At 32.8% G+C, this 72,089-nt stretch overlaps 1 protein-coding gene across 1 annotated transcript; it reads right to left on the bottom strand.

Annotated features, from left to right (window-relative positions):
* Positions 1 to 29,797: 29,797 nt before the first annotated feature.
* LOC124370706 lies at positions 29,798 to 30,349 on the bottom strand. Its single transcript, XM_046828999.1, has one exon. The coding sequence runs from the start codon at positions 30,347 to 30,349 to the stop codon at positions 29,798 to 29,800; it is 552 nt and encodes a 183-aa protein (XP_046684955.1).
* Positions 30,350 to 72,089: the final 41,740 nt, after the last annotated feature.

The following is a 72,089-nucleotide window of genomic DNA, read 5'->3' as shown; positions in this document are numbered from 1 at the left end:
TGTGGTCGGTATAATCCCAAAGTACCAAAAAAACACATACACACTTTTGCCTACGGTCAAAAGTATCTAGTCCCGGTATAAGGAGGAAATCCTTAGGAAATTTATTTCACAGTTTCAGTAATCATTTATTGCCATTGTTTTTCGGACTGTAGTGAAGTCAGCCAGTCTGGAGTGTCTAAAAATTGTTGCACATAAACATTCATAGTTATTATAAAACATAAATATTATTCTTAAAATAATGGTTAAGTTTAAACATATGATTGCGCTGAACAAATCAACGTTGACACAAACAGATGATTACATTTAACAAGATCTTTCTATTAATATTTCGTAACTTTAGAGGCTGATGAATGTTTTGCTATTTTAGAAACCAGTGGGAACAGTCCGGTGGGATTTTCGAAATACTAATAGGTCTATATTCGTCCCAGTGACCCTAAGAATGTCTACGCAAATTTTCAGTACAATCGGTTAAATACATTTTACCAGCTTCTTCTTATTGGAAACTAAATGCTTAATATATAATCAAACACTCCAATAAATGAAAGATTTTTATTTTGTGAGGCCTTTCGTGCTCAAAGAACACATCGTCAGACCCACATAACTGAAATAAAAGTAAATTAATAATAAAATTTTAAATAATGATCAAAGAAATGCAATTAGAAGTGATGTAAATTCAGCTCTTCTTAAAGTTAAAACTAAGCAATCTACAAAAAGTAATTCAAAATCATCTCAAGACGTCTTTAGAAATAACAATAATGTAATCAAATCATTAAAAAGCAAAGATGTTTTCTACCTGAAAGCGGACAAAAGTAACACAATTGTTATATTAGATAAAAGTGAATATTATTCAAGAGTGGAAAATATGCTTCAAGATGGTCCTTATGTAGAAATTAACAAAAGTCCTCTAAATCAACAAATTGCGTCGGTAACAGCTTCATTAAAACACTGCAAGACAATAATATCGAAAGAAATTTCAAAATCACTCACAGTATCAAATCCAATTATACCAAGATTGTACTGTCTTCCTAAAATACATAAACCAGGAAACTTAATGAGGCCCATAGTTTCTTGTATAAATTCGCCTTCTTATTTTATATCAAAATGGTTAGTGCAAGAGTTTCAACAATTTGAATTCCCCCCAACTTTTTCCATTAAAGATATATATGATTTCTTAAATTCTGCAAAAGATATTAAGATCGAACAAGACGAATATCTTGTATCATTTGATGTTCAATCTCTTTATCCTAATGTACCTAATAAAGATAGCATACAAATCATCGCGGACTGGCTGATTTCCATAAATTTAGAAAAAACTATTGTTAAAGAGTACATTAATTTAGTCAATCTTAGCATGTCACAAAATGTGTTTCAATTTCGAGACAAATATTACACACAGTGTTATGGTACTGCCATGGGAAATCCCCTTTCATGTTTTATCGCCAACATATTTCTCAGTAAACTTGAAACTCATGCAAAAGAAACAATGGATTATTTTCCAAGAATCTGGAAGAGATATGTAGATGATATATTTGCTGTTTTTGACAAGAAACAAAATCTTCAAGATTTTATTATTTCGCTTAACTCATTTTACCCCTCGATAAAATTTACTTGTGAAATAGAACATAACAATCAACTCCCATTTCTAGATTTATTAATTACAAAAAATACAACTGGCCATTTTGAATTTGATATATATAGAAAATCAACACAAAACGACAGATTTATCGCATTTGATTCATTTCATCCCCCTTCACAAAAAAGAGCAGCTTTTCACAGTTTAATCCACAGGCTCTTACATACCCCTCTATCAATTGAAAATTATAAAAAGGAAGTAAAGAAAATTAAAGAAATTGCATTATTTAATGGTTACAAAATTGAAATGATTGACAACATGATAAAAAAAGAAAAAGAAAATTATTGAAAGAAATTCTAGAACAACTCTCTATCAAACTAAATGCAAAGAACCTGAACAATGGATATCTGTGTCTTACAACAATTTAACTACAGAAATTGCTAAAAGTTTTAAAATACATGCCAGTATTAATGTATCCTCAAATTCCAAAATAAAACTAAAAAACATATTAGGAAATCCAAAGAATAAAATAGACGATGAAGAAAAATCTGGAATCTATCAAATTAATTGTGACAACTGTGATTTAAAATATATTGGCCAAACAAAAAGGAAAATAAAAAAGAGAGTAAAGGAACATAAAGCATGTCTGAAGTATCAGCAAGAGGAAAGATCGGCCATGGCGAAACATGCACTCCATACTGGACACTGCTTTTCACAAGTCAAATTATTAAAAGAAATCAATGACAACAAATTCCTCGATGCTTACGAAACTATTTTTATGCAGAAGAACCAAAATTATTTAGTAAATAATGAACCTGGACCTCTACAAAATTCACCGTTACTGCCTTTAATCTAATTAAATATAAATTTTTATATATACAGTAGACATGCTTCCTGGCCTTTAAAATCTTATCTCTTTGTATTTTTCAAGACATATGTTTTTATTTAAATCTAAATTGTTTTTATTATTAATTTACTTTTATTTCAGTTATGTGGGTCTGACGATGTGTTCTTTGAGCACGAAAGGCCTCACAAAATAAAAATCTTTCATTTATTGGAGTGTTTGATTATATATTAAGCATCGGTTAAATAGTTAAACAAACAAGCAAAGGCACTTTCGCATTTATAATTTTTTTAGGATTAGGGTTAGGATTTCCTTTTAATGGAAACATCATAATTATAATATAGTAACAAGGTAAACTATAAACTGATGACAAGATGGATATTATAACCGGTATCAAGATGAATATAAATCAATATAAAAAATAACAGAACGATGTGTAACAAATAACCAATAGTTAGATAATAAACCCCCATCAAACCTTAATTGGTTATGTATATAAAAAACAATTTTATTGTGACATAACGAGACGTCAGAACCAGAGGGTTCTATCTGCATTTTAACAAATTTTACAGTAGAGCGTTTTTAAAGTTTTAAGACCTTCTGCAGGGCAACTTTATATTGTACTGAAAGAAATTCTAGGTTATAAATAATCAACAGTTTGTTAGTGTTTACAAAAACCCCAGTTTATTGAAATATTAGTAAAATACAATTTTTTTAGGCATTTTTAAACAAAACAAAACGTGCAGATGGAACCTTTTGTCCCTGAGTACAAATCAATATTTAAAGTCCAAAAGGTCCTTAATTCAAAACTGTATTTAAATAGTCTACATCAACTGTAGGCATCCATTTCATCATAGATTTTATGTCTTTTAATCTTGTCTGAAGGTAATTTCTTCCTGGTCTCGCACTACGTTTGCTCCCCAGAGAATTCTCGGCAGAGTAGTTGTTGCTCGTCCTGTAGATCTGTTCGACTTATTTTTTTTCACCAAGTTAATGCAGTTCCAAGGTTCCAAAGGATCATGGCTGGTTTTTAAACTTTACTGATAGTAAATTAGATTGGCAAAATTGAAGTTGGCACACTTTAGTATAAGGGCAATCTTGATACGCAAGGTTCTTGCTTTGTGCTTGGAAGTCGAAGAAGTCATTTGTCAACATTTGGATTACTGAATAAGGTGACTTTTTTATTAGATGCGATGATTACTCTTAAAAGAGAAACAGGGGACCAAACCTCAGTTACTTTGAGTGCCTTTTCAATGTTGGAATGCACATTATCTACTTCCTGTATGCATGAATGGCCTGGAGTAGAATATTTCATTGTTACTCGTTCAATGTGTTTATTTTTTGCCATAAATAAAGAAATGGCATATGAAATGACAGAGTTTCTGTTTTGGGGAACACAACTGTCACTCCAACAAAATATAATCTTTAACATCTGGAAACGCTGAACTTATTTTTTTCCATTATTTTTTACCACTGCACTGGCAATATCATTCCCAGAACGACCACAAAGCGCTTCAATGCCAAAATGCGCAATAGCCTTTTTTGTCTTTTGAGCAATGTGCAGTTAAGTTGTATACGTTCAACTTTCTTTTGTAAAAAAAACAGCTTACGTTAGCCCTAGGTAGCGCTATAACATTTTGTAAGTCAAAACATACAACGACTTCATTACTCTCTCGGTCTTTTTTTTTCTTTCATTTCTCATAAATGTTTTATTGAACATATGATCATCATATTTGGCAGCAAGCTCTTCTGTCATTCGATTTTCTTTTAGGGACATAGAGTATTCTTCGCACAAGTCACATCTGTCGGACTTGGGTAGCAAAAAATCCAAATTATATTCATTATTGAAAATAGATCTATACACATTGATATGGATAGAGGTTTCACCTTAAGTTCCTTGCAATGTTCAAGGTACATGTCAAACATTCTACTGATATTTAAAGTCAGGGCTAAGATATTCTTTTGCTGTTTTTGCCCTGCAGTAATGGGACTCGACTTTTGCAAAAGATTCAATATGTTTCCTAAGAATATCTTTATCAGCTTTTTGCGTCCTGTCTTTAGTTTTTTTTCCTCTTTCGTCCGATTTCCGGTACTTCACTTGATTTGTCCTTATTATTGTGAACATTGTAAATGGTCTTCCTGACTCACTAAAATAGTTTGGAGAAAAAACTGTTTACAAACTCTAATCTTTTCGTTGTTTATATGTAAAAAATATGAAAAGGAATTCTTTTTCTGGGGATTATTTTTCACCTTTGTTTCTTACTGACATTTTGCACTCTGTATTTCTTAGTATGAAATGATATTTTTCATTTTGGTCTATTTTATAATAGCTCAGCATAACAGCTTCACGCTCATCTTTGCTTACTTTTATTTACTACATTTAAATTTACATTTGCAGTCTAAGTGTTGAAGGTTCTTTTGAGGAACAATCTTACCACATGAGCTGGTGTATGATCTACCCGTTTGTCGCCTCTCCTTCCTAACATTTTTTCTTCCAATTCTTCGGATTTCCGCTGTCTTTTTCTAGTTTTTTTTTCTTTCCTTCATCGGCGTTAGTTCATCAGAAGTGGAGTCTTTTTCTGATTCTGTTTCACTGTAAGGAACTAGAGATCGATTTATTTTTCCACTTTGGTTCACTGTTGGGCTAACATCACAAACAGAACTATAGCTTCCTTCATTTTCCAGAGCTGGATCGGTATTGTTCGTTTGGGCTTCACTGGAAGTTTTATCCGTGTCGTCTGCATCAAACAACCTGAAAATAAACAAACGATGTTAGAACATAAAGCCAAAAGTCAACGATAAAGCTTTTTTAAAAGGCCAAAGCATAAAAACATCATGTTTACATAATAAGTTTACAGTAGTTTTTAGTTATTCTCTGCAAGATGGAGACATACTAGGCCTACGCCATGGTTAAAAACTTCAAGTTAAGTAACATGAATATTTTATGATGACTAACTTTTGTTTATAACCGTCAAATCATTGTTAAAAATATAACAGTTAACCCACTAACTGGCAGTTGAAATGCGCCCGAATGTCATAGATTTTTAAAGCGATTTTTGCAAGGGTTGACTATAAAATCCGTCCAAAAATAGTCAATTACTGCAAAGCTACCTATATTTGATATTAAAATGACCACAGATATAATCTAAACAAATCTAAAATAAACAAATATATATTCAATACCTTTTACAAAGTCTTCGTCGTTTTGGGTTTGGTGAAAGAATACAATCCTCTTCGCTGTTACTGTCGTCAGGTGAAGGTATATATTCATCATCACTATTGATGTTTTTCTATTGACAAACTATCATTTAAACTGTCATCAATCCATTTATTTATGATATCACCATCCATTTTAATATGTTTACACAACACACAATGAAATTACTTTTAACACATTAACACGACAACATAACCTTACCAGCAGTGAAACAATACTATTCCCCAGCTGATGCAGATAGAACTGTCTGGTTCTCAAGTTTGCCAACTTATGCAGATGGAACTAAATTTCCCTGCTTGTAAAATATTAACTGTTCATAATTACACAAAGATTGTGTTATATATTAGTACAAAAAGGCTTAATGTAACACATTAATACAATAAAATGAAAAAATCAAAAAATTGCAGATGGAACCCTCTGGTTCTGACGTCTCGATAAGTGAATATCGATGTATAGAATATAACATAGGTCAAGTACTAGAACAAGGAAGTAATACATTATAAAAGAGAGGCCATATTGATTGAATCTAACTCACTAAACACTTCACAAACTTGTGTTTCGAATGAGACTAGAGATACGCCAAAGAAGTCAATCTCAGAAAACACAAAAATTTTTTCTTTCTCCAACTTCTACAGACCGCCATTATAAATGCATAACCACTCAAAAATAGATTTGTATCGCGTACTGCAAGCGATTTATGTTCCGGTACACAAATAAAAACTCAGCCCCTTCGACCATTATATCTCGCAAGTTATAATAGTTAATTTTTTTTTCAAGTAATAGTGTATTACTTCAATTGAATATGAATTCAAGATTAATTACCAATCATTACCAATTAATAAAAGGCATGAACCTTCCACCTTTTGCCAAGCTACAACAATTCTCCAGCGTTGCTGAAAGGGAGAGTTATCCCTCCTCCCTTCCATACTCAGATTCAGATCCAGAAGCTTCAGCAGCAGCGGATACGGAAGTAACATCGACAACAATAGTGGACACTTCCTCCACTGGAGGTATTCGTACTTACTGTAGATCATTCTTCACTCTCACTCTCATCGGCACTCTAGGCTGTTGTGTGGTGTGGTGTTACCGTGGTGTGTGATGGCTGTGGTGCTCCGTGGTGCTTTTGTGGTGTTTCTTGCCTCACTGGCTGGCCTGGTCCTGTGGTGCACCCCTCTGCCTAGTGAGTACCAACCACGGTCCAGATTTAAATTTTACAATTCCGTCCAAGTTCGGGAAATGATACACTCGGTACTTCCGTAAGCAATATTGACAGAACATGGTTAGTGTCTTTGGCCTTGGAGGAATCTAGACAGCTGTTTTAACGTTTCTTCGGACAATCAATATTAAAAATAAATCGGACGAATATATAATTACATGATGATCCTTCGGGAAGAGCTTTTATTGTGAAGGCGATGCAGGCGATTCTTTGGGTGTAATATGTATTTTTAATTTTAAAGACGTATCCCTGTAATATAACTTCCTTGAACACAACACGTTTTTAATCATATCACCCGGAATTAGTAATTTAAAGTAGAAATATTTTGTAATCAGACCCATATAAAACAATTGAATTTAAATACATAAACTTTTAAAAGTAGGCCCTGTGTTTGAGTTATAGTTTCATGGTTTGTCATGGTTTTAGATGGTTTATCAGTTAAGACAAATATATTTATGTATGAAGTGTTATTAAAGAATTATATGTTTTTAATAAACATGTTCTTAAACATATGATTTACTTTTAAATAAAAATTATAGTTGTTCTGTGGACCTAACTACAAGGTGTTCCTAAAACTTTGGTTCAAATAGCTACAACTCTTGAAATTATAAAAGGATTTTCAATTGTTTATGTATTAAGAAAATGTATTCCTTAGAACGCTACGGCCAAAGTTAAAAAAATATTTAAATTTAAAACCAATTGCTTCACCGTAAGTGTTTAATGCTAAAACAGATTGTTTCGCTATTGCGTTGGATTTTAGAACTACTTCGTATCCACTTTATTGCTTTAGTGTACTGGTTTAAAATTTAGGAATAAATATCAACTATGCAATCAAAATATCTTAACACCGGATTCGTTTTCTTAGTCTGGAGCTTACTTACTAAATATCAAATTATTAATTATTTAGTTAATGAATTGATAATTCAACAAATATTACTCTTTATTAGATACTTAAAAGTGGATCAGGCTTTCCAAGAAATCCTAATTTTACATACACAATGAAGAGAAATTAAATACACAGATATCTGATATGCAAGTATATTTTAAAAAATAGATGAGAAATTTTTTATAATTTTTTTTCTCCAGCAATGCATTACCACTAATTTAATTTTTAACGTAGGCTACTTATCGTAAAAAAATTTCTAGATCTTTAAAAGGCATGCATCATCCCGCATCTGAATATATAAATGAATTTGAACATCTTTCTTCGTCATTTTACCACTTAGGAACCTCTAACCGGTTGCCGGTTTTGCATTTGAATTTCCCAATGGATAAAATTAAACTGCGTTATAAAGAAGCTCGCCTCAAATCCACAAATGTTTGAGTTCGAAAACTTAGAATTCAATGTATCAATGTTAATTATTGATAAAAATACGATATTCTGTTACTATCAATGGCTTATAATTTATATTTAGTAAACTACTGTATGTTGTGGGACATATCGTTCTCGTCTATTGTAAGTATTATCATAGAGAAAGACATTTTTCTGTGGCACCACTACCTTTGATTATAACTAGTAGTAATATTATTTATAACTAATAAATGTAACAATCAGTAGTTGTGCATTTATTGTATTAAAAAAATAGCAAAAAAAAAACGAGTTTACAATTTCTGGTTATAATGAGACAAAGAAGTTTTAGTGAATGTTGCTACAGCGCGGTGACGTTAACCTTTTCTTTAGCCTTGGGAGTTGGGCGATAACCTTGAATGACCTCAGACAAAGAGGTGACCTGTGATTTGCAAATCTTGGAGGTACTTCCTCGCGCACACGATTCTGCCAACGAATGGCAACATTACAGTTCTCACTTAACTATTTTGAACTGCCGTTATAACATCAGACTTGAAAGATGTACGGGAATTTTAAGTCTTAAATTTTGACTTTAAACTCCGAGTCACGTAATGGTTGACGTTGGGCGTGCTGCTGCTGTAAACTTTGGTGGCGGGCTTGTTGAAAATAATTTTACTAACTCATATAAGAGTTCTGGTATATCCTCAGAATCTGAGTTGCAGGATTGTCTCTAATAGCTTATCTAAGTCTACGAATTTTTTAAAGAATAAATGCGACATAAATTTATAACATAATCATTATCTTCTTCATTTTTATAGATGTAAATCAAATTCCCTAACGCTTGCCCTTTTGAAAGTATAATCTACAATTTCATATGTATATTGATAGGGATTATATACCGGCTGGAGTAGGCTTAAGTCAGGCCTGTTTCCCTCTTCTTGGAATCTGTTCTTCGTTTAATATCGCCATAACTTGGACGTCCCAATTAGTTTCTGTTATTTTCGTATTATACGGAGGCTACTCTGTCTCTATCTACTACTTATTACGCGATGTAAATAGGTTATAGATTAGGTTTCATAAATATTTTAGTAGTAGTACCAAAGTTGAAGTTATCCTTTACGAGCGCTCACGTGATCTGAGCTTGAATTTGGGTACTGTATCTAGGGATGTCTTTCTTTTTCGCCAGGAGTGCGATGTGGCGTCAGAGGCACCAATGAAGCCCGCATTGATGGCCAAGGTCATTCCGACCTCAGACCACGTCCCAGATCGTTCAACGTGCCTGACTACAGAAAATATGAACCATCTGGGTCATGATCTGAGATCGGAAATGGGCCTGGCCATCAATGTGGGATTATTAATGCCTCTCGCGAAAAACGAAAAAATCCCTCAACATAAAGTAACTTCTCTTGTAATGTAACTTCAACATTTTATATTTATAATAATTATGTACGCATGTGTTTACCCATTTATATAGTTAAATGACAAATAGTTGTTTGTAGAGTATCGTTTTTCAAGTAACTTACAAAAATATTGATTGAAAACGTTTGTATTATTTAATGTCTTGTAATTTATTTTACTCAATATCCATAGCAAATTAAAGAATACTAATATTAAACAGATGTTGATCTGTTAGACGTAATCACGCGTCTGATGTTTGCTAAATACAGTCAAGCCAGTCAGCATGATGCAACCGTTGTAACATTCCTGCCAGGATGGCCAACAGAACAGAACAAAACATTTGAGAGGACCGTCGTCGGCAGCCTACTCTAAAAGCTTTTAATAAATTTACTATACAAAAGTAAGCTAGGTAAATACACTTATAGGATCAAATATCGCTATAAAATTCATACTATTAAGAATAAAAATATATAAACTAAAAGTATAGTTCTTGATGTGAAAATCTAATTTTTCAGGAAAACCGTATGAAATACTATTAGTATATATTCTCATAACACAGTGAGCACTCAAGGGCGTCTGCAAAAATCAATGTGTTATACAAAAGTTTAAAATTAATTTGCAAACCTTTCAATATTATTGGCATATTTTATACGGGAATAATAAATATGAATTCGCTGATTCAAGTTTGCTACGATTTTTTGTGAATATAGCATTGTGCAATTCCTTAATTATAGGCAACTACTTAAAAACCAGTGCCTGGCTAAAATCAATGAAATTTTCATTCCTTTTTTTTATAAATGTAAACTCACAACACTCAGAGAATATTTGCTTGAACTCTGTGCTGAAATTTCAGTAGATATTTCCTACTGATTCCTCAATGATATATTTTACACACACTACAATATGAAAACAACAAGACTCGTATAAAAGATTATTTTTATATTATGCATATAGTTAAAAATGATTTCTCTATTATACCGGAAGTAAATTGGAAGTAGATAGGATTTCACTTTAGGCCGTAATAAGCTTTTCAGCTTCACGAATGAATGTTCTTCATCGGTACTACAATAAAAACTCAACTATTGCACTGGTAATATTTTAGACCAAAGGAATATTAAAAGGGCAGGAAGTATACACATTTTGACCAATACAGGTTTTTGAATCCTGTGTGTGGACAAAAAAAACAAATGCATGATCTCAATGCAAATGATCTTAGCCATTAGCACTTAAAATAATACCTAACAGATTTATGTCTGCTTATGTTTGAAAAATATTAAAGAACTCATCAGTCTTTACTAAGTAGTAAAATTGGCTTTGATTTCGAAAATTGGATTGGGTGTATCTTATAAATAAAGATTAATCCCGTAATATGTGTCTAAGCGCTAATATAGAAGACGTCTTGGCCTATTTGTACATGTTCGTTGTAGTACAAGGAATGTTTTAATGAAGATACAAATTTAAAAACTTTATCGTGTTATTTTTAATTCATAAAAATAAAGGCAATATTCATGAAAAATTATACAACTTTAATTGACAATAAACAGCTTTTGATTATTTCGACTGAAATTCTCCAAAGAGGCACAAAACATTTATAGGATTTAAATCTAAGAAAATATTAAACATACAGTTCTTTATCAGTTGTGAAGTTCAGTATGAAAATATTATTTAACTTTCTAGTTTATACTACAGATTAAACGCATTAAAGCTTCGTGACTTATTGTTATTTTATCGTTGATTTTTCATGCAAAATTTCAAGTCTATAGGTCAAACATTTTTCGAGATATACCGAATTAACTTGCATCGTTGCTGAGTTTAGTGATAGTCTTTATACCTACAATCTTCTGTTTTTTGTTACAACCAGTGATTTATTCTAATGTAATAATGTGTGTATAATTATACTAATGTACATCTCTAAGTAGAAAATTAATTATTTTCACTCTAATTTATTAAAAATAAGGCACTTAGCTAATACTACTACAACATGTTATACTTTAACTAAATTGCCTCAAAAGATTTAATAATATAATACTCATTTACGAGCTTCTATTGTTTTAAGGCTTTGTATGATAATAAAACAGTGAATATGATTCTCGCACAATGTGTCTTTGTTACCTGATACGCTGACTAATAAGTAAGTAATGAGCTCTCCGACGCCTCAGTTCTACTTTGATGTATTTTATTTATTTGTGAGCATCCATACATTTAAGCCTATGTGACAGTTCATTACTAGCATATTATAACAAACGCCTACGTAAGATTATCTCACAAGTTGCCTTTGTTACTTGAGACACTGACATAATAAGTAAGCAATAAGAACTCGTATACCTAAATTCTGCTTTGAAGTATAATATATGTTTTTGAGCCTCCATACTTTTAAAAATGTTTAATGAATTTATATATCTCATGATATATCGATGTATAGGATTATCTCACATTGTGCCTATTGAGACATCCACCTAATGATTACGTTATGTGATATGGCCAATAAGCGCGCGCGCGCGCGCGCGTGTGTGTGTGTGTAAAGATATTTATAGATATTATAGAATTTGCAAATTGTTTTATTTCAAATTCAATTCATTTAAAAATTTAATTTCACAAGACGTTAAATATTACAGAAGTGCTTCAGTAACAGGTGATATTGTCCACAATTATAAACTGTATTATTCATAAAATTTGTTTTCGTTGATATAATATTATTCAATTTCAGTCCTAGTATAAAAATTATATTATTATTGATAATGAATAAATATCAACAAATAAAAGAATATTATGGAATTCAATAAAAAATATAAAATTCAGTCAAACTTAGTAAAATTAACAATTACAATTATCTTAACAATAAACTAAACAAACTATTTTATAGTTAATTCCAGAGAAGTTATATTAGTATTCTCCATTGCAACATTCAAGGCCTTACTTCTACGTAAAGAATCAAAGAATTAACTCGTATATTGGAGTTTTTGGTTACACCATTTATATTAATCTTTACTGAACACTAGTTAAAAAAAAAAACACAACTCTTTTTCACAACATAAGATTGAAAATCTATCCTCGTACCATCTGAGACCCAACCACTTACGGGGAGGAGTTTGCGTGTTAGTGAGAGATCTCTTAAATGTTAACACACTCGAAAGTGTCTCTTGGTTTAGTGTGCCCTCAGTTTTTGACTGTTATGCTGTGAAAGTGGAGTTGCCCCAAATGTTAATAGTTTTAAGTAATTACAGGCCACCTAATCAAATTAAGAGGCATTTAGATTGTTTCTTAGAAAAACTGAACGCAGTAATAAAACTCATAACATTAAAATATCCCAAGAGCACAGATTTAATCTCTGAAGATTTTAATATTAATCTATTTGGGAATAGCAGTGATAAAACACAGTTAATAGATTTATTGAAATCATATAATTTACACCCACACATATTTGAACCGTCACGTATAAGTAAACAATCTCGTACTTGCATAGACAATATATCATCGAATATAGATTCTTCAACTTGTAAAACCGTTGTTTTTGAATGTGGTCTTTCCGATCATTGCAGTTTATGGCTATAGGTACAATTCCTATAAAGCATATAAGGGCTGTTTTTTTTTTTTGTAGAAATAACATAACTACTCGTAGATTTATACGTAATTTAAGAAATGAATCCTGGATCTCAGTACTTGAATTAGCCAGAAAAATAATGCAAATATGGCTTGTAGAGAATTTTTTTAATATTTTTTATTTTTATTTCGACTTGGCCTTTTCTTTGGTTCAAAGGAGAAACTTTTGGTTTGGTGGGACGGGCTGGGTCACTCGTGGGATAAAAATATCGAGTGTGTGAATTTCATCGCCTATGTAAAAGCACAAAAATATTTTTTTTAGTAAATGTTTAATTAAACAAAAAAATTTTTTGAGTGCCAATATCCGAGTGGTATAAGACATTGGGACTTCGAGTCTGAGTTAGAAATAGCGCGGGTTCAAATTCTGTCTGTGACCGTTGCACTTTTTATCAGTACCAACGAACTTGTACTGTATCGAGTCTCCCTCTTATTCTGCTTGATAAGATCCACGCACAGGGCAGTGGCCCATGAGGACAAGCAGAGTAAGGCTTAAAAGGGGATCAGCTTCTCCTTAAAAAGAAAACAAAAAAATTGCATAAAAAAGACTGCATAGCAAAGATTTATTACGGAAACAATGTAATAAACAGAAAACAGCTTGGAATATAATCAAGAGTGAGCTGAAACAAGAGTCAATCAAACCGGTCATTACTCTGGAGGACTCAGGGCTGTACATAACTGACCCTTACGCTGTTTCATATAGTTTTAACAAATATTTCAGTAATGTTTGCAAAAAATTAAATATATGCCCAATGGCCAATAAAGCTTTGAAAGTATTCAATTAGTTGAGAAATCAATATATGATATCAAACTTTGAACCCATTCTTGTAGATGATGTAATAAAAATACATAGGAAATAAAGTCTTCTAGTTCAGGTGGCTGAGATGGTATTCCTCCTTTTCTTCTAAAAGAATATGCCTCAATTATTGCTCAATCCCTAACCCACTATGTAAATATGTCCCTTCAAACTGGACTGTTTCCTGATAAACTAAAATTTTCTTCCATCACACTAATTTAAAAAAAGGCGATTTTAAATCCGTATAAAGCTATAAAGCCGTATCCATTGTTCCTGTATTTTCTAAAGTTTTTGAAAAAGCTGTTCTCAATTCTTTAACTTATTTCTTTGAAAATAACACACTACTTCATGAATTTGAATTTGGATTCCGGAAAAATTAAAAAAATACATTCCGCCTTGTATACCTTTCTCAATGAGGTCACCACTGCTGTGGATGAGTCACAGAGTGCCGTCGGATTATTCTGTGACCTACCTAAGGCTTTAGATTGTGTAAAATATTCTTTTTTTATGAACAATCTGTCTTTCTATGGTGTGCAGGGCGAAGTAAAAGAATGGATCTCCTCTTTTCTAGAAAATCGCTAACAAAAGGTCGTCATTGGTGTTCAACCCATCTCTTAAAAATATCTTAATGTTCTACACGGAGTTCCACAAATGATGTTCAAAAATGTCTGATGATACCACCATCTTTATTAAGAATTCAAATAAGATGCAACTACTTCATCATCTTTCATCAGAAATTACAAAAATGAAGGAGTGGTTCAGCAATAATGGCTTTATTCTATAATCGAGTTCAGAAAATAAATTCGCATTAATTTTCATTCCAACTATCAAAGAAGTGCTAGAGCGGGTGATTCCTACCTCCAGCAACTCCTGAACACTACTCCGTTAGAAAGGTTTCTAGGACAGATTGAGAGCAGTGTCACCTGGGAAGCTCACGTGAGAAAACTTTCAAACACATTAAATAGAGCCCACTATGTCATTCTTACGTTATCAAAAATCGTACACCTGGACGTAATTTTGATGTTTTATCATGCCTATGTAATTTCTCATCTTCTCTATGGTATTATGTTTTGGGGATCTTCACAACATAGTCCGACCATTTTTAAATTAAAAAATAATAATTCGTGTAATTGCTAATGCCACAAATAGATTATCATGCAAACCTCTTTTTTTCTAAATTAAACATACTTCTGCTCCTATGCATATATATCTATCAAACACTATCATTAGTAAAGCAAAACCCTCTCAGTTTCCCTCAAAACTTTTACACTCAGTTATCCTATCATGCAAGACATAGAAACGATATGATACTTCCACTTCCTAACACATCTTCTTACGAAAATACATCTGGCTATATGGGGGAAAACTTTACAATAAACTCCCAATATTCCTTAAAAAGGAACCACCAATAACAATCTTTAGAAAGAGGCTCCGTGAGCTCCTCATGGATGGCATGTGCTACTCAGTAGACGATTTTTTTCGATGATGCTAGTAGGGCTTTCCGGTACATTAAAAGCCATACCTGAAGTTTGTAAACATTTGGAAAATATGTACAATTTTCTAACTTTATTGTTAAAGTAATTACTATTGTTTAGTTAATTAAGTTTATCTGAATTTTATATTTATTATTTATTACCATAATATTCAATTACTTTTATCTGTTGCAGGCAAATAGGTATATATATATGTAAGGCCAAATATAAAATAATTGAATCGGAAAAAAATGGTGTAATGGTAGCATATTTACCCGGCAAGTGAGAGATCCGGGTTCGACTCCCGGGGGAGCAAGCACTTTTTGTGATTCAGTGTTTATTTTAATGACACACACACACACACACACACACACACACACACACACACACACACACACACACACACACACACACACACTATATATATCATTACTCGTATATATTACAATTACTCGTATTGTATATAATTATATATTTATATCATTGCTGATATCCATGTAAAATCTATATTGTACTTTACATTACTGTTTTCATCTTACTACGACAATTGATATTTATTCATGGAAATACAAAATACTTGAGTACATTGGGTTCTGTCACACGCTCAGCTGCCAAATACTACATTACCTATTAATAAAGTTAATTTTCAGGTATTTCAAAATAAAAATTTCCTTAAGTTTTCTAACTTGTGAACATATCAAATTTAGTGTAAACATGTCCAACCGGTTTGTGTAATTAAATTGAAGACATTAAAAAATCTCAAAGTCTTTAAAAAAGTTTGTGTTTATAGTATATATTTTTATATAATTTTTGAAGCACTATAGTTTTCTGATTGTTCTATTTTTTATTTAAAAGCACACTATTGGAAAATGTATATAGTATAAAATATCATTTCGAATAGTGTCCATGGATATTGTATTAAAACAATCATAATATAGCTCAAACATCGTAACTTGAGAAGTGGAACAATCCTTATTAAAACCTTTATAATTACGTGTCTCCTTAAAATGTATGTGTTGGGGTAGTCAGATAACAAGCTTTCTGTTTAGTTTTAGTAGAGTGGTGACGTAACCAATACACGGATACAGGTGAGACGTAAGCAGCAGATGACGAAATATTAGTTTATATCCATGGAAACAACGTAAAATTGATAAAATTAATGTTTTTAAATAATTCTAAAGTGTTATGTCACTGCATTTTGCAAACGTTGCCAAATCACAGCTATTCGGAAGTGATGAACACGTTGTGATGGCCAGAAGCAGGACCAAGACCAGGACTTACATGGATGATTTACTCTAATTCATAATTATAGTTCTTAATTACTACTTATCTACCCATAGCAGATTAAATCCTAGTGTTAGCGAGTATTATTCACAGCACAAATCCCCGGAATAGTTCATATGTAGTGCTAACAGAAGTACAAATGAAATATAGTTAATTCAATTCGTTTTTTTGTTTTAAGTAAAAGCCACTAATTTTTGCTGTGTTTAATCCTCTCAGTAATCAAAGAGTACAGAGAGAATCGGTTTACATTATTTTATACCAAAGTAGCCAGCAAAAAATGTCAAGTCAAGTCAAGTTGCTGTGACTGTTGGGGGGGGGGGTGGATCCCCCACATCTTTCAAGGCCTCTGCCGGTTAGGCTTTTGCCTTGTGTCTCGAGGGTCATAGCCCTAGTAGCTTTCGCTACCTGTCAGTGAGGCACTCGTAGACCAGTGGATAAAGCAAAAAATGTTTGAAGTTTCACGTAGTTATATCAAAAATATATTTAACTGGTTATGAGAAACATTTTCTAACTTTTTTTACAGCAATATTTGTATCATATCTAGTAAGCAAGATTTTCGTAATGATTTGAAATTAGACAATGCCTTTATTTAAGATATAAAAACGGTAAATAATTTTTGTTTTACTGGAATAGATAGATAATTAAAAAACTCAGTGTCAAATAATTGTGACATAAAAATATTCTACAAGTTTTAACTCATTTATTAGTTACTAAAATTCACGCCAGAGCTCTCTTTTACAATACAAGAGATAATAACCGGCCAATTAAAATTATACAGTATTAGATATGCCTAATTAGATTCCAATAGTACATTTAAATATTAAAATTTCTCTTCGTAACTAATAATAATTTATTTTCTGTTTCATTACAAAATAGAATAAGTTGTTTTGTAGAATCATGCGTCAGCAAAACTTCTAAATCGAGAGGGCACCATGCTGGAGGGAACCATTGCCTGAGTAACCGAAGCTCATATATTCGTTAGCTAGGAGCAAAGAGTTATGCAACTGCAGCAGTAGTACGTAGTTAAATGCAGATTCCGAAAGACAGAGCTCCGAGTGGCACACACAATCTTCTCCCAAACCCAAAAAAGTGCACATCAGCAAGTCTGGTTTCAAAATAATACTAATTGTATTCTTTGGCTTTCGAGGAATCGTCCATTTTGAGTTTGTACCGCAAGGAAATGCTCTTTACTTTCACAACGAACCCTGTATCCTCATGTCTCATCAGGTGCACAACTGAGTGCACTACCATGTAGACTGACATGATCCAAAAGCACAATGGAGCTAACTTGCCTTCGATAACGCAGATATGGTGAGAAGGGCTGATTCAATTTGCATGGTAACTTAGGCTTCAGTTCACCTACCTCTTAGCGCAGCGTCTAAAGTCTGATGCTGTTGCAGACTTCTTAAATCTCGAGTCATGTTCATCTAAAGAGATCAAAAAATATTCGGCAAAGAAAACTAAAAAAGTTAAAAGGAAACCCCCGCATTTAACATTCACAGCCTCACAGAATCATTCCTTGTCACCACAGCTGTGTACTGTTTAGAAGATTTGATTGCACGTAAGTTTTGCTTATGTGGAAGAAGGTTGATTTCAGCTGTTGTACGTAAGGGAAAGGTAAACTATAGCTAAACTCAACACTCACATAAAATCAGCTCTTCCAACCATAGCTGCGTTACTGTGTTTGATAAAAGTGTATGGCAATGGAACGGATTTGGCTGAGAGTTAGCGAATATTTTTTGTTTACATGCAACCATGATAGAGACGATAAAATAGGTAATTAATAAACATGTGATTACACTGTGTGCTATCATGTAAGGTTTTATGACACTTTTATTCATAGAGTAAAAAAATAATAATACATTGTGGTCAATTTTGAAAGTTACTGGCAGTACATGACTCCATTGCACACTTACGTTGTAGTACCCTCGCTTGATTACCAGTAATGTTATTTGAGTTCTGCTATAAAACCTCGCATGAGGTTTGTACAAATACAAAAACTAATTATATGATGGTGCTGTCCAACTACGGAATTAGGCTGAGCGTCATAGAAGCCTACCTTTTACCATAGTAAGCTCACACGATTTATCTTGGTTACCAAAGATGTAAACTTTTTTTTCTTGTATGATTGTATGTTTACCTGTCCACAGGATGTCTCGAAAATTAAACCAGCTATAGAATTGAAATTTTTCAAGCAAACTCAGCGAAGCCTATTGAATAACACGTAACAAATATAAAAAATATTATAAAATATTTTTGCTTATTTCTCATTTCTTACATTTAAGGAGTCTCAATTTACTCTCCTATCTTAAAGTTTGATGTTACAAAGCGATAAAGATTGAAAGGATATCCAATTCCCAATACATAATTTTGTTGGTAGTACTGAAATATCTAAAATTAAATAAATTATAATTCTACTGTCAATATCACTGCAAACTCATCCGTTGCATTATATAGACCTAGTTACTGTGAAATAAAATGCTCATGTTGTGACTTGGATGATGCTGAGGACTATTCCCAAAAAATACCCGTGAGCTTTGAATTATTTCTCGCCTTAGCCTAACAAGAATAGGAACTCACAAGATCCAGGCCATATGAGTAAACGGAACCGGCAGGACTGCAATTAATTGCCAAACATTCAAGACCTTAAAGGATATCCTAACGGACAGAAAGATGTGTGGCGAGAAAGATCTTTCTAAACCTAACTCGACTTTTTATGAATATCGCCTTCCATAAAATTTAAACCGAACGTTGAGCCTCCACAACTTGACTAAAATGGACTACACAGATCCAGGTTTTCACAGAACAATCATAGAGGAATAAAGATTTAGCACAAGCCCCTTAATAAAGTGTGTAGTGTAGTAAAATTACAAGGAAAGTGACTTAGGACTCTAACGTGAAACCAAAAGACCATCACTGTTCAGAATAATAATAGGTTTATAATGTTTTAGCAGATATTTTGCCATTTTCTCTTGGAAATTAAATTAAGAAATACCTCTGTCATTGAGTCTCTTTCCAAAGCGTATTCAATGTGAAGATTGTTAACTAATAGTTGCAATAGTATCAAAAGTATTTGTTTTATATTATATTCTACTGAATAATGACATGATTAAGCAATATTACGAGATATAATCATCTGTTTGTAATTTAAGTATATTAAAACGAAAATTTTTCGTATGCGAAAGAAAACCTGGCTAAAAATGAGATTCTAGAAAAAAACTTTTTTACGTTAACGGAGTAGTGTCGTATCATATTTACAAAACCCTTTACTAATAACGATACAAATTTCTAACGTCAGTTTCTAAGAACTGATGGAAAAGCTTGTAACTCAATGTCTGTGTTATACTGTGCATTATTTGCCTAGTTTTTTAAGATTAAATGCATAAACATACAAACGTAAGTGATGCATTTAGCTACAAGTGTTTAAAGCTATAATACGTATAAGTATAACACGTATTCATTTCAATAATAAAGCGTGCAGTTAAAGGACACAAGATATAAAACTTTGGAAATTGAAATTATTTTTATATTTAGAGGTTTGTTTATAAATAAATATAACGTACCATGTAGTTGTAAAACACTATTTTTCACTTTTAGTAATAAGACATCCGCTAATAATATCTTTTTGTGTATTTACACTTGGTTAATGCAGAGTTTCGTATACTAGACATCAGATTAAAAGCCCTTATTCGGATTTAATTCAGTAAAAAAAAAAAAACATGTTCGAAAAGTAATATATAAAGTGTCCAATCGATACACAGTTCCCTTAGTTGCTGCAGGGCTGTGTAGAAATGCCTAAGAAATACAAGCCCCAAACACTTAGGACATGGCAGACTAGGGCACGCTGAGAACGTTTAATGACCAAGGATGGAGTAACATATAAAGATTAGTATCCTATTGTGTTTTAAAAAGAATTATTTGTAGATTTAAAGTGTCTTAGGATACATTTTGTGAAAATGTGAGTGTTTAATAACATCAATAACATATACTTGGCTGAAAATGGCTAATTTAGTCTCTCCATACCGTTGGCTGACGGTGATATCACTATCACTTACGTGTGTGACAGTTAATTTAAATGGTTTTAATAAAACAAATATTTTTGACAAACATAGCGCATGTGTTTTTTTACTTCTTTGTAACTTATAATACCACCACCGGAGGGATATCCCAAGTTACGTCCAAACATTCTTTATCCTCAGGATAATTTTTTGACGAAAGATTTCATCACTTTTACGAAACTCTAGGCTGTTTGCTTGTTCTCGTAAATCTTTAGCCACTAGACTAGAAAATAATTACAAATAAATCTTGTGGTTGTGTATATAATTGTAAAAGAAAGTTACTTGCATAGGATAAAATATGGACTCTTATTAAAGAGACATCTGATATGTCCCCTACGAAGTACAGATCGAAATTTCTTATATCCATGGAAACAACGGTAGAAACTTTCGGTATATTTAAATGTTTTAAAATGTTGAGTATTATATTCAAAATCCACTCTAATCGCAGCATCTCGGAGAACTACCGAACAAGGAACACGATGTGAGGCTCAGAGAGAGGACCAGGACCTACAGTGAACTATTTTAATTTTTCATAGGTCATAGTTTCTGCTCTCACTATCTCGATATCAACAGTATGTAGTTTATGCTATTTTTATCAACAATTTATTGCAGCATAAATAACTATACTTGTGAATTTATTATGGTTTAAAGTAAATATTAACCTATAAAAATATATTCTAAAATTATTAACGCGATTAAAAGTAAATAGAAATTTAAGTTTGATAATCTTTTTATCACATATCTTGCATTGGTATGTTTGCTATACAAAATAAATCCCTCTGGTATGTTCTCTATAAACGCTAAGGTACTTTTTAGGTTAAATTTGCTCTTTGGGTTGTTTTTTATTCTCGTGTACATAAATCGTACATGAAGAATCGGCATTATATTTTCTAAGATAGTGAACTTTGAATTTTGAATCTGATTCATACAGATGATAGAGTCATAGAATCTTTTTAGAAAACCATTTACTTAGCTATGTATCACAGCTATCTTCCCAGTATTCGGTAGTAGCATAAATACTAACAGTGAGTTTAAAGTAGTGAATAATGACGGATTATTACTAAAAAACCCCAACTGAAGTATGTATAAATGTTTACATGTAATAATTTCTATACTTGTGAACAGTTTGGAAGGAAAAAAATAATTTTACTGATTTTAGTATTACAGTAAGAATTCCGTACTGGACTCCACTGACTTTTTCAAATACTTAACATGTTTCGCTTAAACTAAATATTATTTTAGTTTTTTATATTTTTATTTTTGGTTTATTTATTTATTTCCTCCCTTGCTTAACTAGCTATTGATATAAATAAATAAACGTTTGATTTAAAATAATTGCTATTGCGTTTATTTGTCACGTACAGGGTTTCATGGATTATACTGCAATGGGCACATAAAAAAAATATATCCAACATAGGAAAAATTGAGGTACATGTTAAATTTGAATTTGTAAAAATATAGGTTTAAATTTTGAAAAAATCTTAAATTGGGTAGATCTTACTTGAGTCCAAATCCAGTTTGGTGAGCATAAGCTGAAGAATTACCAGAATGTGCCTTAAAGACGTCTGATAACGCAGTACAGTAATTCTGTCTCAACTTATCAACTTAAGGACCCGAGTTCGAGTTTTAGTTCACTTGAGATTTGTATTTTTAAATCCTTTCAATATATAAGTGTTCAGAAAGAATCAGTATAAAATCAATTTCTACACATCGGCCAAGCTATATAATATCCTTTCATACATATCTGATAAATAGTGTAAAGATTACTTGGATAATTATTTACTTAAATATGTCTTAGAGATATCACTCAGGCATTTAATAACAGTGCAATATTGAACATGATTTAAATAAGCGAATGCTAGTTGACTTAGGAATAAAATTCTGATCTTAGTATTATTTAATTTTTACCCTCAATAAAATAATATCTATATTATACAGATTTGTGTAGAAATATGGTCTGTAATTGTTGATTTAACCAATTAGTTTCTGAAACCACCAGAGCTCTGAAGTTAACCTTCACAGTCATTCAGAATTAAACTTATGTTCCTCTATTTGTTTCCTGTCATAGTACAAACAATTTTTTTTTCATTTTGTAACACATCTTGTAGTTATTAAACATTTAGTTTCGGAAACAGTACAGATTTAATAATATTGTTTATCTTTAAAAAATTCCTTTTTTTAAATAAATATAAAACGTAACTGAGAGTAACTTTGTTCCTATTAGTTAAGAATAAACAAATAATAATTATTTTAATAAAAAATATTATTCGGAACTGAAATACTCTATAAGTTATTTATTATGTTCAGAATTACTCAATGATCAATACGTACAATGCTGCTAAATTACTTAACAAACATCATGTATTACTAAGTCAATCATAAAGAAGTTGACGCTAAACTTCTAGTCGAAACGTTGAGAGCTTCTTTGGGCCTAACAAGTTGCAGGAACAAAATTAAATGTCTACCAATGACTTCATGGAAACATAGAAATATTTTAATATCAATTGTGAGATTTATATTTTAAGTTAAGAACTTTATTAAGTATACAAGAGTTGGAAATTGTTTTTTGTTAGGTTTTAAAAGCTTAACGTGTTAAGATCAACAATCTTTTTATGTGTCGCTATCATTTTTACCATTTACGAAAATAATAAATAATAAATTTGATTATTTTTGTAAACGTAATATTATTATACAGAACTTAATTGGGATAATTATGTATTCCTGAGAATAAGTAATTAAAAATACTTTAAATTTAAAGATATCTTCACTTAAAAAGAAACTCAACCTGCTTTTTTACATTTGATTGTATAATATTACAACTCGCCCCAGGTATCATAGAGGGATTTGGTGGTTGGTTAAATTTGGAAATGATGTTTTCAATTTTTTTTTTCAGTTTTATCCCTTTGGTTAAATTCGGAAATGAAGTTTCCAAATGTCATGTCGAAAAGTTTCCCTGGATATTGCATCCAAACACTAATAATGTAGCACATTTATCAGAGACAGGGAAAAAAACTTACAAGAATCTTTATTGTTAAGTTTTATTTACCCGTTTGTGCCTTTAAAATTTATGTGTTGGTGGGGTAATCATACAACAAAATTTTAGCGTTATTAGTAGTCGTGACGTCAGCAATATAAGGGACAGCTAAAACGTAAGCAGCAGTTTCAGTAAAATATTATTTGATATCCATGGAAACAAAATAGCATTTATAATTTAATCTTTTTAAAAAAAGTCTAAAGTTTTATGTCGCTGCATTTTTTTAATATCCTTGAACTCACAGCTAGTCGTGGAAGTAGCACCAGGAACACGATGATTGGCCAGAAGCAAGACAAGGCCCAGGACTTACAAGGATAAGTTACTTTAATTCAATTTTAATCATAGTTTTTATTTGCTATTTCTCATTATACAAAGCAGTTTACATCCTAGTTTTAGTGATTATTTACAGCACAAAACGCCACAATATTTGATATGTAGCGCTAACAGAAGAAAAAATTAAATACACTGTATTTTTAAGTTTTGTGTAAAAGCTACTAATTCGTGTTTGGTGCTATGTGTAATCCTCTTAGTACCCAAAGAGTACAGGGAGAATCAGTTTACTATATTTCGTATTGAATGGACACTAATAGATATTTGAAGTTTTCGCATAATAAAAAATGTATATATTGTTATGAGAGGCCTTTTCTAATTTGTGTTTTACAACAATCTTTCTAGCGTTGCTAGTAAGCAAAACATTCGTAATCAGTTCACATTACTCGTTGATGTTTATTTAAGATATAAAAAAATGATTATTTTTGATTTGATTGATATATTTCAAAAATTAAAACAATACCAAACAGTTGTGACCTAAATTTGTTCTTGAAGGTTTAACTCATTCTATTAGTTACAGAAATCCACGCCAGAGCTCTCTTTCACAATTCAAGAGATAATAATGGGCAAATTTAAATTATGCAATATTAGGAATGCATAATTACATTATAATACTAAATTTAAATATTAAAATTCCACTTTTTAATTGATAATAATGAAATTTCTGTTTCATGACGAAATAAAATAAGTCGTTTTGGAGAATAACACACAATCCTTTCCCGAACCCCAAAACTTTTGAGTTTGTACCGCAAAGAAAAACTGTAAACGCATTCCTTTATCTGGAGGTGCTTGAGACTGAAACGCAAGATCGCCCGCGTACGGCCTGATATTAAAGTCATGCTCAAGCTCCACCACGAAAATGCCCCCAGCCACACGGCATTCTTAGTTGCCAACTACCCTACCCAGAACAAGACCTCCACGGTGCCCCAATCTACTTATAGCACTGACATAGCTCTGTGTGATTTTGTTTTGTTCCACCGACTGAAGAGAGAGCTGAAGGGAAAGCACTGGGATTCAGTGGAAAACATCCAAGCTGAAGTTATAAGAGTACTGAGAGGAGTTCCAGTGGAGGAGTTCCAACGTGCTTTCCAAGTGTGGCAGAATTGTCTACGCAGGAGGAGTATTGATGCAGTCAGAGACTATTTTGAAGTATTTTCACCATTTTTATGAATTTGATGATTAAATAATTTTTTTTCCAGATAATGGTCATTATTTTAATTATGCACCCTATATCCTCATGTCTCATCATGTCCACAACTAAAAGCACTATGATGTTGACTGACACGATCCTAAAGCACGGTGGAGCTACTGAATCTTCAATAACGCAGATAAGATGGGAAGGGCTGATTCAATACGTATGTTGAGTTTAGCTCGAGTTCAGCTTCTTCTTAGTGCAGCGTCTAAAATCTGATGCTGTTGCAGACTTCTTATATTTCGAGTCATGCTCCTCGAAAGCAATCCAAAAATATTCGGCGATAAAACAAAAAAAGTTAAAAGGAAACCCCCGCATCGGTTTAACACCTAACATTCACAGCCTCACTGAATCATCCTTCTCACCAAAGCTGTGTACTGTTTAGAAGATTTGATTGCACGTAAGATTTGCTTATATGGAAGACGGTTGATTTCAGTTGCTGCACATAAGAGAAAGGTAAATTGGAGCTAAACTCAACACTCACAGAAATCCAGCTTTTCCAACCATAACTGCGCCATTGTGTTTGATATAAGTGCAGGTCAATAGTACGGATTTGGCAGAGCGAATATTTTTGGTTGTTATTTGCAACCAAGATTGGTGAATTATTAAACATTTCAACAAACTGTGTACTATCATGTGATATTTTAATGCTACATTTAATGTCAGAGTAAAAGTATATTATACATCATATCATTATTATTATATCATTAAGTATTATTGTGCTTAATGATGGATGTTACTGGCAATATATGATTCCATTGCACACCTTTGTGGTAGTACCCTCGTTTGCTTACCAGAAATGTTATTTGTGTACTGATATAAAACCTAGCATGCGGTTTGTTCATAGACAAAATGAATTATATGATGGTGTTGTCCAAACATGGAATTAGACTAAGCGTCATAGAAGCCTAATACTCATTAAGCTCACACGATTTATCTTTGTGGTCACCGTGAATGTTAACATTTCTTTCCTGTATGATTGTTTGTTATCTATCAGCAGGATAAATAAAAAATGAAACAAGCTATATAGAATTAAAATTTTGGCATGCAACCTCAGCGAAGCCTATTAGGTAACACGTAACAAATGTGAAGAATAATATAAAATAGTTTTGCTAATTTCTTATTTCTTACATATAAGGAGTCTGACTTTACTCTCCTCTCCTAAAGTTTTATGCTACCAAGCAATAACGATTGAAGTTTCGAGTGGAGTGTCCATTCTCAATACATTATTTCGTTGCTAGTACTAAAATGTTTAAAAAGTAGAGGAATTTTAAGTCTAATGCAAAAAGCCTATACACTCACCCAGTGTGGTATATAGACCGAGGTACTGGGCTTCTAAAATGATCATGTTGTGAAATGGATGGTGCTGGGGATTATTCCCATAAACACCTAGAAGTTAAAGCCGCGATTCTTGGATTCTTTCTCACATTAGGCTGAAAACAATAGGAAATCACTAGAGCTAGACAAGATGAGTAAACGGAACAAGCAGGAGAACAATTAATTTGCAGTAATTCAGGACCTTGAAGGATACATCCTAACACATAGCGAGACGGGTGGCGAAAAAGATCTTTTTAAACGTAACTGGTATTTAGGTGAATTTTGCCTTCTATAAAGTTAAACTGGCTTTTCAACCTCCACTTCTCGACTAAGTGCGGACTACACAGATCCAAGTGAAATAATGAAATAATGAATATTTATTCCTCAATATCATACATGTATACAAACAAGAGTACAGAACTTGGAATAGGCCTTGCCACAATTGCCAGTATGTGTGGCTTGGCGTCTAATATACAAACAAAAATAACATATCTGATAAACTTGAATGAGTCTAGTCCGTCTTGATGCTTACAACTAAACAAACAAACAGCTCAGTGCAGCGCGCACGGCTTATCACTACTGATAATAAACAAAAGAGTACTTCTTATTGTTAGGACTAAATCTATTACATAACTCCTTCTTCCTTCCTCACTTATAGCGCTACTGACATTCGATTTCAAAGAAATGGTGAATACAGTCTAGCATTAGTATCGTTGTAAATAAAAACATTATTCATGAAACTCAGATCGCTTTTAGTAAATAGCCAAGCTTTTAGCTTAGTAAAAAACTCATTTGATTTAGAAATTTCCTTAATATCCATTGGTAATTGATTAAAATATTTTGGCCCTAAATAGAGATACGACTGTCTAAAAATTGATTTGTTTACTTTAGTCGTTTTAAAAAGTCTTTTGTTGATGCTTCTTGTTCCATGAAATATCTGTACTGATCCCCTGTTACCACTTAATATATAAAACAGTTTCAAAGTATTGAAAACAAATAAATGCTGTATTGGTAAAATATTTTGATTAATATACAATGGGAAGCTACTTTCCCTGTATCCTTTTTTGTTAATAATGCTAATAAATTTGTTTTGGGTCGTTCTGATGCTATTAATAAAAAATTAAACGCCCCACCCCAGCAGGTGATACCGTACCGAAGACGAGACTGAATCAGACCATAGTATAGCGTACATAGCAACTTTGTACCACAGAAATGTTTTAAATAACAAAACTTCCTAAGGTTAAATTTTAAATTATTATAAATGGTCATTACTTGTTTTTTCCACGACATACGTTCATCAAGAATGACCCCTAGATATTTGAATGCCTTAACTTTAATAATTCCTTTACAAGTACAAGTAATTGAATCTTTACATTTTGAAGAGTGAAATCTAAATGGTCTATCGAAAGCAAAATCTGCCCTGTCAAAATTTATATATTTAGTTTTTTTTACATTAACAACCATTTTGTTAGAATCACACCATTTCCTCAACTGTTTCAGGTCATTACAGATTTCTTCGTATATTATATTTTTGTCTTTGTTAGAATAAATGTACCCCAAATCATCGGCAAAAGCATAAATTTCTCCAAAAAATTTAATGTTTAACAAGTCGTTTATAAATGTCAAAAATAAATTTGCTGATAAAACACACCCCTGAGGAACACCACTTTGCACTACTAAAAAACTACGAAGTTCAGTACTTTTACTTGCTGGATTCTACCTTTTAAAAAACTGCTAAACCAATTTAACGCTACTCCCCTAATTCCTAAGGATTCCATTTTTAGCAACAACACATCATGATCTACGAGATCAAAGGCTTTCTTGAAATGTATGAACTGATATCATATGAAATATCATCATTTTGTGATAACCTAACAAGAAATGAATTTAAATTTTCTGAAATTAATGTTGGGTCTTCTTCGAGATTTCCATCTTCAAGAATGATTTTGTTTATTCCATTTTTAACTACGTTACCAGTTACATTATATACTATTTTCCATTGCTGTCTTACTTCTCCGTTACAATTTTGAATTAGATATTCATAATACACATTTTTGGCTTTGTCAATATCACTTTTTAATTTATTACTAAACCTGTTAAAATAATCCTTGAAATTTTCATCATAAGGCCTTTTTTTAAACATACCATACAGTCTTTTCCTTTTGTTTAATCTGTTTAAAATGTTACTATTAATCCAAGGACTGATAAGTTTTGCTTTACTTAACCTACTAACAATCATTCTTTCCTCTTTATTACTGTCTAATATACCATTCAAAATATTAAAGAAATTTTCAAAAGATATGTTTACATTTGCTTCGTCAATCATACTATTCCAGTCTGTATATTTTAAATCTTGATTGATCATATTAAAATTAAAAACAGTTTTTGTAAATGCAGTTTTTTGAAACATTAGAGTTGATTGTTAGTTTCATTTTTAGAGCTAAACAACAATGGTCAGTTAACCCAAGATCGAAAATTGCTGTCTCAAACATATTCAAATTCTTAAATTTTAGAAAAATGTGATCGATGCAGGTGGAAGAGGTTTTACATATTCTGGTCGGAGAATTAATTACTGATACATAACCCATGTTACTTAATAAGCTAGTATATCTTAATGAATCAGGTGATTGTTTTAAAATATCTATATTACCATCCCCTACGTAAACAGTATTTAACTTTAAAAGAGATAATTGCGATTCCAGCTCTTCTACAAAAGAACTTACTGTACAGGATTGTAGTCTATAAAAAGCAAAAATATTACATCGAGTTCTGTTGTATTGAAGCTCGAACAAAACACAATCAGCCGTTATCATGTCAATTTCCACCTCTTGAACTGATAGCTCTTCGTCATAATAACATACAACGCCTCCAGATCTGTACTGATTATTGCATTTGCCAATTATATTATAACCAGGTATTTTGTAAAAACTTAATTATTCGCTGAGGATCCATACTTCACTTAAAATTATTAAACTAATTTTTTGTTTTGCGTTATTGAGTTCTGCTAGAAAACTATTAAAATTTTGTCTCAAACTTCGAATATTTAAATGAATTATTGAGATAGAGCCACCAGCGTCCGGAGAGGATGGTGAGAAAAATGCATCATTGAGAGAATTTAAATATGATTGTGAATCAAATTGAAATAAAATCAAAGCCACATGTTTGCTCACTGATTACAATTTTAGCGGTATTTTTCCACTTCATCAAGGCTAGTGATTTTGATGCATTTCTCCCCATCATCCCTCCTGAGATAGAACTTGCCATCCTTAAACCAAACATACTTGACATTGCACTGCTTGCTTCTTTCCTTGAGTTGAGCCAAGAAGATCTTGTTGTCCGGTGACACATGTTCATTGATGTACACCCTGGTGTCCGGAAAGGCGTTGTTCACTCTGCGGGCTGATAGGTCCTTTTTCTTCTTGTAGTTGGTGATCCAGACATCTCTCTGCATCTTGGTCTGGAACTGGACGACCATGGGTGGAGCTCGACCTTGCTTGTAGCTGGGAACTCGATGTGCAGCCTTCACCTGGGTGTCATGAAGCTCGACTCCTATGGCAGTGCCGATGTCACGCAGGATCCTCATAGTGTCCTTGTTCCGCGTTTCAGGGATGCCGCTGATCTCCAGATTGGTTCTTCTAGAGTATTGCTCCAGCTCTCTGACTTTACATTTGAGCTCAATGACTGTCTCGCCCAACTTCAAGTTTGCTTCAGTTAACTTCTGGTTTTGTTTCATAATCTCGGCATAATCCAGCTGGACTTATTTAAGCGTCTGGTTTGCTGTGTCAATATTTGATGATAGGAACTCAACCGACTTAGTAAGCTCCTGCATCTGGTTTGAGTGAGACTTAAATTCTTGAAACATTTCTCTTTTGAATGCTTCCATGGTAGACACAAGAAACTCCTTTGTAATACATGTCGAACTAGATGACTTACTGCTTACTGAAGATTGTTTTTTAGATTTAACACATTCCTCACATTTCCAATCCTTATGGCCGGTACGAGTTTTGATTTTATCTTTGATACAGTCTATATGAAATACACGTTCACAACCACCAACACACTTCACAGGATTAGAAACCTCCTCAACACTGTTGCCGCACTCGCCACAGTTAGCCATAGTTACCAAGAAATAATTAAAGTAGACGAAATATTCAGGCTAATACGCGCACACACGCCACTGTAGACACACGTGTGTAGCTGTGTGACCTTGACTGCGGGGCACACAGAGCAGTGCTGTTATCAGTCCGACTGCCGGACTACGACTCCGTGTTCACAGATGAATCTTAGAGGAATGAGGATTAGCACAAGCCCCTAAAAAAATTGGTAAGGTAGAAAAGTTACACTGAAGGTGACTTAGGGCTGCTCCGTGAAACCGTAAGATAACCAACTGTTCAGAATATAGATAGGTGTATAATGTGTCTCGCAGATATTTTGGCGTTTTCTTTTGGACATTAAATTGAGAAATACCTCCATCAATGATTTTCTTCACAAAGCGTATTGAATTTTAAGGTTGCTACTAGTTGCAATAGTAACAAAACCATTTGTTTTATATTACATTCTGATGACTAATGCCATAACCAATAGGCAAAAGTAGATATAATAGTATATTCATAATTAAAGCATATTTATGAGATAGCTTCTTATGCGTGTGAAAACCTGGCTAAAATTGACATTCTAGAAAAAAAAATTTCTTATTCTCATCAAAGTAATGTCATATCAGCTTTCCAATTAGTTACAAAACCGTTTATTGATTACTCCGCAAGTTTCTTTCCTCAGATTCCAACAAATGACGGAGTAGCTAGTAATTTAACGATACAGTTATTAAAATTAAATCAAAACTCTACAGCCGTAAGTGATGTCTTAGCTACAAATGTTTAAAGCTGTAAATATAATACATATTTTGAATAAAAAAGTGTGACATAAAAGGACATAAAATAAATGTAGCTTTGGACATTGATTAATTTTTACATTTGCAGAACTTTTTAAAAAAATAAATGTAAGGTACTACGTAGTTATAAAACATTGTTTTTGCAAATTTTTAAATACGAAATCCAGTACTAAGATGTTTTTGTTAAATAAAACTTGGTCAAGAGAACATTTTCTAAATTGTCAGATTAAAAGCCCTTATTTGGATAAAAGTGAGTTAATATAATAAATAAGAAGTAACGTGATAGAAGTATCCAATCAACAACTAGTGCACTTAGTTGTTACGGGACTGTATAGTACTGATTAACTGATACAAACCCTTATTGCATGTGAGACTAGAGCACGCTGAGAACGTTCAATGACAAAGGTTAGAGTAAAACATGCAAATAAGTACTAGTATTGTATGTACTACAATAAGTAACCTAGTACTAGAGTATTTTTCAAAGAATAATTTACTAATTAATAGTTTCGAAGGTCACCCTTCAAAAAATATATAATATAGAATGTTTTACAACAACGGTAACAAGTACTTGACTGAAAGTGGCTAATTTAGTATTTCCATAACGTTGACTGACGGTCAGATTTAAATGTTTTTAATAAAACAAAATATTTCTGATAAACCTATTGCTTGATATTTTATACTTCATTCTAGTTCTTTTATTACGACCCGGATCAAAGCTAGTTTTGGCTGATAATTAATTAAATTTTTTGAGAAAAGGTGTCATAAAATTTACGACACATAAGGCTGTTTGCTTATACTCGTAAACGTTCTTCCTATATTAGAAAAGAAATAGAAAGAATTCATGTAGTTAGTTGCATAATTACTTAAGAACGTCACTTGCATATAATAAAATATATACATCTAAATTACTTGTATCCTTGAAGAAAGTTTCGGGGTATTTCAATGTTCTGAATTGCTCAGTATTATATTCGTCATTCTAACCGGAGCACCTCGGAGAACCACCGAACAAGTAACACGATGTGAGGCTCAGAGAGAAGTCCAGGACCGTCGTGTACAGTGAGTCATTTTTATTATTTATATACTTTTTTATACTGTTTGTAGATATTGAAAAGGATATTCCTTCTGCTCTTATGACACACAAAATACGTAGTTACATCCCAGACACCTTATCACAGCATAAAACACTGGTCCAGTGCATATGCAGGGTGCCCCACTTCTCCCACAAACTTCTCAGATGGTTTATTTTCATCAAAACCGGAAAAATGTTACATAAACTTATGTCGGTAAACGCTTTGTTAGCAAGCTACGGGTAGCCAAAGGGTTCACCCGTTTTTCAGGAAAGGAAGGAAATTAAGCGAAACCGATGTTTTTATGGTGCAAACATAGTTTTTAAGTTATTTGAACTTATTGGATCCATTTAAATCTATTGGAAGTGAAAAGCTGAATAAAATACATCCAAGACCAGTGAAACCAACCATTCCTGAGATATCCGACAAAATATTCAAAATTCGGTCTCAAAAAATATGCTTTCTTTTGATTTTAAGTGTATCAACTTCAATAAATGGGTAATAAAAGCGCAAAATTTCTATCAACAACTTATATATAGTATAACTCTGATTACTGACAGCTCGTAAAACTGTCTACCAACCTGGGGTTTAGTAGAGTAAGCAAAATTATCACTCATTGTTTCCAGGAAGTAAAGAACACTTAATAGTTGTATTCATTGAAAATGTATTGAAATATTATAAAAGAAAAATTATACGTCTTTTTCTCGATCTAGGGCTTATAAATGTACTATTCTTAAAATTTTTGCAAAGCATAATAGTTTTTGAAACTCGCAAATTCACAATCAGTGCATTCATAAGCAGTTTATTATCTTTTTATTTTATGCTCACTCTCAAACCAAGGTTCTTTGATTGCAAGTAACTAATAAAGATTACTTTTAGTCCAGATAATTATTTTACCACAATATGTAATAAAGGTTCATACTTTTTGCTTCCAAAACAATCGATTCGATTGCTAGATTACATTAAGTGCCGCCAGCCTCGGATTTGTTTTCTATTTGATATTTGTTTATACATGTTAACTCCGGTAATTTTTAATCTACCAAGTGAGAGCTTTTTCACCACAACGAAGGTAGTATGAACAATCTTTTAATTATGATTCAAGTCTCTATTACGTCCTAAAGATTGAGGTATGATTCTTCGTCCTCAACCAATTTCGGAATGGTTAACACATATGGAATATGCCCGTTATAATCTTGTTGAGTAAAACATGAATTAATGTTATTAATACGTGATAGGTGTTATTTAGCTACTATGATATTATCTAAAATTTTACGATCAGTGTCATAATATTTTTTCCCATAAGGTATATATTATGCGTATTAACTTCTCCTAAATATATTGCAAGATCTTAAGGAGGCTATAAAGTAATAGAAAATTACAGTTTAATTGGAAAATTGATTTCAAACGCAAACCTTTAGAATGCGTATGATTGATAAAAACTTTAGAACAACTGTAATAAAACCAGATCCTTTCCATCGTTTCTTCCACAGGTCTATTACAAAGTTGCACACCAAGGCTACACCAAGTGTCGCTTACAAGTGTTCGGTGAGGTTTCATGAGTAATTTCAAGTCATGACAATAATTGAACTCTTTAATGATAGACTTCGCTATAATTCAGTTAAGAAATAATATAAATTTTTGATAGAAAAATGTTTTTACAACTTCAGTGAATTTATTGGAAATAAATATTCTGTATGATATAAAATTAATTAGTTTTAATAATTGATTAATTATAATATATTAATATTAATAATTGATTAATAATAATTGTATAGATATAAAAACTGTACATATATTTTTTTATATTTATGACGCAATCCAATGCATGTTATATGTCTGATGGAAATAAAGGATATTTTATTTGATTTGATTTAACTGACTAAGTGTTCAAAATATCAGTGGTCTTATTGTTAATACCTCAAAAATGATATCAAGCTTTTTATTCAAATTTTAAATATTATAAGCTTCTTCTCATGAGTCGCTGGAGTCCAGTTAATTTCAATAAGTTATCCACCAAAAATACCGCCCACCACTCGAGGGGCTAGAATAATATCACCAAATTTGGTCTATTGAAAGGGAAGACACTTCTGGAAATCAGGTTTTTGAAAAGATCTTTAAATTAATTAAAAAGGTCGGAAATAGAAGTGTTTATAGAAATAGGCTTCTTAACGTACTTATTTATACCTGTATTTTCTTAAATGAGGCAGTCTGGCAAATTCAAATTTGATATAAATATACAAAAAGTTTTAGACAGAAATGTTTCTAAATCAGAAAGCGTAGGCTTGTAGAAGTCCCATACATGTATCGTCTTACTACACAGTCATGTCTTACTATACATGTAACTTTAAAAATTAGTTAACCCATACTTGTTAAGGATTTGGCGACAACATTATCTACAAGGCCTTTTCCAGTAAAAAATTTGGCGTTCATTTACATATTTTTTTACATACATAAAAGGGAAAAATAAAAATACTTAGCCTGCACGTCTGGTAGCATACAATTGTTTTAGGATGGACATATTAACGCCTTAAAATTCCGTATAGACATAAAGTTAATATATTTGTTATTATTATGATATAAATGATAAGTTATTTAGAAAAAAATCAACGTGAATTATATATACTCTTTACCATGAATCTATAATCTTTAGATACATAATATACTCTCTAAGAATAAACATTTGAATATTCTGCATTAATTGTTATAAAACTTATTATTTTTATGACTTTGGTAGTTCAGTTTGAATAATTAGTGTTTAGTTTAATTAAGTGCATGTTTTAGAATAAGGGTGCATGAAATAGACACACAACATGGCTGTTGTGGTTCCAGACTTATAGTGCAGTCATTGAAGCATTATTGGTCCGAATTTTTTTACTGTGATCCGAATTGCATACAATTTTGGAATTAGGTTCATCTTACCCTTAACTTCAAAACTGAAAATGATCTGAACTCCGCAACCACCCTGGGGGTGGTTGCCACCCCTTCTCGGGGGTGAATTTCTTTTTTTCAACATAACCTTGGATATCGATGGAAAGCTAAATTTTAATCAAAAATCATCTATAAAGTTTTGTCGAAAAATCCAATACTTTTCAAGTTATTGGCAATTGAAAAATTCGCAATTTTTTCACGCTTTTCATCGGTTTTTTGCAAATATCTCCAAAAATATATTTTTTATCGAAAATTTTATAAAGAACCAAAATTGTTGCAGGTAAAAAATTGAACGATTTGGTTTTTTTATAAAGTATTATAAGTTAAATATTAAGCGAGATATTACAGATCAAAGCCGTTTTTTTATTTTGTCTGAAATTTAATCGATGTGGTCAATGCCATCTAGCGGCGAGCAGATACATTTTAGGCATTCTAATAAAAAAGTGTTTTGTAGTGCTTGAAATAAGCTTTAAAATGAGCACTATTAAAAGTCTTTTGCACGTAAAATAAGTGAGATAAGTGAGCTGTATTCCAAATAAGAGGAGCATCTAATGTTTTTTCTTTTAAATCAATGGGTCATAAGTGCCATTTCCACCAAAATTAAAATTAATCGTATTCCGCCTAGAATTAACTTTATTATGAAGAGTTTGATAGATTGTATCAGTTTGGCTGCTTCAGGACACATATTTAAAAAAAAGTAACGATTAAAAAAAATCGTGACTACCAAATGTGTATTAAACGTATTTAGCATCACGAGCGGATAACACGCCGCCACAACCTTCGGAACCTCAGCTGGAAAGCCATTAGGTCCTAGAGCCTTCTTGTTGCGCATGGTAGACACTGATACTACAAACTCCTCCTCCGTAAAAATGGAAACATCTGCAACCGGCCTCTCTACTCTCTCCTCCCGCCTCACAGGGTGACTTGAGAAGAGAGCTTTCACGAACGCCGAAAACATTCCAGAAGGCATTTCCGTGCTATTAGCCCCCATTCCTCCGAGCTTTTTTCTCACAAAGTCTGTATCCTCTTCCCCAAGGGTCCGAGTACACCTCCTGGCAGAGCTCACGCCAGAATCGCGACTTGCTCAGACGGATTGCTGCACTGAGAGCTTTCTTAGCAGCTTTATCCTCAGCCGACCTAGTTATAGCTTCAGACCGGTTTCGAGATCGCTGCGCTCTAAGTCTGCACATTAGTGCAGTTCTCCTGAGCTCCCCGATATCGTCCGTCTACCAGAAGGCTTGGCGACGGCCCCGGTAGGATCGTTTCCGAGGCTTTGACGAATCACAAGCGTTTTCTATCAGCTTCATGGAAGAGTCGATATTAGACACAACCTCAGCTGTTGCCGTGGACTCGGAAACACCGGGACACCAGCCTCGATACTAAGATCTAGCTGCTCGACGAGTTTTCCCCTGTCCAGCTTAGCCAGAATCCAGCCAAGAGTGTTTCGGGTATTCGCTCGTCGCGGCAACCGATTATCGATAAGATGGAACGCGATGAACTCGTGGTCACTAGCAGTGTACGCGTCCATCACTCGCCATTCCGCTACTAAAGAGTACAAATCGGCCGGTACCAGCGTAATATCTGGTATTGACTCACCGAGAGTGCTTTGGAAGGCCGACCGCCTTGTAATAATTTAATCCCTGAAGTCGTGACCTCAATTCACGACTTCCGAATCGAGTCACCAGACCATCTCCAAAATATGTCTTCCCCTCACGTTAGTCACGGGCATACCCCATTCGACCGCACGGGCGTTGAAGTCACCCGTCACTATACCACGCCCAGGGACGTTTCGGAGACTGTCTTCCAGCGCTTCCAAACTTTCCAGATACTCTCGCGCGGAGTAATTTGGGGAGAGGTACACACTGTAAATGGTAAGGCTGTTCAACTTAACGAAGGCACAACCGTCACCGGAACCATTACTCACGGTGTATGCTAGTTGAAAATTGTTAAAATGACTTAATACATTGAGTTTGGTTGTTGAAAATCAATAAATATAAAAAAAATTTGCCGAATTTATAACAGAAATATGGTCTATAATTGTTAAATTATTCAATTAGTTTCCTAAATGAACACCAGATCTATTCTACAGAACATTAAATAAGAGAAGAGGAACTTAAGTTATGCAGTAATGGAAACGCCTGATTAGGTTCCAATATAACTTAAAAAATTCCATTTTTTACTGTAATTAATTGCAAATAATAATATATTTTTCATAAAAAATTAATTAAAGAGTCGCTTTGTAGAATAATGCGTCGAGCCGAACTGCTAAATCGAGAGAGAAAATTGCTGGATTAATCTTCTTTAATAATGCTCTAAGTAACAAATATTTAAATTGAATAAGAGTATTATTAAATCATATAACTAACCAAAGAAATCTATTTTTTATTTATTAGATATTCTTAATTACTGATTATGATTTATATATATCCGTTTACTTTCGGTTTAACCATTAAATTTATTCAATGTTATCAAACATCCGATATGGAAAATCCACCAAAATGATAAACAAGTATGAAAAAGAACTGATAATTTGTTGAAAGTTGAAGGTTGTTAAACTTTTTTCGGATTTCATTCATCCGTAACTTAGTTTATACAGTTTTCTTTAACAACTTTGTTGCTGTCTTTTTAATCTTCAACTTATGAAAACGATAACTCTCATAAGAGAAAATTTCACAACATGTTTTAGAACAGCCACATAGTAAGCTTGTTTTTACTAAATTGTAAGATCTTGATTTTCCAAGGAGCTACTGTTTGATTTCTCTAAAAATAGTATATTGCGACACCTGCAGTAATGTATTCTCTTCCTTTTTAAGACTTCCAATAATCCAAGCTAAAATAAGTACATAGATTACTTTAATTATACATAGGAAGAAGTATTTTGTATATTATAACCTCCAATACATGCCAATGTTTAGAATGGTTACAAATACTCTTTTGGGGTTTCCCTAAGGATGGCATTACTTCTAATCCCTATAAATCTTATTGTAAACGGCCAGTTTGTCATTAAGTAGAAGTGGTCTCTTTGTACAAGGGTATGCGAAATCACGGAATTATTGCCATGAATAAGAATATCTCCATAGACTCGGCATTTTAGAGATAATCGGCTTTGTAGATTATGTAGAGAACCTAAGGAAATATATTAAATACCTGCTTCTATTTCACTACGTTGTGATAGTAAAGGGTGTTTTATCACTGGCATTCTGGTCGTGTTTTGAACATTCCTTAGAGGCTCTGCTTGAATGCCCTCACATGTTTTTGAGACTACTGAAGTTGAAATGTGGTTGCCTTTTGTTTCTCAATGCTTCAAAGCAGAAAAAAATCGGCCGACCTTTTAAAGACTAAGAAGAAAAAAAGAGACTTTATTATATAATGTTCCATTTCTATAAAATATTTTTACTTCGATCTCGATTTTCCCCACAGTTAGACAACGTAGATGAAGAGTGCCTCATTCTACGTATTCTCCAGAAAAATTAAACATTCCCTGCTCTACAAATGATCCGCAAATTTATGGGAACATCTACCACTCAACCTCAAAAATAACTGTAACTGACTTTATCAAAGCGTATATTTGGTTTTCACTCTGAATACATAAGTAATCTTTCGCCCGAAAATCTTTTACCTAAATGCCCAGAGGTATATTTAACAAAGCAACCATTCCAAAATACCATTATGAAAGTATATCATAGTGAATAACTTATGACTATATGGTTTCTCTATATAATGTTTACAAAGTTTACAAAATATCTTTATTCAGTAAACATGCAAGTTTTACAAGATACATCCCATGCACCACTAAAACGAGCGCGTGCGGGAACTCGTTTGTGTTTTAACATTATGCTTTTTACAGATTTGCAGTGTTACAGTCCCAGCTATTTTTAACTTATAATTACTTTAGGCACTTCTTAACCTAAGTTGTTTTAGAAAAAATCACAAAAATTCTTCAAGTTAGCCCATGTGTGTATGGGAGTTCAGACAAGAAGAAATTAATTTCTTTTTATTAGAAAAGGCGCCAAAAGATAAAAGAATGAGAAACCCATATGATATATAATTAACAGTTTCCATTCAAACAATATTTCATATCCATAGAAACAACAAAGGTCTGATATTTTAATGTTTTGGATCATTAAATAGTATTACGAGTATGTGTCAGCATTTCCAAAGTCGTTCAACTTGCAGCACGTCAGGTAATCACCACATGTAGTACAATGTGATGGTCAGAAGCTGGACGAGGACCAGGACTTACAAGGATGAGTTACTTTTATTATTGATTAATCACAATTTCTCCTAATAATGACTCTTTATATCAAAAGCAATTTACACTTTAGTTTTAGTGACTATTAAATACAACACAAAACTCATGAAAAGTTTCTATAAAACTTTGAAGTTTAAAATATAATGTATTATTTTGCTTAATTTCCTTTTATTTTTTCAAAGACTTTCCCTGATTTTCTTTATAGAAAGCTACAAAACTCGTGTTTGGGCTGTTTTAATCCTCTCTGTACCCTAAGCGTGCAGGGAGAATTGGGTTGAATCACTTTCCAAATTCTGAGCGTAACACCAGTTTTGAACTGTTTTCCATGGTTGATGACAAACATTTAATATTTTATGGGAATAATGTTCTAACGTACGTCTTAGTGCAACTTTTTGGGCTTTTTTTGTTAGGCTACATATTATGTTTAGTTTGAATAAGTGTACGCTATCTGAGTAACATTAGTAATACACAACTACACCCCGTTTGATGTCTAAAACATAATAATATAAAATACGGTTTCAAATAATTTTTAAGAAAGATATAGTCTATAATTCCTAACTAATTCCGTTAGTTACGTAAACATCCACCAGAGCACGCATCCACAGTACAAGAGATAAGACATGGCAAATTAAAATGAGGCAGTAATAAAACTTCTTACTTGGATTTAATTTCCATCTTCTAATAGTATTCTTGCTATCACTAATAATAATTTTACTTCTGTGTCGTGGTAAACTAGAATAAATAATTCGTATACAAATGCGTCTGCTTAACTTTTAAATTGAGAGGACACCCTCGTAATGTACAGCTTTACCAGAATGACTCCAGTACACAACTTCTTTATAATGTTTATTTCTTAACAGTACCGATAAATTTTAGAACTTTCCAGCGAGTTGTACTTTTCATTCTTTTATTATATATTATAAGTCGCCTATTACTCATTTTAGTTCCGAGGCTAACATTTTAATCACATCAGGATATAGCATTTATTAATAGTCAGAACAAGTGTTTATTAGTTATAAACCTTTACATACGTGTAATTCCGTTATTGTTAACTCTTTGAAGCAATAGAGTTCAACGTGATGACCGTTTTTACTATTTGTTTTACAAAATCTCTTAAACCATAAAAAATTTTCAGATTTTTTTTATTTAATAATAAAAACAATTCTCAGCTTGTTTTAAATTCCAAAAGAACTTTTAAGCAATGAACAGTGGGTAAATTTAATATCCTTTTTACCACGAAGCTAATAAAAATGTTTATGGAATGTAATACATTGACTCGTTACTGTAATACTTTTTCTCACTTTTTACAGACTCTATATTTCCAGAATTAATAAAATAAATTTTCTTGTACATTTAAAATTAAAAAAAAATGTTTTAAACAGTACAGAAATATTTGGATCTTTTATTTCTACTTATATCTAGAAACGTTAAACCCAATGTTTGGGGTAAAAGATCAGTGAAAGTACCACTTAAGTCTCTCTTGAGGACGGCGTCCTTTCTCCTTGTTATGGACGACCTGTTTAGGTCTGTAACAGTAGAGGTCTCTTCCCACAGGTATATGCAGATGAGATGACATGATAATTCTTGTGAGTGGTAAATTTAAAATCACAGTCACGGAATTGACTAATGCAATCCTGAAGAGAGCAGTAAACTAGAGTGATAGAATTGTCCTTGTGTTAACCCGGTCCATGCTGCCCTGGTCACATTTAGAAGAGGACATAATGGGAAGCCATAGGTCCTTTTTTTGTCGAGGAAGCTCTATCAGCGAGTTGATGCCAAGTCAAGTTCCTAATGTTGTTGACAGGTGACAGAATTTGGGACCACGACTGGAAAGGTTTGTTGCCAGGAGAATATGGTTACTAATATAGTGCAGGCTTCCGATCGGAGGGTAGCCCGAAGCTATTGCACTTGCTTTATATCTACGGGATTAGACCTAGATTAACGTTTGAGGTTTCTGTTTTGTGGTTAAATACTGGGACGGATTGGCTTGCATCCTAAGGATATCAATAATAATCCTGGCAATAAGCTCCGAACTGACCTGGTTACTGCCTTAGATGGTTGTCATAACCTTGCACGTTTGTGTATAATAATATTTAGTTTATGACCAGTTGGATTGTTTACCCACATCAGTAGGAAGTGCCTTCTCTAACCTTACGTTATAAATGAGTAGTAAAATAACCATGCTGATTCAGGGATATGGTGTATTACACATGATTTCAGAACTTATACTTCAACGATTTTCCTTTTTCAAATCCTTCAGGATTATGATGTTTTCAAGGGGGTTTCACAGATCAACGCCATACTCTGTGATCTCTTAAATTTATTAGACTTATAAAAACTATAAGCAAGAAAATGATATAAGTTTAAAATATTGGACACTATGTGTTGTAAGATTTACAATTTCATTTACAAGAAAACTGGAACTGTAATGAATTTATGAAAAGATGGTTTTAAAAGTTGATATCAAATGTAGTTACATTCAAATATATTAATAGTAAACATTAATGAGTTATCCTTTGTGGTTTAACACTCAAATAAATATTCTATGGAGAAAAGTATATAAATATTATATATTTATGAAAATCCCTCTTCTTGATTTCTGATTTAAAATATACATTAGAGAATAAACGTTTATAACGTAGTTACATGCAAATATTTTGATTTCTTAACATTTTATTATAAATTTCAATCCCAAATGAATATTTACTAAAATTGAATATTTTTTCCAGTAAAGGCACAGGTTTGTTTATGATTTAAAATAATCTTAGTTTTGTAAATGTACCTAAATATTAATACCTGGGTTTTTACTTTATTATTACTAAAACTAATGAACACTTAACGATAACATTATGCCACTATTTTACACTATAAATATATTGTGTTGCTGGTTGGGCTCATAGGTGTACCAACAAATGCTAGTATATTTATAATTCCATTATATATTCTGTTCTATAATCCATGTCGTGTATGTGCAGGCATCTCGCGTCTGCATGAGCATATGCCTTCTTTTTTTATTTCTTGTATGAAGATTAGAAAGAAAACAATATCCTCTAAATGGTTCATTTAATCATATAATTATTTTATAAATTGCCCTCTACTTTATTAATAAATATATTAATTAGCTTACAATGCCACAACATGTATGCTAAAACATTAACGAAAGTGTTTTAAATCGTACTTTTTAGATATTTTATTCATTTGTGAGCTTCCATTCTTTTAAGGCTTCGTAAGGAATATATTACTACCGTATGATGATACGAGTATATAGAATTCTCTCACAATGCGCCTTTGTTACCTGAGAAGCTTACTTACTAAATAAGTAATAATCTATCCGGTGTCTCAAATGTAATTTGGGGTATTATATTTATTTGTGAGCCACTTATTTTATTAATTTATAATAATTTAATTACTATCGCATGATGATAAATCGATGTACAGGATAATCTAAGGTGTGATTTTATTACCTATTGAGACACTCGCCTATTAAATTACGTATGGGAAATGTCCAACAAGCTAAACATAAGTGTTTTATAAGGTAGCAGAATATGTAAATTGGTTTAATATGTCATTGCTGCTATTTATATAAATTGTACTTACCATTAAAATTTTCATCTTACCACGACATATTATGATATTTATATACTGAAATACAAAATTCTTAAATACACTGTCCTGTCACGTGGTAAGCAGCGAAATACTACATTGTTATATTTAAAATTCAATTTATATTTAAGTTATTAAATAATATATAAATTTCGTAAAAATTTTTAAGGAATACTTTAAAATACAAATACGCGTAAGTTTTCTTTGTATATAAGTAATGGTCTTATCAAGTTTAGTTGTTAAAATCTGTCCAGTAGGGTTATCGTGATTATTGACATAAAAAATCTTCAAAAGAGTTTGCATTTATAAAATAAACTATTGTAGAATAATTAGCAATAGTTATAACATGTCATGTCCAATGTCAAATCATGTCCCATGATGCATCCATACAATAATAATTAGCAATACATGTCATGTCACATCAAGTAGCACATACCGGGAAAAAATATTATTAGAATCTTATGTCGTGTATTGTAAATAATTAGCAATAGTTATAACATGTCATGTCGAATAGTATATGTAGTAGCACATACATTGTTATTAGAATCAATTGTAGTAATTAGCAATAGTTATAACATGTCATGTCGAATAGTGTCCCTTGATATTGCATCCATACAATAATAATGTAGCACATACATCAGAAACCGGGAAAAATATTATTAGAATCTTATGTCGTGTATTGTAGAATAATTAGCAATAGTATAACATGTCATGTCGAATAGTGTCCCTTGATATTCCATCCATACAATAATAATGTAGCACATACATCAGAAACCGGGAAAAAATTTTATTAGAATCTTATGTCGTGTATTGTAGAATAATTAGCAATAGTTATAACATGTCATGTCGAATAGTGTCCCTTGATATTGTATCCATACAATAATAATGTAGCACATACATCAGAAACCGGGAAAAAATGTTATTAGAATCTTATGTCGTGTATTGTAGAATAATTAGCAATAGTTATAACATGTCATGTCGAATAGTGTCCCTTGATATTGCATCCATACAATAATAATGTAGCACATACATCAGAAACCGGGAAAAAATATTATTAGAATCTTATGTCGTGTATTGTAGAATAATTAGCAATAGTTATAACATGTCATGTCGAATAGTGTCCCTTGATATTGCATCCATCCATACAATAATAATGTAGCACATACATCAGAAACCGGGAAAAAATGTTATTAGAATCTTATGTCGTGTATTGTAGAATAATTAGCAATAGTTATAACATGTCATGTCGAATAGTGTCCCTTGATATTGCATCCATACAATAATAATGTAGCACATACATCAGAAACCGGGAAAAAATGTTATTAGAATCTTATGTCGTGTATTGTAGAATAATAATTAGCAATAGTTATAACATGTCATGTCGAATAGTTGTCCCTTGATATTGCATCCATACAATAATAATGTAGCACATACATCAGAAACCGGGAAAAAATGTTATTAGAATCTTATGTCGTGTATTGTAGAATAATTAGCAATAGTTATAACATGTCATGTCGAATAGTGTCCCTTGATATTGCATCCATAAAATAATAATGTAGCACATACATCAGAAACCGGGAAAAAATGTATTAGAATCTTTATAGTTAAGTTTTATTCGCCCGTTTGTGCCCCTAAAATATATGTGTGGGGTAATCAGACAACAAGCGTTTAGTACTATTAGTAGTCGTGACGTCAGCAATGTAAGTAACAGGTGAAACGTAAGCAGTAGTTTTAGTAAAATATTATTTTATATCCATGGAAACAAAATGGCATTTATAATATAATGTTTTTAAATAATTCTTAAGTGTTATGTCGCTGGATTTTGCAAACTTCACTCAATTCACAGATAGTCACGGAAGTAGCATCAGGCACACGATGTGATGGCCAGAAGCAGGACCAGGACTAGGACTTACAAGGATGAGTTACTTTAATTCAATATAAATCATAGTTTTACTCACTATTTCTCATTACACAAAGCAGTTTACATTCTAGTTTTAGCCATTATTTAAAGCACAAAATGTTCGTACAAATATTTTATATTTAGCGCTAACAGATGAACAATGAAATACTTAATACAGTGTATTGTTATGTTTTGTGTAAAAGCTACTAATTAGTGTTTGGTGCTATGTATAATCCTCTTAGTACCCAAGCAGTACAGGGAGAATCAGTTTACATTATTTTATACTGAATGGACACCAATATATACTGGAAGTTTTCACGTAGTTTTATCAAAAATATGTATATATTGTTATGAGAAGCATTTTCTAATTTGTTTTTTACAACAATCTTTCTATCGTTGCTTGTAGGCAAAACATTCGTAAAGAGTTAAAATTAGTAATTGATTTTTATTTAAGAAATAAAAGCTATAAATATTTTTGGTTTAATTGATATATTTCAAAAATTAAGAACAATACCAAAGAGTTGTACCCAAAATTTGTTCTAGAAGATTTAACTCATTCTATTAATTACAGAAATCCACGCCAGAGCTCTCTTTCACAATACAAGAGATTGTAACGGGCCAATTTAAATTATGCACTATTATGAACGCATAATTAGATTTTAATACTAAATTTAAATATTAAAATACCAGTTTGTAAATGATAATAATGAAATTTATGTTTCATGACGAAATAAAATAAGTAGCTAAACTTCTAAATTGAGAGGGCACCCTGCCGGAGTGAACCATTGCCTGAATAACTTAAGCACACTTTTCTTTAGCAATTTGTGTTATACAAAAGCATCAGCACATATTAAAATCCAAAATCTAAAAGGCAGAACTCCCAGTGGTACACACAATCGTCTCCCGAACCACAAAAAATGCACATGAGCATGTCTCGTATCAAAATAATGCTGATAGTCTTCTCTGACGTTCTAGGAATCGTCCATTTTGAGTTTATACCGCAACGAAAAACTGTCAACGCAGTCCTTTATCTGGAGGTGCTTCAGACTGAAACGCAGGATCGCCCGCGTCCGGCCTGATATTAAAGTCATCTTCAAACTCCACCACGAAAATGCCCCCAGCCACGCGGCATTCGTAGTTGCCAACTACCCTACCCAGAACAAGACCCCCGTGGTGCCCCAATCTACTTACAGCCCTGACATAGCTCCGTGTGATATTTTTGTTCCACTGGCTGAAGAGAGAGCTGAAGGGAAAGCAGTGGGAAACATCCAAGCTGAAGTTATAAGAGTACTGAAAGGCGTTCCAGTGGAGGAGTTCCAGGGTGCTTTCCAAGCGTGGCAGAATTGTCTACATATGTGTATTGATGCAGGAGGAGACTATTTTAAGTATTTTCACCATTTTTATTAATCGGATGATTAAATTTTTTTTTTTTTTTTAATTTTCATTATGCACCCTGTATCCTCATGTCTCATCATGTCCACAACTAAAAGCACTACGATGTTGACTGACACGATCCAAAAGCACGGTGGAGCTACTGAGTCTTCAATAACGCAGATAAGATGGGAAGGGCTGATTCCATACGTATGTTGAGTTTAGCTCGAGTTCACCTTCTTCTTAGTGCAGCGTCTAAAATCTGATGCTGTTGCAGACTTCTTAAATCTCGAGTCATGTTCATCGAAAGCGATCCAAAAATATTTTGTTAACAAACACGAAAAAAGTTAAAAAGAAACACCCGCATCGGTTTAACACCTAACATTCACAGCCTCACTGAATCGTCCTTCTCACCATAGCTGTGTACTGTTTAGAAGATTTGATTGCACGTAAGATTTTCTTGTGTGGAAGATGAATGATTTCATTTGCTGCACGTAAGAGAAAGTTAGACTGAAGCTAAACTCAACACTCACATATAATCAGCTCTTCCAACCATAGCCGTGTTACTGTGTTTGATATTAGTGCAGGTCAATCGTACAGATTTGGCAGAGCAAATATTTATGGTTCTTATTTGCAACCATGATTGGTGAATTATTAAATATGTCAACAAACTGTGTACTATCATGTGATATTGTAATGCCACATTTATTAATAGAGTGAAAAGATATTATAACATATTGTGCTCAATGTAGAAAGTTACTGGCAATATATAATTCCATTGCACACCTATGTTGTAGTACCCTTGTTTGCTTACCAGACATTTTATTTGATTACTGCCATAAAAAACTGCATGAGGTTTCTACATAGACAAAATGAATTATATGATGGTGCTGTCCAAACATGGAATTAGACTAAGCGTCATAGAAGCCTAATACTCATTTAGCTTACACGATTTCAATATTTCTTACTTGTCTGATTGTTTGTGTATCTGTCCATAGGATAAATCGAAAATAAAACAAGCTATACAGACTTCAAATTTTGGCATACAAACTCAGCGAAGGCTATATTACATAACACGTAACAAATGTGAAGATTAATATAAAATATTTTTGCTAATTTCTCATTTCTTACATATAAGGAGTCTGACTTTACTATCCTCTCCTAAGGTTTTAAGCTACCAAGCAATAACGATTGAAGTTTTTGGTGAAGTGTTAATTCCCAATACATTATTTCGTTGCTAGTACTAAATTTTTTAAAAAGTAGAGGAATTTTAATTCTAATGCTAAAAGCCTATACACTCATCCAGTGTGGAATATAGACCGAGGTACTGGGCAATTAAAATGCTCATGTTGTGAAATGGATGGTGCTGGGGATTATTCCCATGAACACCACAGAAGTTATAACCGCGAGCCTTGGATACTTTCTCACATTAGGCTGACAACATTAGGAACTCACCAGAGCTAGATCAGATGAGTAAACGGAATAGGCAGGACTACAATAATTGCCAAACATTCAGGACCTTGAAGGATACGCTCTAAACACACAAAGAGACGGGTGGCGAGATATATTTCCAAACCTAACCCGTCCTACGCTGTATATCGTATTCCATAAAGTTATGTTGAACGATGAACAACCACATCTCGCCTAAGAACGGAATATACAGATCCAAGTGTCCACAGACACACACAAGCCCATAAATAAAGTTTCTAACGTAGTAAAATTACAACTGAAGGTGACTTATGACCTCAACGTGAAACCAAAAGACCACCAGCAGTTCAGAATATAGATAGGTGTATATTCTGTCCCGTAGATATTTTGCTGTTTTCTTTTGGTAATTTAATTAAGAAGTATCTCAGTTAACGATTTTCTTCACAAAAGCGTATTCAATGTTAAGGTCGATAACTAATAGTTGCAATAGAGTTAAAAGGATTTATTTTATATTATATTCTACTGACTAATATTATAACCAATAGACAATATTATACATAATTATATCTTCCATAATTAAGGTATATTTCTGCGAATATGTTTTGCATGCGAACGAAAACCTGGCTAAAAGTGACATTCCTGAAAAAACTTTTCTTAGTTATCGTAATGTTGTATCATCTTCCTAAGTTACAAAATAATTTACTAATTAAAATGCAAGGTGCTTACCTCAGTTTCCAAGAACTGAAGGAGAAGCCAATAATTATTTTACGTCTGTGTTACACACTGAATTACTGGTTTAGGTGTGTAAAGTTTAACGCTTAACTTACAATACATACGTAAGTGATGTATTAGCTATAAATATTTAAAGGTATACATATAATAAGTATGTATTTGAATAATAACAAAGTGTGCAATTACAGGACACAAGATATATAGATTTGGATATTGAATTCATTTTTATATTTAGATGTTTTTTTAAGTCAATGTAAGGTACTATGTAGTTATAGAGTATTCCTTTGTGCACATTTAATAATACGATATCCAGTACTATTTTTTAAATGTGTTATTAAAATCGGTCTATACACAATTTTCTGTTGCAAATGTCAGATTAAAAGCCCTTATTCATATTGAATGTGTGTTGCAATTCAAAAACATGTTAAAAAAGTAATGTAAGCCTACTAGAAGTGTCCAACCAACATCTAGTTCCTTTTGTTGTTGCGGGGCTGTGCAGTAGTAAGTACAGTAATTCATATATACCCTTAGTTTTATGTCAGACTAGGGCACGCTGAGAACGAATAATGACCAATGTTAGAGTAAAACGTACATATTAGTGTACTAGTGTATCTTACAAAGAATAATTTACAGGTTTAAAGTGTCGTAGATCACCCTTTCTAAATATATAAAAACTAGAATATTTGACAATATCGCTAACAAATAATTGGTTGAACATGTCTAATTTAATCGTTCCTTATCGTTGTCTGACGGTTGGATTTAAATATCTTTAATAAAACAACTATATTTCCTAAAAATATCACTTGATTAATTTACTTCTTTATAGTTCCTTTACTACGACACGCACCAAATCTAGTTTTGACAATCAATTTGATGTTTGGGGAAATATTTCATCAATTTTACGAATCTCGAGGCTGTTCGTTTATAGTTGTAAATGCTTGGCCCCTAGACTAAAAATAAATAAAATTAATCTTATGGTTGTGAACGTAACTATAAAAGAACATCAATTACGTGTGATAAAATAGGAAAATTTTAGTTAAATAATCCAGCTGATATGTACACTACATAAGTACACATCTAAATTACTTATATCTATGGAAACAACGAAAGAAAAGTTAAGTATATTTAAAAGTGTGTTGAACTCTTCACTACTATATTTAAAAGTCATTCTAATCGCAGCAACTCGGAGAACCACCGAACAAGGAACATGATGTGAGGCTCTTAGAAAGGACTAGGACCAGAATCTACTGTGAGTAATTTTTTTTTTTATAGTTCATAGTTTCTGCTCTCACTATCTCATGAAATCTAAAGTCCTTAGTTTAAATCCTGGCGTTATCGACAATTTATCACAGCATATTACACTAGACCAGTGAATATACTATTATACATAAACAATAACGTATGACAATTCAGTTTATTACACAAATAGTAACGTGGTGAAAAGTAAACAGAAATGTTTGTTTGTTGATCTTTTCATTACTTTTATATCTTCAATATAATGATTAATATGCAGAATAAATTCCACTAGTACGTTCTCAGTAAAATCTATGGTACGTTCTCGGTTAAATGTGCGCTTTGGCTGTTTTTAATTCTCCATGTATCTAAAGCAAGCATATAGAATCACTTTAATATTTTCCAAGATATGTATTTCCAAAAATGTGGACTTTCAGATCTATTCGGCACATGCTGCATAAAGAATTACCAGAATGTGCCTAGTAGACACCTTCCACCATAGCTAAGTAATTACTGTCTCAGGTTATTAACTCAAGGCCCGAGTTCGAGTGCTTGTTCGCGCACACTGTATACACATAGTAACAATAATCTTAACCAAGTTTGAAGTATGATCATTCATGATCAAACCTTCTTCGTTAGTGTTTGAATTTAAATAACAGAATCAATACAACCTAGAATCCAATGCAGAATTTTACGTTTTGTTTAATTCGTTCAATATTTTACAGTTCAGGAATTATAACTGTTTAAATAAAAAGGTATTGACTTAATATTGTAAAATTGTATGTAAGAAATTCACAATAGCTTAAACTAATAGATTCAAGATCTCTTACTGAAGGCCACTAAAACGTTTCAGAAAAAATAGTTTCAGTAAGTTTCAGTAGTAAATTTACTATTGCTTTACACAAAACCCCAAATAACTGTATTGAATATGGATGTTACAAAATATGTCTCGTACTAAAGGAAATTTTGTTTCAAACTATCTAAAAGTGAGAGCAGTTTTAAGTATGTGTATATAGAGAGCCTAACAATAAGTTGTGTGCCTAAGATCTTATTTTCCTAAGAAACTGGTGTTTAGTTTCTATGAATATGTGTACTGATTCATTTAATCTAAGGAATTAACAAGAATTCATGTTGTGTATTTAGTGTATACTTTATCAAAACTATCATGATGTATCTAAACTGCTATACTCTTTATGTAAACATTTATCTATATCTGTTATGTAGATTTTAACATAAAAATTCTACTCTTGATTTTTTAATTTCTTAATCAAGCTACTCCAGAAAAACTTCATGATCTATATTAGTCCTATTGAATTGATCCTATATGTGAGTTTGAATTATATAAGAATTGAAAATATGTCAACCTAAAATGAAGGTTTACTATAAGTTAAAATATATTAACTTTCTGTTCTGTATATAAAAGTACTTCTTGTGCAATGCTTCAACCTGCTTACAAGTACTAACAACTATAACCTTCAACCCACTTAGGGTCTAATAGAGTAAGCAAAATTATCATTAATGGAATCCAGGGAGTTAATAGCTAAAATGTAGTACAATATTAAGAAAGGTTAAAATAATAGAAGATAGAACAGACGATAGAATTAAGAAACGGTTTAATGTTAGTATAATGTACACAAGCACGTGAAGAAACAGGTGAATTATATACAACAGTGTCAATATTAATATTGTTATAATATCCATAGAAACTACGAAGCACATATAATTCAATGGATTTCTATAAATTGAAAATTAGTTTACAGTAATTTTACAGTAAATAGTAATTCGTTGAACACACACCACGTTGATTTGGAGGAGCCCACCCAAAACAAGTGCGATTAGGCTAAAAGCTTGATAAGGACCAGGAGTCTTTTCGTAGTTCAGTATAATAAGTAAAGTCATTAGACACGCAGGGCGTAGGAAATCTACACTGGGATTCACCCAGTACTATGGCAAAGACCAGGATCGAGACAAGGACTTATACGTAGATAAGTTACTTTAATTATTTACAATTCAAAGATTTTCTCTAACTATTCTTCCAACACAAAGTAGTTTAAATCTTAGATTTAGAGATTTATAATTACAGAAAAACACATTGAAAGAGTTCCTATTTAATAATGGAATTATTAACAGGATTTAGTGTTTAAGGAAATTTAAAACTATTTTATTGTATTTGCAAGTGAAGTTTATATAAATCACAGATTATCTTCCTTATATTTTGTGGGCAAACCGAAAGAACCCCTGATGTATTGATTTAAATCCTTTAAGTACTCTAAGTGTACAGAAAGAATCAGTTTACAATCACCTTCAAAATCATCTCTAAATGTTTTAAGGTCCTTTCACATATATACATTATTTTATAAAAAGTGTAAAGATTACTTAGAGAATTACTTGGTTACATTTGCCTGAGAGACATCTTTCAGGCATTTTATAGTTGTTTAATATTAAAAATAATTTGAAATTAGTGAATTCTAGTTGACTTAGGATTAAAATTAATAACTTAATTATATTTACTTGTTTGCACTGAAAACTTTAATAAGGATATTGAACAAATTTGAGGAGAAATACGGTCTATAATCTTGAACTTTTCTTTTTAGTTTCTGAAATTATCACCAGAGCTCTTTTTAAATTTACAAGACTATTAATGTAATACAGCCATAGAAATAACTTATTAGAATCCATTTTTGCCTATATTAAATTTAACAATTAATAATAATATTACCCTATTGCTTGCAAAATTATAATGAATCGTTTTAGAGAATATCTGTAAACATTCCTTAAATAATTATAAGTCATGTTTTCTTACGAAGATTTTTATGTTTTTGACTACAATGTATTTTTTTTTCATTATAATTGTGGTTCATTATTTTCCTCGAAAATTAATGTGCATTTTTAATGAATCGGTTTACAACGCCCAAATCTTTTAAGATCCGTTCATATATATTTGATAAAGAGTATTGATTACTTAAATATGTCTAAGAGACATCTTTCAGTCATTTTATTTATTTAAATCCTTAATGTACTCGAAGTGAACAGAAAGCATAAGTTTACAATCACCTTCAATATCATCTCTAATTGTTTTAAGGTCCTTTCATACATATTTTATAAAAAATGTAAAGATTACTTAGAGAATTATTTAGTTAAATATGCCTGAGAGACATCTTTCAGCCATTGTAAATAATTTGAAATTAGTGAAAGTAAGTTGTCTTAGGATTAAAATTTATAACTTAATTATATTTGATTGCTTGCACTTAAAAATTACGTAAAGGTATTGTAAAACTTTTTGAGGAGAAATATAGTCTATAATTGTTGATTTAATCAAAATCTTACTGGAACCACCACCAGAGGTCAAAAATAAACCTTCATAGACATTCCGAATAAAATCAATTACTAAACTTCTAGACGAGACGTTAAGAGCCTCTTTGAGCCAAAAAATAAACATACAAATAAAACAATTTCAAGTTGAACAGTTATCAATTATTCTGTACCGTGCTCTATTGTCCCCTTAAAATATTGAATTTCTCAACTAAGTGAGATTTTATTATAACATAGAATTTGCTTTTCTAAAAAGTTATACAACAGCTGAATATTGACATCTAGTAGGAACGTGCAGGATAAACAATTGCCAGAATGTGCCTATTAGACATCTTTTACTATCTTAGTAGCTAATCTAGCTAATCGATCACTGTCTCAGCTTATCGATTTAAAGGCTTGAGTTCGAGTCCCGGTTAGAGGATATGACTTTCGCAACCTGAAGTAATAAAGGCTCCAAAACGTCATGTATAGAAAGTAAAATTTGTGAATTGATTAGATCTAAGTTTAGCGTTCCTAAAGAAGTGGGTAGAAAATGTGCGATAAGATTTTGACTGCGCTTATTTTGGAAATAGGCCAACAGACTTTTTTTAACTAAAAAGTCATATATGAAAGTTTAATCGTGACTATATGTTATAAAATTAAAATACCAAAGAGCTTTTTCTTCATGGATGCGGTTTATCAAGAAATATACTATGCATGTGAAGTAAGTTTTAACGTCCTTTGCGAGTATATATTAAAAGGAATTTTCAAGCCCAAAACGGTGTAATAAAACTTTATTTTTAAACTCTTCCAATATAAATATTGTTATACCTTTAGGACAAGAAGATTATAAATTGAACCTTGTCCTATAAGGAACTTAGCGCAGCTTCCGGAGTGACAGGATATTCTGGATGAGTAAGGTTAGGGGTAGGGTTCGCCTCATATTGACATCCATGAGGAATAATTTAGGGTACTCATCTCATCATGTACCCTCGAAAGAGTGGGAGGCCGTTTTTGAACCGGCCTCTTTAGTCAAAACGGGTAGGGTGCGACACACCCTTTTGTCTAGGCTGGCAAGAACCTTTATCTCTTAGAAAACGAACCCTACCACCTCCAACAGTCATCTGCTGCAATAGACTAGAAATTTCGAATTAACATGACCCCAAGAATCTTGACATTTGCGGTTTGGGATGTGCCACTTCTGGACATCCATAACGTTGGCGAGTAAGATCGGAGTAAACTGTTCCAACCCATATTTCAATTAATGTATTGTTTATTTAATAACTTATCGATATCGTAAGTTGTATAATCTAAGGAACTTTACAATTGTAATTTACATATACTGTTATGTAGACTATTTAAGTTATATACATCAAAGGAAAAGTAACCTACCAAGGTTCTTTTACTTGCAGATACACTATTTAGCGATGACGACATATCGAGTATTGTGCCTGAATGATCTAAATCATGATACTCTATCACGTTGACATTAATATGGTAAGACGAGAAATAAAACATGTTTATTTCTATAGTATGCATGTGTTCGGGTAATCTGATAACAAAAATCTATTTACTGTTAATTATAGTGTAAGTGAAGGGAAATCTATAAAAAACAAACATATGAAATATACAACAGTGTACATATTAATATATTTTAAATATCCATAGAAACAAGAAAGAACATGAATTACAAAGTTTTTTATAAATTCAGTACTGTTATTTAGAAAAATCGTTGAACTCACGCCACGTTAGTATATAGAAGCACGACCAGGAACAAGTGCAACGGCCAAGAGCTTGGTAAGAGCCAGGACCTTTTTAATTGTTCCGTTTAATTTTCTAAGTCGTTTAACACGCAGGATGTGGAAAAAAAACACCAGGAGTACGCTGGCGACGACCAGGACTGAGACAAGGACTTATAGATGAGTTACTTTTCTTCTTTCAACTTATTTTCTTTGATTATTCTTCTTAATGAAAGCAATTTACATCTTAGATTTAGCGATAATTAACCACAGCCAAAAAAGGTAAACAGTTCCAATTCAATTATAACGAGTTTGCAGTTAAAAGAATTACAATTTTTAATGAATTTTACAATAATTTTATTTTCTTTTTTTATCTTGACTAACAAGTAACTTTCGTATATATCGTGGACAAACTTAAAGAACTTGTGATATATGGTTTTATATCGCTTCAATACTCTTAGTGTACAGAAAGTATAAGTTTAAAGCTATCTTCTTTAAAATCACCAAATGTTTTAAGATCCGTTCTCACATGTTTCATAAAAAGTGAAACACTAACAAAAGAATTATTTTCTTAAATGTGTCTTAAGAGAAATCTTTTAGGGGTTTTATAGTAGAGTAAATATTGAAAATAATTTTAAATTACGAGTAGTATATGTTACCTCATTTAGGATTAAGATTCAGAACGTATTGCGTTAAAACTCAAAGATTTCTAAAAACTGTGTGGAGAATTATAGTCTATACATTTTAATTTATTCAACTAGTTGTTGACTGACTTAATTTTCTTGTTTTATCTTGACCAACAAATAACTTTTGTATGTTTTGTGGACGAACTGAAAGAACTTGTGATTTATAGTTTTAAATCCCTTCAGTACTCTAAGTGTACAGAAAGAATCAGTTTACAACTATCTTCTTGAAAACCTCCAAATCTTTTAAGATCCATTCTCACATGTTTTATAAAAAGTGTAAAGATTACCAAGAGAATTATTAACTTCATTGTGTCTGAGAGACATCTTTAAGGCATATAATATTTCTGTGAATGTTGAAAATAATTTGAAATTAGTAAATGTTAGCTCATTTAGGATTAAAATTCATAACGTATTGCGTTAACTTGTTTTAACTCAATAATTTCTAAAAATGGTATGGTACGTATTTGAGGAAAATTATGGTCCATATCTTTTACTTTATTGCACTAGTTAATAAGATTACCATTACAGCTCTCATCCACTTTACAAGAGACTAGAAATTGCCGATTAAAATTATACAGTTTTAGAAACAACTTCTCTTAGATTCCATTGTCACTTTTAAATGTTGAACTTCCAATATTAATAATAAGTTTACTCCGAAGAAAGTAAAAAAATGCTATATTTAAGAATAATGCCAGGTTCTAGTTGGTATAAAACATAACTAAAATTGTTTATCGGGATATCATTTTTCACACACTGACAGGAAATCCAATCCACTGCAAAATCAGATGAGAACAATCAAAATAATTGTTAGGAAGTGACGAGCTACCTAGCCTTAGAGGTATTATGGTTTATACCCAGATATTGGAGTAACTGAGGCTCTTGTTTTCACATGCATATTTCACTTTAAACATAATAAAAACTATTATAGATTGCTATTGTAATTACTCGTATTACGACCATCACTTTGGATTTGGTCTCGGGTCCATGACATTTGTATTGTGATATTTGTCATTTCGTTTCAATTCAGATTAAGAGAAGGATTAAAAGAACTAAAAAATAAAATAGCAATATTTTTTAAAGAATTATTTCTATTAGTTTGACACAATTACAACTAACCGTTGGACACTAAGAACAGCTATATCACCTTCAGACAACTAACTGAATTTAGCAATATTATAAGGTTTTGTTTACGCTTACCTGACGCTAATTATACATTTATTTAGCGTAGGACAGTTGGGCTTATGTGTGTATAGCAACTGTAAATATGATTTGTGGAAAATTATAATTTTTAACCCTTTATACACCGCCACAGAAAGTGTAGTGTGTTTTCTGTCTTAAGAGAAATTCCTATATCCCTTCAATCGAAAAAGCAGGTTTATGTGCTATACAATGTAAACTGCCATCTTATGACTTATAAAAACACGTATAGGCTTCTAAATGAAATAATTTTATGACCGGCCAAGGCTATAAACGATGGTTTTTCTTAGAAGTATTTATATTTCCGGAAACACAAGTGTATCAATGTATTATACATTATGCGCCTTCTTTTACGCTAAATAAAAATTTATAGGTTTTTCATTAACATTCTCTTTTTAGGCAACCATTTTAACGACATGAATATATTCACTCATTCAGGTGCAAGATGCTACATACTCTTAAATTGTATCCTTTAGCCATGCTTTAAATTGGCTCATGCATATTACATAGTAAAAAATAACCATGCAAAACACTAAACAATAGTTAATAGGACACACAATCAAGATTGTAACATCTGCTTTAAACCCTTCCTTGTAGGGAAGGCGGTTCATTCCAATTTTGGTTTTTGTGAGGGAATTTATGAAGATAATAGTTCGTTAGTTAGCTAAAATAGCTTATGTTAATGTATTATTGTACGTATGTATGTATTTAAAAATATGTTGTATTAAATAATATTTCCCTAGTTTTAATTATAGTTTACAATTGAATATACATTTAAAGGAAAAAATATGATATCAGGTTTTTGTTATAAATATTGGATTAAGAGACCAATGCAATTCCACAAATTAAATTTTAAGTTTTAAGTAAAGAAATATATTAGCGTGTCAACCTTTTGAAAACTATAAATACTACACAACATAAAAACTAAAAATGACAAATTAGCTTACTAAGCAATCGAGCGACCGAAAAAGCACGACCATGCATGTATGTACGCTTAGACTAACGTGTAAAACTTTTCATGGGGATCCATGAACAATTTTGGGATAAGAGTACTAGAATCAAATTTTTACCAGATATACTTTATTTTTCTAAATTTAATTCTAGGGGATACTTCATTCTGTTTCGCAGGCCAACACCACACTTGAGCTCTGTAATTCCTTCGCATTAAGAATACAAGGATATAAAAAGAATTCGATACTTTTAAGTTTTGATATTTTTGTGCTGTAAGATTCTAATTGTTTGGCTTAAAAAAAATTCCGAATAACATTATAATATGTTTCAAACCATAATTTTGTATTTTAAAATTAATTGTAACCCATTAAAACTAAAGAACATGTATGATAGGGTTCTTTAAAAAAATTACGATAATTTACACTTTTAATACTTAATTTTTTAATACTAAAACTCGGTAATTAATAAAAAGTTGTTAAATGAAATTTAGCTCACGAAATATCTGTTAAATTTCTTGGACATAAATTCCAAATACATTTAGCTGCTTATAAATTTCAAATTAATTCAAATTTGTTATATTTATTGTTTTAAGATTTTTCAATAAGTAAAAATATAGTAACTAGCAGCCTATGTACTCAACGCATAAACATTATGCCCAGCAAAGATGAGTTTTACCTAAATGTACTTATATTTTCCTAAATGTACTTAAATTATAGTTATATGAAATTTGTTTGATACAACCAAGGAATTAAAATCATGAAATAGTTTTTCAATAACCATATACTCATTTCACTGGTTTAGGCAATAAGGATATTTTGTAATTGACTCTATTATATGAAATACTCATAAAATAAAAATATAATATTTTGTAAATCAACAGTTGCGTTACTCGCCCGTATACTCAGTCCACCAGTTGTGGTTCGTGTGCACGGATTTTGTGTATAGTAAATAAACTGCCGGTTTCCTTTATTTGTTGGAAATAAAAACAAAGGATCCTCTAAGTGTTTCATTGAATTACGTAAATGTATTATTAACCTTTGATCTGCATAATTAATAGTTAAGGTATTTCGCTAACAAACCTACATGATGTAATACCTTAACTATATTGCCCTAATTTAACATTAAATTATTATAGGCCTACTCATTTATAGGTTTTCAAGCTTTCAAGCCTTTCATTGCAAGTATTTGATATTAAAGCTATGTACATTCTCTCACAATGTGCCTTTGTTACCTGAGACTCTGACATAATAAGTAAGTAATAAGCCCTCCGATGTCTCAGTTTTACTTTGAGGTATATTCATCCAGAAATCTTCTAAAAAGTTCGCATTTTAACATAATCATACATTTTTATATGGTTAGTGATGCATTTTTTACGTGATTAGTTATATAATTTTTTTTAAATTTAAAAGCACGTTAATGTAGACTAATTATTAGCAAGAGTATGAAATGTCATGATGAATATTATCCCTAGATAATAATGTATAAATATAAATTTAGCACATAACTTGAGGCAGGGAAAAAACATATTATAACTTATGTTATTGTGTTTTATTCAAACGTTTGTCTCCTTAGAATGCATGTGTTTATGTAACAAGAAATGGTTTAAATGTTAGTAGCAGTCGTGATGTCGCAAAGAAAAGAAAAGCATATGAGAAACGTGCAAAAGGATACATAACATATTATTTAATATCCATGGAAACAACGTAGGTATATAATTTTATATTTTAGTTAATAATTTGAAAGTGAAATGTCGCACCGTGTTTAATCTTCGTCCAACTCACAACTAGTCGCGGAAGTAGAGCCAGGAACAGTATTTGATGGCCAGGACCAGGACCAGGACTTACATGGATGAGGTACTTTCATTACAGTTTGTAATGTACAGGTAACATTATCTCAATATCACTTGTTACCTAAAACAGTTTAGGTCTTAGTTTTAACGAATATTTATCACATCATATAGTACCAGAAAAATTAACATATTATACAGATTTTTTTCTTGGGTTTATATTATAGTTGAAACATTCTAAAGTACGTTTTGTATAGAACTGCTAATTTGTGTTTTGTACTTTATTTCATCCTCTCTGTACACAAAACATATGGTAGGAATAGGTGTACCATCATTTCTGCTCTCAAAACAGGTAGTTATACCTGAAATAATGTTTTAATTAGTCATGTGTAGTACCAAAAGTTTAACGAAATACATGTTATTAAATTATACATTAATATGAGTACCTACCATATAAACATTTGAATAACACCCTATATTAAAGATCTGTTCCGTTATTAGATTATGGTTGTATTTGTCAATATATTACTGTAAGACTTATTAGCCTGAAATCTTTATCGATATGACCGTTTACGGTATTGCTAATTTGTCTATTTACAAAAACACTTGGATTTTTCTGATTGTTGCTTTTACGTACCTAATTTACGTAGTATACAAAACAGTGCACTTTTGAACTTCTCTCAAAATTGTTACAGGCCATATTACACGAATAAAATTATATTAAAAATTTACTCGGAATATTTAAAGTTTATTCATAAAAAAATCTCCTGTATAGGTGAATTAATTGTTGGAATACGTTATATTATGAATAATTAATTTTTAAATTAAAATTCATTCCACGTTTAGAACATTCATAAATATTGAAATATATTTAATGAATAAGATTTCATTGAACATGAAATTTTAACATGTACTTTATGTTAGTAATAGTCATGACGTAAACAAGCAAGTAAAGGCAAAAACCGAAACCAGTGTACGTACTATTCATAATTTTTATCCATGGAAACAACAAAGGACATGTATCATAAAGCTTTAGATAAATACAGATCGTTAAATTGTAGGTTCCAAAAACGCGACCAGAACAAGTGCAATGGCCAAAAGCTTGATAAGAGCCAGGACTGTTCAGTTTAATGTTCAAAGACGTTAGGGCGTGGAAAATCTACACCAGGAGTTCTATAGCGAAGACCAGGATCGAGACAAAGATTTATGGACGACTTACTTAATTATTTACAAATCAAAGATTTTCTCTAAATATTCTTTTTAAACAAAACTATATACATTCTAGTCTTGCGATAATCAATTAAAGAAAAAAAAACAGTGAAACAATTCCTATGTTATTATAACGCATTTTCAGTTAAGAGGATTTTAATTTTAAGGACTTTTGCAATAAATTTATTTTCTTGTGTATTGATACTTATGTTGATTAACATTTATTTATGTTTTATGCTTAAGCAGAAACAACTTGTTATTTATGGTTTTAAATCTCTAGGGTACTATAAATGTACAGAAAGAATCAGTCTACAATTACATATTTTACCCAATCCAAATGTCCAAGTCCAAGTCGCTGTGACTGTGGGGGTTAGATCCCCCACATCTTTCAAGGCCTCTGCCGGTTAGGCTTTTGTCTTATGTCTCGAGGGTCAAAGCCCTAGTAGCTTTCGCTACCTGTCAGTGGGGTGAAGTGTCGTGGTGCAGTCGAAGTTGTAGTTGATGTCATCAGTCATCCATGGGAAGACGCAGTTGGGGGACCTCATCGGGAAGCTCACGGATGTGATTCCACGGTGAGGACTCTTCAGCTTCCTCGAGGCTCGATGTCAGGCCTTCTCCACGAAGCTCCTGATGGTAGGGACGTTGGACGAAGCCCTGACAACGGTGTTCCTCACGAACCAGGGCGACCCAGTGGCCCGCCGGAGACACACGCTCTGGACAGCGAGCAACTGCCTCCTTGCGGTGGAGATAGCTGCGGAGCAGCCGGAAAATCCTGCCAGGCAATGGAGACGATGACAGCTTGAAGAGCAGTCCCTCGTGCCACACCTTGTCGAAGGCTTTGCTCACGTCTATCAGGACCGAAGTGGAGTGGTGCTTCCTTCCTACAGCTCCGGTGATGTTGTTCAGGACTTTGCGAAGCTGAAGGGTGGTGGAGTGGCCGGTGCGGAAGCCGAATTGTTCTGTCCTGATAGAATTCCTCAGGGAATCTCGCCAAGACGGTCTTCTTCAGAATCTTGGAGAGCACAGGCAGGAGGGAGATCGGCCTGTGGTTCTCCGGGAAGAGAGGGCCCTTGCCGGGCTTGGGTATCATGATCACCTTGGCATCCTTCCAGGTGGTCGGGAAGTGAGCCAGCCGTAGGCATGAGTTGAAGATGCAGGTGATCGTGACGATCACCCAAGCCGGCAGGTTCTTCAATGCTGGAGTTCCTAAGGAGTCCGGGCCAGGGGCCTTCTTCGGGCGAAGGCGGCGAATGTCAATCCAGATGTTTTATGGTCCATTCTCACATAATTTATAAGAAGTGAAAAGGGTACTATGAGAATTATTTTCTTCAGTGTGTCTTAGAGACATTTTTCAGTCATTATATAGTAGTGTAAATATTTAAAAAATAATTGAAAACTAGTGAATTTTAGCTGACCTCGGATTAAAACTCATAACGTAATGCGTTAATTTGTTTAAACTCAATCATTTCTAAAAACGTTGTTGTACAGATTTAAAGAGAATTATAGTCTACATCTTTTACTGTATTCAATTAGTTGATGAGATTACCACCAAAGCTTTCTTTTACTTTACAAGAGATTATAACTTGCCGATTGTGATGATACAGTTATAGAAACAACTCCTTAGATTCCTTTCTCACCTTTACATGGTTTACTTACACTATTAATAATAATTTTACTCTAAAAAAACCTCAAAAATGCTATATTTGAAAATAATACCAACTCCGAGTTGTAATGACATTTTCCACTACAATTGTTTATCGGAATATAATTTTCATCACACATTGACAGGAATGCCAACCTACTGCAAAATCAGGTAGCAACAATGAAAATGTTTGCTACCTACCCTAAGCCGTTAAAAACCCGTGTTAAACGCTTTTTAGCGTTAATGGCATTTTTTAATGTCAACCTGCTGACAATATGCTGACAAATTACCAGAATGTGTCTAGTAGACGGCTTCTAACGTAGCTGTGTAATTCTGTCTCAACTTATCAACTCAATGGTCATATTTCTGTTATAAACTCGGCAAAACTTTTTTTTATATTTATTGATTTTACACATCCAAACTCAATTTATTAAGGCATTTTAACCATTTTCAACTAACATACACCGTGATTCATGGTTGTATTGACAGTTATGCCTGGATTAAGTTGATAAGCCTTACCATTTACAGTGTGTACCTCTCTCCAAATTACTCCGCGCGAGAGTATAATTATGGAAAAGTCGGAAGCGCTGGAAGACAGTCTCCGAATCGTCCCTGGGCGTGTTATAGTGGCTCGTGACTTCAACGCCCGTGCGGCCGAATGGGGTATCCCCGTGACTAACGTGAGGGAAGACATATTTTGGAGATTGTCTCGAGACTCGATTTGGAAGTCGTGAATAGAGGGACAAGGCCGAATACGATTTCAGCGATCGTGAAAGCTCTCTTCTCAAGTCACCCTGTAAGGTGGGAGGAGAGAGTAGCAAGGACGATTGCAGATGTTCCCATTTTTACTGAGCAGGAACTTGTAGCAGCGGTGTCTACCATGCGCAACAAGAAGGCTCTAGGACATGATGGCATTCCAGCTGAGGTTCTGAAGGTTGTGGCGGCGAGTTATCCACTCTTGCTGCTGAATATGTTTAATGAACGTTTGGTAGCGGGTGTGTTCCCGTCGCACTGAAAGGTTGCTAGGTTGGCACTGATCAGCAAAGGCAAAGGTGACCCGAACTCCCCGTCGGCATACAGGCCACTTTGTATGTTTGACACCGCGGGGTAGCTCTATGAAAGTTTGCTGAAACCCAAATTGCAGTCTTCCATCGAAGCCGCCGGAGATCTCTCTCCCTGGCAACACAGCTTTCGAAAGCGACACTCAACTCTAAACGCCATTACAGAGGTGGTCAGTGCCGTCCAGCAGGCCGAAACAGCTTTTCACCAGGCTCGGCCGATTGTGCTGTTATGCCGACGGATGCCTTGACGTAAAGAACGGGTTTAACTCTGCTCGGTGGGAGGACATGCTAGAGTCCGACTATCTCCTGGTCATTGTTCAGGACTACCTGAATAACGGTCGGCTGTTTTATGACACCAAAGACGGAAGGATAACGAAAGAGATCACTGCCGGTTTGGCTCAAGGGTCTATTCTCGACCCAGACAATTCAATTCAATTCAATTCAAACCTTTTATTACCGTAAACAATATATATTATATAGTAAAATTCAGCCATTTAGTCTAAAAGTTTGCAAACGTACCATAGTGTTACATTCATACATAAATATTTTGCATTCATTAATTCCAGTCACTCGCCAATTTTCACCATTATCAACGCCAGAGTCTATTTTCAAAATGGGTGGTCTTCCAGTTACATGCCAAAAACTCGCCGACATTAAAAATGCCATTAACGCTAAAAAGCGTTTAAGACGGGTTTTTAACGGCTTAGGCGTTGGTGCATTTTTAATGGAAGCTGGCAATCTGTTGATCTGTCGATGACCTGCTTGCGAAGGCAAGTGTTCATAAACCACCGTTCTATGTTTTCCAGAACGGTAGTTGTCTCTGCTTCTTGTCTCATATCCGTGCACGTCACGGCCACTGCAAAATATACATCTCCTGCAGTAGACCAGACCTATCGAATTACCCTTGCAGAATCTCGACATTTGAAGTTAGTGATGTACCTCTCCTGGATATCCATAAGGTTGCACAGATTTGTGATATCGGTTTTTGCTGTACCTAGTGTGGGTTCAACCGGAAGGCATAAACCAACCAGAATTGAACCCTTTGGGGAAATTAAATGTATAAATAAATATTCCGTGTTATAGCTAGCAGACACATTACATGAAATCTTCATAATTTTTTTCAGAGGAATGAGTATACATCTTCAGAGAAACTAAACAAAATTTTCTTGGAAAAACGAGATCATAGGAACACAATTTATTTTAGGCTCTCTAAATATACATGCTTGAAACTGATCTCACTTTCAGAATTTGTTTATAAGATTCCATTTACAGTATGAGAGAGACGTGGTAACACACATGTTCAATACAGTTATTTGAGTTTTTGTAAAGCTTAGGTATTAAATATTTGATACCTAAAAGTTCAAGTATATGAACATTTATAATTCCTGAAATGGAAAGATATTAAACAAATTCAACAAAAAGAAAAATTCTGCAGCGATTTTTAGATTATATTGAGACAATTATTTAAATTCAAATAATAACGAAGAAGGTTTTTATGTATGTAGTCGTTATTGTTACTATGCGAAAACAGCGTGCAAAAACCACAACTCGAACTCTGGCCATTGAGTTGATAAGTTGAGACAGAATTACTCAGCTACGTTAGAAGCCGTCTACTAGACACATTCTGGTAATTTGTCAGCATAAGCCCAATAGTATGCCAGTGCACCTTTGCATTAATATGCTATAGTTATTATTGCTATATGTTTTTAATATTGCTATATAATGTAAAGTTCTTATCATAAAAATAAATTATAATGTAGTTCAAGCGAAAAGTTTAATTATTTGAAAATAGCAATGGCGCCCAGTACGGAATAACTGTATTGACTGATTTTTGTTTTGTGTACAAAGGGAAAATACAAAACAATATGTGTTAAAATAATGTTTTTTTTGCTAACCTGTTCACAGTTATAAGAATTATTACATCTAAACACTTAAAAATAACCTACTCAGGTGTTTTTATTATTAATATACACTACCATGCAGTTAATATACACTACTTAGAACTCACTGTTAATATTTACCACACTACAGAATACCGGAAAGTTAGCTTTGAGGCAAAGGTAAGAAAATGGGTTTCTTAAACAATTAAAAGTTAGTATGAACTGTGTAAACCAGACCCAAAATTCATAACGTCATTCAATATTTTTTTATGAGAACGTTAGACTGATATTACATATACGTTCCGGGTACAGAAATATTTTAAACAGCCCAAAAGGCACGCGAGGTGTTGCTTGGCAGCAAGATGTTCAGCTACAAAGTTCGAGACAGAAAAGTTTATTAGTTTATTAGTAACGAGTAATAGAGTTGCGAAAATATGTATTGTTTAAAATTAAAATAATAACGAGACAGTTTTATGACGCTCAGCCTTATTCCGAGATTGGACATGCACTATCATATATAACTCATTCTTCTATATGTAGGAATGTTATTCAAAGATTTTTTACTAGTTAAATATTGTCACTAACGTTTAAAATTGGCTGCAATATATTATAATTTATTTTTATTCTACTAATGCAAATATTACTTGTAAAACCTTACATCATAGTAATGAGTTTGTTAATTTTTTTCAATATTTTCTCGTTTCCATCATGGTTACCTTTAAGGACTTTGCAAAAATATTAGCTGCAGCTCTTCCAAATCCAATCGGTTAACATTTACTAATATAAAACACAGTGTTCCTCAAATATAAATTAACCTTCATGCAAATATTGATATCTAAAGTCAGTTCGTTTTTGGGATATCGTGCGGACTGACAGACAAAATTAAAATATTTCAAGCCTCACAAGTGATGAATTTCGCTAAAGCTCAGTGATTTACTTAATTTTTAAAAGTATAACAGAACTAACATAAGCGTATATAAAGTTACAATAAAAGGATGCAGAGCTCTGAACATTATAGGTACCAAAATTATCGCACTTCTCAGAACAAGTCAATGGTTTTCAAAGTTTAAAACTTCATGTTTATGTCTTTCCTGACGTATACCTATTATCATTATAAATTAATTTAAAAGATAATTATGGAATGAAGAGTGTAAACTCAAAAATAGGGTTTTTGTGATAAGTGTTAATTTGAACTAAAACGGACATCACCTATTAACGTATATCATTTTCCTACTTACGGGCATACGAGCTAAGAACTTAAGTAGTTTTAAGAAAAAATTGTCGCAAATATTTTTTGATATTTTTATAAAGTTCTAAGGAGCTATTATTCCGATAACTATTCTAAACAATTCAAAACTTAAATTTGAACTTACAGCTAATATACATTTAAAGCCACCATTCGAGTTAATTTATCTGCATGGTTATCGAGTCTTTACGTTTCTCAATAACATGCACCATTACAATGTTCCAGTTAGTGAGGAACCATTTCTGATATGTTTGTGAAGTAGAGTGATGACTATATTATTTATTCAATATTGAATATTTTATGTACTTATTGAAAAAACTTATCCATCTCAGTTTCCAATTGGAAATGTTTGAGATTTTTCAAAAATTTAGTTTACAATTTACATTTTTATTTCAAAAATCTCTTTAAGTAATAATGTTTATAGTATAACCACGTCATGGGCTGAATAACCAACACCAGAAATACTGCATAGCAATCTTTAATAGCATTTATTATTTTAATTTAATATGTGAATGTGACAACCAGTGCCTCAGTTACCCTAGTCCCGGTATCTGGACCACAAGTTAGATAGCTTGTGACTTCTGAACAAACATTTTCATTGTTGCTACCTGATTTTGCAGTAGGTTGGCATTCCTGTCAATGTGTGATGAAAATTATATTCCGATAAACAATTGTAGTGGAAAATGTCATTACAACTCGGAGTTGGTATTATTTTCAAATATAGCATTTTTGATTTTTTTTTAGAGTAAAATTATTATTAATAGTGTAAGTAAACCATGTAAAGGTGAGAAAGGAATCTAAGGAGTTGTTTCTATAACTGTATCATCACAATCGGCAAGTTATAATCTCTTGTAAAGTAAAAGAAAGCTTTGGTGGTAATCTCATCAACTAATTGAATACAGTAAAAGATGTAGACTATAATTCTCCTTAAATCTGTACAACAACGTTTTTAGAAATGATTGAGTTTAAACAAATTAACGCATTACGTTATGAGTTTTAATCCGAGGTCAGCTAAAATTCACTAGTTTTCAATTATTTTTTAAATATTTACACTACTATATAATGCCTGAAAAATGTCTCTAAGACACATTGAAGAAAATAATTCTCATAGTACCCTTTTCAATTCTTATAATTTATGTGAGAATGGACCATAAAACATCTGGATTGACATTCGCCGCCTTCGCCCGAAGAAGGCCCCTGGCCCGGACTCCTTAGGAACTTCAGCATTGAAGAACCTGCCGGCTTGGATGATCGTCACGATCACCTGCATCTTCAACTCATGCCTACGCCTGGCTCACTTCCCGACCACCTGGAAGGATGCCAAGGTGATCATGATACCCAAGCCCGGCAAGGGCCCTCTCTTCTCAAGATTCTGAAGAAGACCGTCTTGGCGAGATTCCCTGAGGAATTCTATCAGGACAGAACAATTCGGCTTCCGCACCGGCCACTCCACCACCCTTTCAGCTTCGCAAAGTCCTGAACAACATCACCGGAGCTGTAGGAAGGAAGCACCACTCCACTTCGGTCCTGCTAGACGTGAGCAAAGCCTTCGACAAGGTGTGGCACGAGGGACTGCTCTTCAAGCTGTCATCGTCTCCATTGCCTGGCAGGATTTTCCGGCTGCTCCGCAGCTATCTCCACCGCAAGGAGGCAGTTGCTCGCTGTCCAGAGCGTGTGTCTCCGGCGGGCCACTGGGTCGCCCTGGTTCGTGAGGAACACCGTTGTCAGGGCTTCGTCCAACGTCCCTACCATCAGGAGCTTCGTGGAGAAGGCCTGACATCGAGCCTTGAGGAAGCTGAAAGAGTCCTCACCGTGGAATCACATCCGTGAGCTTCCCGAGGAGGTCCCCCAACTGCGTCTTCCCATGGATGACTGATGACATCAACTACAACTTCGACTGCACCACGACACCTCACCCCATTGACAGGTAGCGAAAGCTACTAGGGCTTTGACCCTCGAGACATAAGGCAAAAGCCTAACCGGCAGAGGCCTTGAAATAATATACGAGGGTGGTCTGAAAAATTTGCTTTCTAAACTTGAAGATGGCAGCTTCATTAACAAAAGCTACTGAATTTTGTCTGTTGACAGTTACTCAACAAATTTGTAGCTACTTTCGACGCGCCGTTTTTATGTAACAGTCCAGTGAGTTGATGTGAGTGTTTTTGTAATACGGACAACGATTATCGTGATGCCATTAAATAGTTCTTTGAAAGGCAATACGCTTTCTCATTAGTTGGATTCTGTGTATCGAAACTCTGACCAATCATTTACCTCAGTCAAATTTTAGGCTGCTTAATTTAAAAATGGCCATAAGATCTTGGGAGAGGACGATGAACGTTCGGGACGTCCAAAAACTGCAACTAACCATGAAATCATCAACAAAGTTAACCAAATTCTGCTAGACCACCACCTAATTAAAGTGAGAGATATATCAAAGGTTATATTTCTAAATAACGTGTTTATCACATTTTAAATCATCATTTAGGCATGAGAAAGCTGTCCGCGCGTTTAATGTCACGTTTACTCACGTTAGACCAAAAACGTTTTAGGATGAACATTTCCAACGCTGTTTGGCGAAATAATCCAAATGCACTGATTAATTACTGTAGATAAAACTTGACTACACCATTATACAGATGGATATTTTGCAGATTGCTTATTTTATGGTCATCATTATAAACTGCTTTGTGTTAGGGAACCGCCCCATGTGCGTGAATTTACCGATAAAAACATTTAAAAATACATATAATTTTTTAATACATATCAACTTTTTTAAACACGTAATCCTTAAGCCGAATAGGATTGTTTTACTCATGTGTGCATTGCACTTGATTAGAGGGTCTAGCCAAATAAACCCTCCCTCCAATTCTTTCACATTCATACACACGGTAATAACACCGTGCTCAAGTCTTTGTAAAGAATGTTAATTATCTTTTAGTATATTTTTTAATGTAAATGAATTCCAGATATTTTTACCGATTTAAATACTAGACGAAAAAGTAATAACTGCTAAATATGCTCTTATGGGATAATTACAGAAGAGGTTTCCAACGTTGCTTGATTTTGACTTCTACGCGGCGCCACTGTCACCTTTACTAAATTCCGGAGATATCTTTCTTCAAACATTTAGGATAGGTAACAATACTATTTACTGACTCAGACTTCAGGAATAAATTTGTGTTCCTTTCACCAACTAACACTTTAAAAATGTGTAGGGTTTATATTACCAACAATAAGAAAACGCCGTTATCTATTTTTTATCCTTACAGTTGCACCAAAGATATATAACTTATAAAGGAGGAATACAAATAATACTCATCTTGTTTAAGAACCACCTAGTTGACTAGATTTTAAAATTAGCTGATGTCCTAGTTCAACATCCCTTAAATTTATTAGATTTTAAATAGGTCAAGGAATTCGTTCTAAATAACGAAAAAGATTTCCAAAACTATTTTGGTTATTTTAATTTGCATGTGCACATAATGTCTCTGAGAAACTTGGTGAGTAATACCAACCCTACTATTACCACTATATGTGAATATATCTGAGACAAGATTGAAATGAAAATTTGTTTATTTAAACAGGCAAAGTTAGGGCCTCATGGTACATGCAAAGATTGACAGGTACATGCATATTACGTTGGAATGAGAAGCCTACTGCATTAAAAAAGCTTATAACTCCACTTACTCAATAGATATAGATTGGTGATAAATCTCTTCGATGTAAGTCAACTGTTTTCGAGATAATGTGTAGACGTAAGTATGCGGGCCTACACAAAAGTAAAAAAACATGAAATTTACTAATTGACCCGATTGATTTATAATGTTTTTGATTGTTTTAACCCCTAATAGGAAATCGATGATTAATTTGCAGGCCAACATGGGTTGCGGCCTTTTTTTTTATATATCGGTGTTTTATTTTGGAAGTTATAAATATCTGTAGCACTAATTTAAGTCCAGGATCCGGTACTCTTGCTTTACAATCTCAGTTCATTATATCATCATATTTCCGTATATGTTATGTCAGTATTTATCGGTATTTATATACCTAATCAGTGTGGTAAACCTCGTCAGGTAAAAATGAACGCGATGTTTCCTCGGTGACTTTTTCTCATAGTCAATTGCGTATAGTTTGTTGAAGTTCACCAAATATACGTATACTGCTTTTTGATTCTATTTCCTATTATGACAAACTCACTGCGCTCGCTCGATCTTTTCACTGTATGTTGCCAACTTCTTCCCCGAGGTATGTACCTCTGTAACGAATTTGGTCCCGAGTGCTGCTTAATAAAGATCCCCTTTAATGGTCATTGTAAATTTTCTTAAAGCAATGTCAAGTTTTCCGTTCATTTATGAAAACTATTCTCTCTAGTTACCATAGTATTGTTGTCATCGGTTTCCAAAGAAATTAATTCAACAAATGATGAGGGATTTTCCGAGCTGATCAAAAGTGTTCTTTTAGTGTTTCTGGCGCATATATCCAAGTTTGGAACTTAATAAGGGGCTATCGTAACTCAGGTAGTAGTGACCATGGAATGGTTATATAAGGATATCAAAGTTACAATCTTTCTCATTGTGTACTATGTCATGCATGAAACAGATTAGATATTGTACTGTCAACCTCATACATTATAAAGTGGTAAATAGTTGTAAAAGAACTTACATATAGGTGTTTGACTTTTATTTGAACATCAATTAAAAAATAATACTTACCTTATTTATCCGCCCTGTTTTTCATATGACCAACACTGTGACTTAGGTCTTTTAAGTGCTTAATATGATTAGTTACACCGGATTTAACTTTTTCATTAGTTGAAAAACAAGGAGGGCCGTGAAAAAAAAAATTAATGAAATGTAAGTAAATTAAGTAAGGATAGTTTATCTGTGAATGTATTTCACTTAAAACTGTCTTATAAAGAAATTAGTGATTTGGAAAATGTAACATGCAAGAATAGAATTTAGGATACAGGAGAAAAAATCGCAAACAATAAACATGTTTGTATATTCACATTGCAAAAGAAATAGGAAAGGCTTATATGGATTGTTTTCTATTTTTGTAAGTACATACGAGTAAGTGACTTGGCAGAACTTTTATGTGAAAATTATTGCTGAATACCAGAATAAAGAAAATTAATGTTTATGTATGACATGCAGCGAAGTGTCATCGATAGGACCGGTCTCATCCATGGCACTGTCTTTTGTGAGTGAGGAAGAGGTGGCCCGCGTGATACAAGGATTGAAACCAAAAAAATCATGTGACATCAACGGCATGTCTGTGTGGCTGCTCAAACGTTGCTCTAAGCATATTTTGGCTCCACTCACAAATTTGATCAACTTGTCTTTCCCACAAGGCATTTTTCCCTCCCTTTTGAAATCTGCGAAAG

Source organism: Homalodisca vitripennis, unplaced genomic scaffold (assembly GCF_021130785.1).
Source record: "Homalodisca vitripennis isolate AUS2020 unplaced genomic scaffold, UT_GWSS_2.1 ScUCBcl_420;HRSCAF=2372, whole genome shotgun sequence".
In the NCBI taxonomy this organism is placed as follows: Eukaryota; Metazoa; Arthropoda; class Insecta; order Hemiptera; family Cicadellidae; genus Homalodisca; species Homalodisca vitripennis.
The sequence above is the reverse complement of the archived record's forward strand: the minus strand, read 5'-3'. Positions and strand labels throughout refer to the sequence as shown.

Excerpts from the sequence above, each read along its gene's own strand:
- LOC124370706 (XM_046828999.1), bottom strand. The coding sequence starts at position 30,349 with ATGAAACAAAACCAGAAGTTAACTGAAGCAAACTTGAAGTTGGGCGAG.